The sequence below is a fragment of the Carya illinoinensis genome, chromosome 15 (assembly GCF_018687715.1).
Source record: "Carya illinoinensis cultivar Pawnee chromosome 15, C.illinoinensisPawnee_v1, whole genome shotgun sequence".
In the NCBI taxonomy this organism is placed as follows: Eukaryota; Viridiplantae; Streptophyta; class Magnoliopsida; order Fagales; family Juglandaceae; genus Carya; species Carya illinoinensis.
This window is the reverse complement of record NC_056766.1, coordinates 36,508,925-36,581,013: the sequence shown is the minus strand read 5'-3', so window position 1 is coordinate 36,581,013 and position 72,089 is coordinate 36,508,925. Positions and strand designations below refer to the sequence as shown.

The 72,089-nt window shown below is 32.9% G+C and overlaps 4 protein-coding genes and 1 long non-coding RNA gene across 13 annotated transcripts; 4 read left to right on the top strand and 1 right to left on the bottom strand.

Annotated features, from left to right (window-relative positions):
- Window positions 1-11,992: 11,992 nt before the first annotated feature.
- LOC122295374 (nuclear poly(A) polymerase 1-like) lies at window positions 11,993-18,578 on the top strand. Of its 2 annotated transcripts, XM_043104379.1 has the most exons (12): window positions 11,993-12,826; window positions 12,927-13,004; window positions 13,229-13,336; window positions 13,456-13,518; window positions 13,612-13,773; window positions 15,163-15,276; window positions 15,381-15,443; window positions 15,521-15,850; window positions 16,114-16,278; window positions 16,393-17,370; window positions 18,108-18,178; window positions 18,384-18,578. In XM_043104379.1, exons 1-12 carry the CDS (start codon window positions 12,710-12,712, stop codon window positions 18,427-18,429), a joined length of 2,295 nt encoding a protein of 764 aa, XP_042960313.1. In that variant the 5' UTR covers window positions 11,993-12,709; the 3' UTR covers window positions 18,430-18,578. The 2 variants fall into 2 exon arrangements, with proteins under 2 accessions (XP_042960313.1, XP_042960314.1); XM_043104380.1 differs by lacking the exons at window positions 11,993-12,826; window positions 12,927-13,004; window positions 13,229-13,336; window positions 13,456-13,518 and adding an exon at window positions 14,701-14,894 and having other exon boundaries at window positions 13,642-13,773.
- Window positions 18,579-38,583: 20,005 nt separating this feature from the next.
- Window positions 38,584-45,240, top strand: LOC122295373 (nuclear poly(A) polymerase 1-like). The gene is made up of 12 exons (XM_043104378.1): window positions 38,584-39,465; window positions 39,566-39,643; window positions 39,868-39,975; window positions 40,095-40,157; window positions 40,251-40,412; window positions 41,820-41,933; window positions 42,035-42,097; window positions 42,175-42,504; window positions 42,737-42,901; window positions 43,015-43,995; window positions 44,713-44,783; window positions 45,010-45,240. Exons 1-12 carry the CDS (start codon window positions 39,349-39,351, stop codon window positions 45,053-45,055), a joined length of 2,298 nt encoding a protein of 765 aa, XP_042960312.1. The 5' UTR covers window positions 38,584-39,348; the 3' UTR covers window positions 45,056-45,240.
- Window positions 45,241-46,661: 1,421 nt separating this feature from the next.
- On the top strand, window positions 46,662-51,926 carry LOC122296566. 6 transcript variants are annotated; one of them, XR_006238597.1, is made up of 4 exons: window positions 46,662-46,952; window positions 48,888-49,447; window positions 50,270-50,331; window positions 51,217-51,926. XR_006238597.1 is itself a non-coding variant. In XM_043106372.1 (3 exons), exons 1-2 carry the CDS (start codon window positions 46,791-46,793, stop codon window positions 49,440-49,442), a joined length of 717 nt encoding a protein of 238 aa, XP_042962306.1. In that variant the 5' UTR covers window positions 46,662-46,790; the 3' UTR covers window positions 49,443-49,447; window positions 50,270-50,597. The 6 variants fall into 6 exon arrangements, 3 of the variants coding, with proteins under 3 accessions (XP_042962306.1, XP_042962305.1, XP_042962304.1); XR_006238596.1 differs by having other exon boundaries at window positions 50,215-50,331; XR_006238595.1 differs by having other exon boundaries at window positions 50,190-50,331.
- A 7,913-nt stretch (window positions 51,927-59,839) lies between these two features.
- LOC122297338 lies at window positions 59,840-63,619 on the top strand. Of its 3 annotated transcripts, XM_043107378.1 has the most exons (4): window positions 59,840-60,120; window positions 61,333-61,517; window positions 61,668-61,880; window positions 63,173-63,619. In XM_043107378.1, the coding sequence occupies exons 1-4, from the start codon at window positions 59,959-59,961 to the stop codon at window positions 63,255-63,257; spliced, it is 645 nt and encodes a 214-aa protein (XP_042963312.1). In that variant the 5' UTR covers window positions 59,840-59,958; the 3' UTR covers window positions 63,258-63,619. The 3 variants fall into 3 exon arrangements, with proteins under 3 accessions (XP_042963312.1, XP_042963313.1, XP_042963310.1); XM_043107379.1 differs by lacking the exon at window positions 61,668-61,880; XM_043107376.1 differs by having other exon boundaries at window positions 59,841-60,120; window positions 61,333-61,880.
- A 6,176-nt stretch (window positions 63,620-69,795) lies between these two features.
- On the bottom strand, window positions 69,796-70,955 carry LOC122297063. The gene is made up of 2 exons (XR_006238604.1): window positions 70,311-70,955; window positions 69,796-70,184 (listed from the first exon to the last, which is right to left on the bottom strand). It is a non-coding gene; the product is annotated as an uncharacterized LOC122297063 (long non-coding RNA).
- Between the last annotated feature and the right edge of the window lie 1,134 nt (window positions 70,956-72,089).

Genomic DNA, 72,089 nt, shown 5'->3' with positions numbered 1-72,089 from the left:
TGATTTTTAATATATTGGTGTAGTGTTTTTAAATTTTTTTAAAATATTTAAATATATTAAAAAATATGAAAAGAAGTAAACAAAAAAAATAAAAAATAAAATAAAATTGTGTTAGGCAGCACACCCAGCAGTCAGCCTAACATGACTCAAATGTTTGAATTCATATTCATCCAATGGTCAAAAACTCTCAAAAATAAAATTAATCCTAAATTATCTTGTTCATATATACAAAATTACTAACAACTTAACGACTAGAAATTCCAAGGACATAAAATTACTCAAAGAAAAGATATTTGCATGGACATAACTATTCATACGGGTCAGATTTTATCCAGCCCGGCCCGAAACCCGCCTAAACCGGATTCCGATTATGGGTTTCGGCCCGGATCAAATCCAGGCCGGTAGCCGTATCTTTAAATCTGGACCCATCCAGCCCGTATGCAGTTTTATAACATCCGGTACCGGTTTAAACTCGTTACCTGGGTTTAATAAAAACCTTTCCTAAACACTATGTTACCCTAGCCGCCGCCGCCCCCCCTTCGAATTCAGTCTCATCTTCTTCTCCCTCTCCCATCGATTCACTTTTTCTGTTATGCTCTCTCTTACTTTCTCTCATCTACTCTTATCTCTCACTCTGCTCTCTATCTCCCTCGCGTGCGTGCCCCAACGGTGAAGCCCTAAGCTCCTGCGACAGTCTTTTTCAATGCTCTCACCATTGGCATTTCGTTAAGCCTCTCTCTCTCTCAATGTCAATTTGGGTATTAGAATATATCTTAAATTGAATTTGAGTACGTCTTATTCTCTTTGTTTTTTTTTCTCTTTATTAATTTTGGGTTTGTTTTGATGAGAATGTTTGAGGAGTATTTTTATGGGTTAGATCTGTAATGTTTTTATGAGTATGTTTGTTCTCTTTGTAATGGCGTGAAAATTTTGATGGGTTTGTTTGTTTTGTTCTAAGTTTTGTTTTGTTTTGGAACCTGTCGAATGGGTTTTTTCTTGCTAGTTTATTTGGTTGCTCTATAACGTAACCTTCAACTTTGATGTGTGCTAGTTTTGTGTAGATCTGGTGAATTGGGTCTCTTTTTTGTGCTTGAAACTTGTCAAGTGAGGTTGTTCTTGCTTTGTTAGATTTATCTACATATTGCTAACAATATGAAGCCTATTTTTGTAGGAATTACCTCACATTGTTTCAGCTTCCAAAGTAATATTGATGGAACGATATCCAAACAAGTTATTTATCATATATGTGAATGAACCCAAAAAACTACACACTTCTAATATCTATATATCAACCCTTCCCTTTTTTAATTAACTATGAAAAATCTCTCTGCTTTTGTTTTGATTTGTTTTGAATAACTCAAAATGTTTTTGTTGGTTTATCAATAGTTATTTTAACTACATATCGAAATATTGTTGTATACTCAAACATGGAATCCTGAATCTTGGCTCTTCTACTCTCTGCTCCTCTTTGGCTCAAAAGGCCACTACCATAACCACTAAAACTACCTTAATTACCTGTTAACAAAAAAGGAAATTAAGAAATGATGGGTTCTAATTCTTGAAGGGAAGCAAGGAGGGTCATGCTTCTTAAAAAGGAACACACAGAAACCAGAAAATTTAAAGAACAAATGATTAGGAGTTTGTACACATTTGAGGAGGAGTTGTAAGGAAGTATTTATAATGTTAAGTATAGAGCATGTGAACTTGGGATTCATATTTTCTCAAGTAGGCTTCCTGATCTTATAAAAAATTAGAAAAATATAATTATGGTTTTACTTATATATTGGTTATTTGTTTTTATATAAAAAATTAGAAAAAATATTGATTGTAGAAATTGACAGACATAGTTCACACTAAATGACAAGTTTGGTCTTGTAAATGTGAGGTACTGCAGACCACCTACAAGATTTCCATAAGTGGTTGGATCATGAAATAACTCTTCAAAAGCAGTAGGTTGTTGAGTTTTGGAAGGCATAGGTGTTGATAAGGGTTTGCACTTATGCATATTGGCCCGAGTCAATAAGTCCATGATGTACCTGCGCTAAGAGAGAAAGAGATCAGTACCCACTCTAAGAACTTATATTCCCAAAAATGATGTAGAAAACTCAGGTCTTTGATTGAGAATTGTTTGCTTAGTTGAGAGATCAACCACTGAATCCTTTTTGGATTATCACCTGTCACTACCATGTCATCTACATAGAGTAGAAGCATAAGGAGCCCCTAATCTGACTAGCATATAAAAAGACTCGGATCTACCGAGCTTGAGTAGAAGCCAATCTGTAATAGAAAGTCACTTAACCTGTCAAACCATGCTCTTGGAGCTTGTTTGTCTGAGGCCATACAATGCTCGTTTTAACTTGCACACGTGCTGAGATTTATTTGGATCTACATAGCCAGGTGGTTGATGCATGTAAATAGAAGTATTAAGAAAACTATTGATGCATGTAAATAGAAGTATTAAGAAAACTATGTAAAAAGGCATTCTTAACATCTAATTGGTGCAATTTCCAGTGTTTAACCATGGCAAGGGTAAGAACTATTTGAATGCTGGCAAGTTTTACCATTGGTGAAAAAGTTTCTAAAAAATCCACCCCATCAACTTGACTAAAACCTTTTACAACCAATCTTGCTTTAAGTCTCTCAAGAGTGCTATATGCCTTTAGTTTAGCTTTATAGACCCACTTGCAACCAACTACATTCCACCCTGTAGTTTTTGGAACCAATTCCCAAGTGTCATTTTGTGCAAGGGCATATGGTTCTTCCTCCATGGAAGTAGACTATCCAAGATGTTTGAGTGCAGTTTTGATGGACTTTAGTTTAGAAGGAATAAGAGCCAAAGTATTCAAGTTGGCATACAAGGATTAGGTTTGTGAATACCACACCTAGACTTGGTTTGCATAGAATGTTGTAGGGGAGTTGGCTGCTCAATAGCTTGAATAGAATTGAGAGGCAGAAACCATAGGAGATTAGGGGGAAGTGATCTCAGTTTGAATGGTTGAAGGAGAATGAGATGCATAAGCAGAAGGCAAAGGCTACCCTACAGGTTCTTTAAAGTAATCCCAGTGCCATTCAGTGAAGGTTGAAAGTTTCCCCTCAATTGTAGGATAGTCATAGAGTAAGGTTGGTTTAGAATAAGGAATGATAGACTCATCAAACACAACATGGCTTGAGATGAAAATATGACTAGTTGGTGGATAAAGGCATTTGTAGCCTTTGTGTTTGTTGTTGTAGCCAATAAAAACACAGGGCAAAGACTTTGGTTCAAGCTTATTGGACATATATTCTCCAAGATATAGAAAACATCTAGACCCAAGGGTTTGAAGTATGCTATAATAAGGGTGCTTAGCATAAAGTCTGAAAAATGGAGAGTCCATGTTAAGCACAAGGGTTGGCAATCTGTTTACTAGGAAAACAACAGTAGAAAAACAGTCTAGCCAGAACCTAGGTGGGAGTTTGGCATGAAACATCATAGTCAAAACTAGGTTGGTAATACTTCTATGTTTTCTTTTTGCTTTGCCTTTTTGTTCAAGTGTTTTTGGACAGGCGGCTTGATGAATAATGCCATTATTTTGAAGGTATGCAAGGAGTTTAGTGTCATTGAACTCACCTCCTTCATCAGTTTGAAAGACACAAATTTTGGTAACAAATTGACATTGTACAAGCATATGAAACTGAATAGAAGTGTAATGTAGGTCAGATTTATGCTTAAGAGGAATCAGCTAAGAAAAGTTTGTAGCTTCATCAACAAAAATAGCATAGAATTTATACTTTTCCCTAGAAGGAGTAGGAGCTGGTCCCCATAATTCATAATGGATTTTTTCGAAAGGAGCATACACAGTACTGGTTCTGGAAAGAAAAGGCAATTTGCAGGCTTTCCCCATTTGACAACTAGTACAAATTTGTGTAGAAACTTATTTTGACTCAAGATTCGTTAACTTTTTGTTACAAAGAAAGTCTAAAACTCTTGAGTTTGGATGTCCATGCCTTTGGTGCCAGTGTGCTTTATTTATGGATCAAAATCTGGAAGAATAGAAACTCTCCTTATTCTAAAAACTTGAGGTAGCATCAAAAGTGTATACACCCTTCTAGTTCTTACTTTTTGCCACTATCTTTTGTGTTACCTTGTCCTTTATTACAAAACCATGTCCGTCAACTTCAAATTGTAGAGGGTAATCAGTAGTTAACTTACTAACAAACAATAGGTCATTTTTTATGGCAGGTACTACAAGCACACATCATTTAAGATAATCTGAGATTTAGAAGGGCCAACCGTGGCCTGACCAACATATGTGATAGGTAATACCTTCCCATTATCTACCATTATACCATCATGACCTTTGTAAGGAGTCAATGAGTGAAGAGTACCTTCATTTGCATTCATATGGTCAGTGGCACCAGTGTCAAGATGCCATGTAGAATTTTCAAAGTTGTCTTTTATTTTGAGTGATGCAAAACTTTGAGAGAGGTTATCATTTGTGAAAGAACTACTAAACCTATTAAAGCACCTAAGGGCAGTATGGTTTCTTTTGTTACAAATTTGACAGACGATTTCTTCTTTCTTTATAGATTTGAAGTTGGAAGGGGAGCCACGAGAGTGATTGTTAGAACTTTGTTCTGCCTTTGGTTTGGAGCCAGTAGACTATCCTTGTACAAAACCACGACCCTTTGAAGTAAAGGAGCCAGGATTTGCATATGACTTCTTTTGCTTAGAGGACTTCTATCCATAAAAGACCATAGATGAAGGGTTAGCATCAAAATTTTATACTTGTCTGTGTAGCTTTCCAAGAGGGTGACAACTTCTGAGTAAGCTGGAACAGGAGGCCTGAGCATAGTTGCCGCGAAAACTTCAAACTCCATGCCAAGGCCATTGAGAATCCACCATGACTTCTTGTGCTCTGCCACTAGTTTGCCAATAGTAGCAAGTTCATCACAGATAGTTTTGAACCTCCTTAGGTAATCACTTAAGGAATCAGATCATTTGGTGATGGAGGTGAGTCTGTGCTTAAGAGCAAGACTTCAATCAAAGGAAACTCTTGCAAATGCATGAACAAGAGCACTCCATGATTCGGATTCAGTGTTTAGACCAACACCAACAACAATGCCTAACACTTCTTCATAGGGTGTAGCTGTAAGCCAGCCTTTAACTAATCTATCAGACTTGCGCCACTTTTGATACAATGGATTAGGCTGAGATGAGTCATCTAGAAGAAATGGTGATGGTGCTGAAACATCACCTGTTATGAATCTCTGAAAATCATAACTTTTTAGGATGTTTAGCATTTGTGTTTTCCAAAGCAAAACATTGCTTGAACTCAGTTTGAGAGAGACATAATTTGGAGACATTTTGTGAGACTAGATAAGGATAGGGGTCTGAAGAGGTAGAGGAACTAGAGTTTGTAGAAGAATCCATTGATAGAAAAAAAAATACACAAAAAACAAAAAAAAAAAAAAAAACAAACAAACAATTCTCTATCAACCCTTATAGGCTTTTGATACCATAAAGATATTTTGAGAAACTACTATCTCACGAGTTGAGATAGAGAGTATATTGTTGAGATAACTTGGGAAGGTTGCTAAGATCGTATGTTGTGCAGCTTGATTGAAGCACAACTAATTGATTTCTGTCATCATTCCTTATAGTGAGAGAAATTAAAAACAGTAGTTTACATTTCACACAAAAGTAAAAAGAGAATCGGGAGTACCTCTACGCCTCTGAGTTGTTGCAGAGAATGAACAACTCTGAAAGCCATTTCACTTTGTTTATTCATGAGAGAGAGCCAAAAATGTCTCAAAGCTCAATAATAGCGAGGACAGAAAAATGTAAAGATTAGGATTGCATGTCTTTCATTCTTCAACGTCTACGGTCGCCACCTCGTTGAACCCAAGGGCCACCATCTGTCACATACTCTCTCTCTCTCTCTCTCTCTCTCTCTACAGGCACAAGATTGCTCAATTATGGAGGAACATGTACAATGATGCGGATGAGAAAACCAATGCCTATGTATCCTTTTTAAATTTTCTAGGGGCAAAATTTTTTCTTTGTTTTAAAATATCTAGCATTAGCATACCTTTTTCTGGTAAGTAATTTTGTATTTGTGAAGAAAATAATTTAGGATTAATTTTATTTTTTAGAATTTCTCATGTTGGATGGATATGAACACAGAGGGTTTTCTTAAGAAAGGGTTCATTAATAAACTTCATTTAATTACAAGTTATACACAAAGAAGTTGGCAATAATGCAAATGGTTCCCTCATGATGTTACTTCGAAATACAAGAACAGACAAGGGGGAAAAGGAATAGAAAATGGACTTTCTAAGGATAATATAGACCATTTCCAAGTGCTTGTAGTGACATCATTGGACAACCTATGGTTTCTTATAAAACAAGTAATCCATAATTCTACCATCTCATAACCAAATCCTTTTGTTTCCAAAGTCCTCAATGTTTACAAATAACATTGCAATGCATGGAAGGTTAAGACCCAATCACAAAACTCAAGCTGGATTCCACCCAAAAATATTTTTGTTTTGTCTTTTGATATAGATGTAGCAGTGTCAAGAACAGGTAGCACACCAGCTGCAAAATATCAAAATATTTATGTCCAATTGAAAGAGAAACCAAGCACCTCCTAGCTACCATTACATCATTACTCCCTTTCAGCCAATATTCACTGGAAAACTTTGAGCTACTATTTCGCCATGTTCTCACTATTGCCAATGTCAATAATGAGTTTGTAAAACCTTCTCAACAATCGTACATGTATAGTGAAAAATATTTGTTTTCAACCAGTTTATCCCAAAATCACATTTGGGAGTTGGCAAACTTTGTTCAATTGAGCATGCCAAATCGACTCGACATGACCAATCTAGGTCGGGTTGAGATCTTGGTAAATTTTTCTTTTCTTATAATTTAAAACTAGTCATTATTGCTGCCACAATTTACTATGCAAAAGAAAACACAAGTTTTCATGCCCTGGAATGTTTACTTCCAAGATGATAGTTTGAGTACATACGAATTAGGATTAAACTATGCAAACTTAACCAGTTCAGCAACAATGAAATCATTGTAAAAATCTGATATTATAGGCATAGATTGTGAAGTTAATTAAAAGGACAATGTGCAGGAAGGAACAACTTTAGAGAAGCATGTCCTTGTTTATGATCCTAGTGCTGCTGCTAATACTACCCCAGTTCTATCAAGAGTTTATACATATGCAAATGCAAAATCAAATGTCAAAACCCCTCAACCAACACAAGGCCAAAGTTCAAATGCCAAAATGGGTAATTAGGTAATGGTAGATTGTAGGTTTTGGTTTCTCTTTCAATTGGACGTAAATATCTTGATAATGTTTGGTGAAACATAGAATCTATGGATGCTTTTCAGTTGTTGTTAGGCATGCCTTGGTAGTACAATCAAAGTTGTTTCATGATGGACAAAAGAAACCTATTCACAGAAAATAATTTGTCTATGTTCTAGCAACATAAAAGAAACCCAATCTCCTCTCTTTGTCTACATTGTTTAGATTCTTGGAGGAAGTAAAATGGAGGACATGATATATGCCTTGGCGCTAAGGTCAGATTTTATCAATAGGTCAACATATCACCTTAGTTCAAAATAACTATTGGAGTTGTGGGAGAGGTTACATTCGTGAATGTATGAGCTCATGTGTGGTTGAAGTTTCAACCCTATTGGTGTCAATGAAAGAAGGCTCTTGGCACATGCGCTTTGACAATAAAGGCATTAATTGGATTACAATGAAGTATAGATTCTCAACTCCTCACTTAGACAACATGTTGTATCAGTTATAGGGTTCTAAGGGCTTTTCCAAAATTGACCTTGAGAGTGGGTACTACCATATCCTAATATAGCCTACAGTTAATTGGAAGAAAGGGTTCAAGACGTAGTATGGCCTTTATGAATGGAAGGTCATGCCTTTTGACCTGTCCACGTGCCCAGAACATTCATGAGGTTTATGCGTCAACTTTTTTGGCCTTTCATAGGGAAGTTTGTAGTTTACTTCAACAACATTCTCATTTATAGTCCAACATGGAAAGCACATTTAAGGCACCTCAAAGATGTTTTAGAGATGTCTTGCCGGGAGTGCTTAAATGTTAATCATAAAAGAGTTTGTTTTTATTACCATTGTTACTTTTCATGATTTTATTGTGTTTACTGATGATGTTCGTCCAGATTAGTCAAAGTAGTAGCAATTATGAACTGGCCAACACCTAAGACCTTCAATGGATTGATGTCTTTCTACCAACAATTCATCCAAATTTTCATCGCTATTATTGGATTCTATTACAATGCCTCAAGGGTCGTGCATTCCAATGGACTATAGAAGCATAGACTAGTTTACAACTTGTGAAGTAAAAGATAATAAAAGCACTAGCTTTGGCACTTCTCGATTTTGAGAAGTTCTTTGAGGTCAACTATGATGCTTTCGAAGTAGCCATTGGTGGTGCTTTGAGCCAAAAGGAGCATCCAATTATGTTTCGGTAAGACGGATTACTCCACGTGTGACTTGGAGTTCTATGTCATTGCGTATACATTGAAGCACTGGCAGCACTATCTAGTACAGTAGGAGTTCATCCTTATCGTGGACCATAAGAGGATGTAGTACAATGTTCAACTTATATTGGGTTTGCTACTATGCAGGAATTTATGTTCTCATTGAGGTAGTAGGCAGGAGTCTGAATTGGGTTGCAAATAGGGCTATAATTGAGTTGATCAGAGGTGGTCTTTCGCTCAATTGAGCTTGAACTCAAGCCCAAGCTCGAGATTTTATTTATTTTTTGTTCGAACTCGACTTGGTAAGCTAAACTTCCAATTTGAGTTCGAGCTCAAGTTCAAATTATTTATTTATTTTTAAATAAGATTTAATAATTAATAAATTAGATAAATAAAAATAAATAAATAATCGAATATTAAATTTGTACAACTAATAAGTAGAACCTCTATTGAATTATAAGTTTTTAAAAATTTATAAATAATTAATATCTAACTAATTAATATTTATCAATAATAACAATATATTACATGCCTACATAAATTATTAATATATATACATAATATGATAGCACATATCTATTTTATATATTATTCCCACGTACTATTATATGATATTATTAAATCTTATTGACTAATTATTGAACAAATTATAAAATATAGCTATGAAGTATATCCAATATATAGACATAAGTAATTCGGTTACATACTATATATATTTAATTATAAAAGTGTTATGCTTATATTATTAGCTAATACATATATATAGATGTATGTATATATTTATCAATATATAAATGAGCTTTAATCGAGTCGAGTTTTATTAGATATGTGTTATTTCCCAATCAAGCGGATATCTGCTTTTACGTATCATTTTTTTATTTTATTTTTATAAGTCGGGTTTGATTCGAGTTTAATCGAGTATGTACCGAGCGGGCTATTAAACAAATTAGTTCATTTATAGGCCTAGTTGCAAATGTTTTAACTCAACGTGTGGTACTTCTCACCCATAAGCACCAAGGTCCCATGTTTTAGGCACCTTCAATGATTTGTATATTGCACATGATCCCATATTTATTCAGGAAGTAATTTTTGGAAATAATTGTGGCTCACCGTTATGATTTTATTTTAGTTAGAAGCCACGTATTTCGTGGCCTATTGTTGTGCATCCCAACTTGTTCATTGAGAGAGTGGGTTATACCAAAGCTACATGTCATGGATGGACACTTCGGACAAAATAAGGCCTTAGGCATTAGTATCAACAGATCATTATGATAAATGATATTTGCAGTCGTGGTTGTGCAAGTGGCGTGCAGTCTCTTTGAAAAAAATGAATTAATATGGGACCCACATGAAAAAAAAACTAACTTTTTAATCGTGAACCCCACTTTTTTTCAAAGCGATTGCACGGCGTTTGCAATTCCACGACTGTATATAGCATTGCTCAATCATTATTTGCTCAATTTAAGTAGTGACGTGGCCCGTTACATACAGGGGTACTTCGTGTGTCCGAAGTCGAAGGGAGCTCTTTCATCAATGCTAGGTTCTACACTCCATTAACCATGGCAACATAGATTGATCATCTTGGTTTTGCTCCAAACCCAACAAGCCATAGATTCTATCATTGTGGTGGCTGATTGTTCTTTAGAATGGCCAATTTTGTTGCTTGTAGTTGTAGATACATCGTGGACGCTGCTCATGATATCTATTTTAGAGAGATTGTTCATCTCTTTCCCTTGCAAAGATTGATAGCCCTTGCAAGGCGTTCTAGGATCTATCTCATCTCCATATTTAAATATCACAAATATAAATATTTTTTAATTTTAAATTTTTATCTGTTTATCTAATTATTATCTACTCATTACAATTTTTTTAAACTTTCATACAAAACACAAAAAATAATTTAATTTTTTACCCCTACAAAAATAATATTTTATTCAACTTTTTCTCTCACATTTATCAAAATCTCATAAAAATCTTAACTCAAACTATTTCACTACTATTTACAAATTATTTCATTTCATCTTAATATCCAAATCAAATCTAAATTTCAGCAATACCTACCACCCCAAACAAATATTAGCCTGCAGGCTCAACAATGCAGCCATGCGAGGATTGGATTGTTCAAGGACACAAGGCTCTTCAAGAGGAATTCTTTTAGGGCTTTTTAAATGAAGAGCTAGGTCACTGTGTCATTTTTTAAAGGTTTTAATTTATAAGAGTTTCGGGGTTCAAGTTTTAGTGGACACAATATCAAAAGGGAGTAATAAAGGAGCCAATCTTATAAAACAACATGATGCTCTTTTGCATCTATGTGAGATGTGTCCTATAACATGCATTAATGACATGGATTTTTTGAAAAAATTATGACAGACAAATTACTACAATTGTCATATGAGGGATATTTGAAGAATGAGACGAGATTAGAAATATATAAATAGTAATAAAATGATTTGATATTGAGTTTTGACAAAAAAGATAGAAAAATTTAAATAAAAATCGTATATAATTAAAATATTGTTAGATTATAATTTTTTAATATTATTTTTATTTTAAAATTTGAAAATGTAGTATTATTTTTTATGTTTTGTTCGAGAGTTTGGGAAATATGCAATGATTGGATAATTATTAAATGAAAATTTTAAGAATTTGAAACTAAAAAGTATTTATGTTTAAGTGATGTTTGAAAAAAAAATTGTGAAAAATTTTGAGATAAGATGATTTCTTTTGTTCCTGAACAACTAATCTCAATCCGAAACACAAATTGTAATTTCCCATCTTTTTAAAGATTGATCCCTTAAGGTAGTGTAACATTATTCAATTTTTGTTCATAAAAATTTATCGTCTTTATGAGCAGTATATGAGCAATGGTAGATACAATAAACAATATCACATACAAATATAGAGCTGACAAATTCCCAAGGAATTGACAAACTACTATCCTTGCAAATCAACAAAAAATAAAGATCATTTTTAATTGTTGAATAAATTAAATGATCTAATTTAAAGAAATATAGATACAATATTAAATAATAATCTAAATAATTTATCTGAAAATATTATTAAATACTATAGAGTCAAGAAATATTTTTAATATTTATCTGTTTTAAAAATTTTTAAAACATAATATTTACAGTCATAATATTTATAAGCGCGACACTGTTTTTAAGAGAAAAAAATAATAAATATGATTATCCATTAAAATTATTTTTTAATAATAAAATCTATTTTTTTAAAAACAAAAATTATACACGACTCTTATCCATGTCATAACTGCCTTTACCATTAATTATGTAAGGAAAAATATAATTATAAGTATAATTATAGATTAATCTGTATATTAATATGATGTAATTGATTAAAAAATAAATTTTATTAAAAATAATATTAATTTAAATTTTAAATATAAATAAATTAATATTGATATATAGATCATTACGTAACTGTATTTGTATGCAACAAAACTTATTATGTAAAGGGATAGGTTTGTTGATTAACCGGACAGCTACACCTGTTGGCCGTAGGTTCCTCTGTTTTATTCCGACCGTCACAAGGCTCGCACACATCTCTCTCTCCATCGCCAAAAACGGGAAAAAGAACAGAACCGCGGAAAATTCCCTTATCCCTCTATCTCATCATTTATATGTGTTGTTATCGCTTTCATTATTTGGGAGACTCGGTTGCTGGCAGTGGCCGACGAGCCGCCGCGTTCACGGGTTCTTAAAAAGACGTTGGGGATTTTGGTCTTCTGATCTCGCTCGGCGGAATCTCTCTTTTTTTCTTCGGTGTGCTTGTGTTGTTCTTCGTCTAGGGTTAGGTTTTGTTTCAATAACTTGCACCGAGTTGGCTTTGTTGTACTATGTTCGATAGTCAGCTTGTCATATGGGACAACTCAATTTTGGACTTTGATCGATTGGATAATTTTCTAGTTTTATGGTTCCAAGCTGTTTGTAGCTTTCGATTTTGTTTCCACACAGTACTGTAAAGTGAACGATTATTTCATTGTTATGTGTTTTTAATTTCATTTTGTTTCTGAATTGATTATCATTGGAGAAAAAAAAAGGAGAGAATATAAAGAAAAATCTGTGAGATATTATCTATAATTTGTTCGGAGCATCCCATTTTTTGTCAAAAAAAGAAAAAAGAAATAAAAAAAAGGAAAAAAATAAAGATAAAATTTGTGACAATTTATATACAAAAATGGGAAGCCCTGGATTGATGAATCGCAATAATGGGCAAAGGTTAGGCATCACAGAACCAATTTCATTGGGTGGACCGACTGAATATGATGTGATCAAGACCCGGGAACTCGAAAAGGTTCTCTTTGTGTATTCTAGGTTACATTTAGTTTGGCCAATTGCTTGGTTTTGAAATCTGGCTAATAAAATCTCTGAATTGTGGTCTATGTGTTGCTCAGTATTTGCAAGACGCTGGATTGTATGAGAATCAGGCAGAGGCTGTGAGTAGGGAAGAAGTGCTTGGAAGGCTTGACCAGGTTGAATGTCTAACTTAGTTGTTGCATTGATACATTGGCTATTTCTGTGTTGTGTATTGGTTTTAAGTTTACGAAAAATTGAGCCTGGTCAGATTGAGCCAGGGAGTGTGGTTTGGTTGTTTTACTGTCTTTCCTTTGCTACATTTTCTTGGGGATTTCACGAGGGTATCTGTGAGTTTGTGTTTCTGAATCAATGCCGATGCTGATGTTAAATATTTATGTAGATTGTAAAGATTTGGGTCAAAACAATTAGTCGATCGAAGGGGTTGAATGACCAACTCGTGCAAGAAGCAAACGCCAAGATTTTCACATTTGGTTCCTATCGGCTAGGAGTATGATACCCTGATTTCAATTTTAAAAATATTTTCCGTTTTGCTTTTTATGTTTTGTTATTCCTTGAATTATGGTTCATCCTACTTCCGGTTTTGATTGTTTGTTTTTTATTTTTTAGGTGCATGGCCCTGGTGCAGATATTGACACACTTTGTGTGGGACCTAGACACGCTACAAGAGAAGTGAGATCCAGTGTCATCTATTTATGGTGCAACTTACTTTTACTTTTTGTCTATGTGGCATTGTCTTATGGATTTATCTTAAATTGGCTGTAGGATGATTTCTTTGGCGAGCTATATAGAATGCTGTTTGATATGCCAGAAGTAACAGAGTTGCACCCCGTGCCTGATGCTCATGTTCCGGTCATGGGATTTAAGTTCAGTGGAGTTTCCATAGACCTTCTGTACGCAAAACTGTCACTCTGGGTTATTCCTGAAGTAAGAACTGGATCCATCATGGCCACCCTCTTTTTTGCACTAGCTCCCTTTATTTAAGTTTTGGCTAATGGTTTTGTATCATTTGGGAAGTTGTGTAAGGAAAATTGGAATATCTTAATTTTGTAGTGACCATAAATCATGTGTATGGTTTGGCAAGCATGCCAATGTGGATTAGATTGTGTGAGAGAGATTCTAATTTGGGCTTTTTGCCCATCAAGATCTCAATGCCATTTTACTTATAAAAAAAAAAGATCTCAATGCCATTTTACTAAGATCATGTAACTGAATGTAAGCTTGTGAGTCCACCGAATGAAGTTAACCGGTGACCTACCTGTCTGGCTTTAGAATTTCCTGAGCAACCAATCAATCCCTTTAGTAACTATTTGGCAATCAATAGTATTTCTTTGCAAAATGTATGCTGTGCTAATCAATAGATCTTGTTTAGTAATATGCTTCGTAATTTTGATATAGCCTTAGTTGAAACAGCCATAGTGTTTAAAACATTGTAGAAATATTTGATCTTGTACTCATGAGATGAGAAGAAGAATTGCTCATCCATATAGCTAGGTTGCCTAAAGTTTAAAAAAAGAAAAAAAGTTATATCCTTATTCCTTAATTGTGTGTGATACCTCTTTTCTTTCTTTTTCCATTTCTCTTACACTGGAAATAGTATCTGCTTTTGAGATTTTGGTAGAGCCTCAATCAACACCTTAAATAATGCATTTAAACCTATCATCTTGAAGAGTGTGCTAAAATGAGTATTACCTGTAAACAATAGTTTGCATGCCTCATGTTCATTTGAAACTCCAAACCGTGTTGTTTTTTTCTATAGGCTAGAGGCCAATGCAACTGTTATTTTCTTCTACTTGGATGGGTGGAGTGTTGGAGACTAGAATAGGGGCCTAATAAGTGACAACTTTTCTGTAGAAGTACTGCGATTAATTCATAGCAAGGAAATGCTCATCTCATGTGCATGGGTTAAGTTCTATTACGAAACTCTGGAAGAGAATGGACAGAATAACAGTTGTCTTTAGATGGCTGCTCCTTTTGAGACTGTGATTGAGTGTTCTTTGAAAGACCATGAAGACACTTGGCCAGGGCGGGGATTTTATCTTATAAAGGTGAAGGTAACCAGTATTTCAGAAGGCCCATTTGCAACAGTTTCTTTTATTCTCAGGCCAACAAATCTGAGAGTAGATATTAATCTTTAGGTTATGTTGAGGGATGCAATAAATTAATATACAGCTTCCTCATGGTAGGATTGACTGGATGACCCTTGGGTGGATCCAAAGAAAATTAGCATATTTTGATTTTTTTTTTTGGTGCTTAAAAGTATATATCTATTGGCTTTCTATGTGTTTCTATTTTAAACATGTTCTTCTGTTGCAGGACCTGGATATATCGCAGGACTCAATACTACAGAATGCAGATGAACAGACAGTTCGTAGTCTCAATGGCTGTAGAGTCACTGACCAAATTTTGCGTTTGGTTCCAAATATTCAGGTGGTAGCCGTTGCTCTCCTAAATTTGTGTATCTGAGTTTGTATGTTTGAAGTTTTCCATAGGATTTACCATCTCTAATTGCTTGCTTGTTTTCTGAAGTGCAGAATTTCCGCACAACTTTGAGGTGCATGAGGTTGTGGGCAAAATGTCGTGGTGTTTACTCCAATGTAGGGTGTGATTTGTTTTAGTCCATATCTCTTACTATTCATTCTCATTTATCAGAACATGACCCTTTAATTTGCAGGTTTCAGGATTTCTTGGCGGTATAAACTGGGCATTGCTGGTTGCTCGCATATGCCAACTATATCCCAATGCACTGCCGAATATGTTAGTTTCTCGATTCTTTAGGGTCTATACTCAGTGGCGTTGGCCAAATCCAGTAATGCTCTGTGCCATTAAAGAAGGATCTCTTGGACTTCAAGCTTGGGATCCTAGAAGAAATCCTAAAGACAGGTTCCATTTGATGCCTATAATAACTCCTGCTTACCCTTGCATGAATTCTAGCTACAATGTGTCGTCGAGTACTTTGCGTATTATGTCGGAGGAGTTTCAGAGGGGTTGTGATATTTGTGAGGTATGGTTCAATGATTTGATTTGTGATATATTTCGCCTCAATTGACTTATCAAAAAATATATTTCGCCTCAATTTTGGGGACATGTAGGTTAGGCAGTAATTGCTTCACAGTAATTTTATTGATCTGATTATGTGCACACACAAGCACCTAGTTGCTTATTGTGTTTTAGTTGACCTCCTTGTTGAATCAAGTTACTCATAAAATTATTATTTTATTGTTCACTTTACTACTTTTGGAATTTGAGCTTGGCTAGTGCTTGCAGGCTATGGAGATAAGCAAGGCTGATTGGGATACACTTTTTGAGACCTATCCATTCTTCGAAGCATATAAGAATTACCTACAAATAGACGTTACTGCAGAAAGTGCTGATGATCTAAGAAAATGGAAAGGCTGGGTTGAGTCTCGCCTCCGCCAGCTAACATTGAAGGTGTAAATTCTATTTTTCGTAATTGGCTATTTCCAGATGTATATACCTTTCACTCTTTTTTCCTGTTGCTGTCAGTGTATAGATTCCTTATGCAGCCTATTTTGTGTAGTTCAGATTGAGAGGCATACTTATAACAAGCTTCAGTGCCATCCACACCCAGGGGGTTTTTCAGACAGGTCTAGAGCTTTCCATTGTTGCTACTTCATGGGTTTGCGGCGAAAACAAGGAGTTCCAGTGAACGAAGGTGAACAATTTGATATAACGTTAACCGTTGAGGAATTTAAACAAAATGTGAACATGTACTCATTGTGGAAGCATGGAATGGAGATCCGTGTATCTCATGTAAAACGCAGGAATATACCCAACTTTGTATTTCCTGGTGGGATCCGACCCTCTAGCCCATCTAAAGTAACTTGGGACAGTAGGAGGAGTGTAGAACTGAAAGTTTCTGGACGTGCTCAAGATTCTGGTGAAGGTAAAATAGTTTCAAATGGATCAGATAATGAAAGGAAGAGAGCGCGTGTGGATGATAGTTTTGAGACTAACCTGGGAAACGCCAAGCGCTTAGCTTTGCCACCATCTATTGGGGAAGTTCACCAGGGTAGCCCTCCTTTGAGCACTGTTAGCGCATCTTCCATTAAAGGTGATGATGTGGATATGCACAGGTTGGAGGAATCCTGGGGAGAGAAATATGAGAATAATATACCAGACAGCTTGAGAAATGTGAAAAATCTAGTGGAGGTTTCTTCTCAAAATGTTGAAGCTAATGGATCAGTGGAATGCAATCCACACAACAAAACTCAAGCTGCTGCTACTGTGGATTCAACAAGCTCTGGAGAAGCAGAGAAGCTGGCAATTGAGAAGATAACGTCTGGTCCATATCTATCCCATCAAGCTTATTCAGAAGAACTTGATGAGCTTGAAAATGATTTTGAATATGGAGATCAAGATAAAGGTATTAAGGGAAACATCAAAGGTGGTCCTGTGGAGTCTTCGTCAGCAAATGCAGCAGTAGCGGTGCAAGTAACCTCTAGCAATGGATCCACTTCTTCTGGTGGTTTATATTCCAATGGGAACTTAGAAGAGCTTGAGGTCTTGTTTGCTAACTTTGTAACTTTTTGTTGCTTCCATGGATGTGTCTATTGTGTTCTCCTTGTAGATCCTTATTTCTATTTTGTCCACACATGCTGTTTGTCGATATTGGAAATGGGTGAAACATGCTCATTGAATGCTTGACCTCCAGGGTAGTACGTACATACATACATATGTGTATATATTTATATTTATTTATTTATGTAGCACACGCACACATTTTAAGTACCTGGAAAAAGTAGAACTTTATAATTGGGCTTATGGTAACTTGGATGAAAATGATTTTGCTTGTCTATGTAGTGTTTGGGAGGCTTAAGTTCTCCATAATATCAGAATTCATTACCATTTGCCCAAATATTGTTTTATAGAAAAGAGCAGATTTCTTATGCTCTGAAAGAATGATAAGTGAAATGATAACCTGTATAAAATTTTATTTTGGTTTTCAGACAGCAGCTTTCTGGTTTCAAATATTAGCAGACATAGGTATTATTCCAATTTCCATTAACTAGCATTAACCAAACAAGTTGCACTAGCTTATTTCTGGCTTCTTTTGATGTGGAGTCCCCACTGTTATATAAATTATTTAGTCTGGTAACTGTTGCTTTAGTTTGACTAATCTAGCCGTTACTCTTAAGGTATGTTCCTTTATGTTAAATAACCAATGCAGCATGCTGACAGTGTTTACCATTTTTCTTTTGCTTGTTTTCATTTTCCTTTCATTTTTGCCCTCTGCAAAGCCCACTGAACTTGTGGCGCCATTGTCAAATGTGACTCCTGCACCTGTGATACATTCGAAGCCACTAATCAGGTATCTATCTTTCAAAGCGATAATGAGTAGCAATCAATATTTAATGTTATGGTACTTCTAACCTGGAAATGATTATTCTCTGTTTATTTTTTTCTGTAACTTTATTTAACTTCAAGATAAAGTGCGGGCAGTGGTAGTGCTTTGGAGTATTTGATGCAGCCTCTTCTTTACTGTGACTTCTATATTTTCATGCTCTAATTTGCAGGCTGAGTTTCACTTCCTTACCAAAAGCTACCGGCAAAACCTCATGAAAGGGTCTGGAGCCAAGCCGGTGTGATGCAGTTATTCGGATGTTGTATGTATGTTAGAAGATTGTAATAATAATTAAATAGTTCAAAACAAACTACTGTTCCTTGCAAATCAACGAAAAATAAAGATCATTTTTAATTGTCTGAATAAATTAAATGATCTAATTTAAAGAAATATAGATACAATAGTAAATATTGATCTAAATAATTTATCTGAAAATATTATTAAATACTAGAGTCGAAATTTTTTAATATTTATCCGTTTTAAAAATTAGAAAAAAAAATATTATTTACAGTCATAATATATATAAACGCAGCACTTTTTAAAAAAAATAATAAATATGATTATCACACTAAAAATAATTTTTTAATAATAAACTTTAATTTTTTTAAAAACAAAAAATATACACACTTGTCCATCTCATAACTATATTTATCATCACACTAGTGGAGGCCAAACGCTATGCACATTGCATGTTTGCTTAGTTGTGTTTTCTAATTGTCTTATACAAAAATTTGTTCAGAGTAAATTTAAACAAAAAAAATAGAAATACAAATAGGATTTTGTCTTTTTTTTTTTCATGATCATTGTAGTTCTTGGCCACATTGCATAGGGTCAATAGAGATAACATTGAAATTTTTGTGTTGTTGTTAATTAAATATTTTTTTATCTATAGCAAGTTGAATCATCTATTGTTTTTATGAAACTTGTACTATAACAGTCTCTATAAACGGCAGATGTTCCTATATGTTAAATATTTAATGGGATCAAATAATGAATAAATGTGTAAATAATTAATTTACAAAAAAAGAAAACTAAAAAAGTAATTAGTATTTTATTATAATTTAAAGTTGAAATGTTTTATGTATAATATAGAACATTTTTGAAACTATTTTTAAATATATATTTTTTTTATGTTAAATATAAAAACTGTAGGGAAAAAAAAATTACCTCCATTGTGATTCATGAAATCGATTGTAGAATAGCCCAATGCTTTCTCAGTAATTTTGCCAAATATCACTGCAGCTAATTTTCCTGTTCCATCATCAAGTTCAACATACGTTCGACAACTATAAATAATTAGAGCATTGTTTTTTGTTAACATTGACAAAAAGAAGTACATAAGAAATTTTTGGAATAAATTATTAGATGATAAAATTTAAAAATATATATACCGTGGTTGAGCAACACTTTGATGTTTGTAGTGATAACAGAGGAAACTTTCATTATGGTCATGTTCAGTTCCCTTATTACAATTGATGCAAGACATGTAAAAAAATATTTGGCGCATATTGATAATATTTATTTTTGCTTTAATCCAAAATTTTGCTTTCTGTAATATGTAACAAACAATATGTTAAATAATGTATATGAGCAGGAATTTGAAATTGGTAGTAGAAAAAAATATTTTACCTCCATTGGTTATAAACTCTTCATCAATTCAGCAACATCATAATGTTTTGTTATTTCTCGTAGACCAATCAATGATAATAATGCAGGTGGATATGTCAATGATTTTATAATAATTTTATCAAGTATTGCATCATTAATTGTTACCCTTAAAATTTAAAAAGAAAATGTAAATTAATAAGAGGGAACAAAAGAAATAATTTAAATATTCAATACGTGCACATCAAAAATATTTAACATAAATAAATATCAATATGATTTTTTGTTTGTTAATTTATGAATGAAAGGGAAATATAAGTTAGAAACTGATAAAATAAATAAATTAATGAAACATTACTTAAATATTAATTACCATTTTTGTAATTACTCTGCCTCAGGAAGAAGAGGATTGATTGTAAAAACACTCGTTGGTCGCGATGACAAGGACAAATCTATATTATAAATATTGGTCATTATTATTTCAAAAATATATTATTTATAAATATATTTAACAATGAAAATCATTAAAAGTACCATTGTATGAATGAACTTTCAGTTTTGTTGTAGTATAATTGATTTTGTTTCAATTATTTCAGAAATTTTTTGACATTCATTTTTCACAAACTGCCCCCACATAGTTAAGCTGACTGGATTTAAGCTATAACATATGAAACAAAAGAATTAATAGAAAATTTATTAAGGCCAGATTGAAAAAGAATCTTGGAAACATAAAATTAAGGGATTCTCGTACCTTTGATCTATAACATAAATTTCTTGAATGTTATCTCGTACCTTTGATCCATTTGTTAATGTTATCTCTTTGGACGACTTGATATGAATGGCAACTAATCCATTTGTTAATGTTATCTCTTTGGATGGCTTGAGATGAATGGCAACTTCTAGTAGATCTGATTAAAAGATTTAAACTGTTAATTAATTGGCAATAAAAAAGTTTAAAACAAATAATAATTTACCTATTTCTACAATCGAGTCTTTGTAGGGATCCAATTGATCAATAGAGATGAAATTGTATTTTGGCAGTTCTAAATGCATTTCATTGTTTGGTATTTCTTCGATGATTGTCTTAGAATTAAGAATCCATTGAAATTCGTATGATTCCATTCTGAACTTAAGATTCAATGGCTTAACAAATTTATTTGTGATGTAATACGACCGGAAGATATGCAGAGAATTGTTTCTTGAATCTATATTTTTACCAAACATGGTTGCTTGAATACGATTTCCCTGCATTGTATGAAAAAATCTAAGTTAGAATTTTTTATAATAATTTTTTTAAAATGATTTTGAAAGAAATGTTTTTTCAAAAAAAGGAAATAATTTTTAAAATAAAATGGAATTAGATATAAGGAAAATATAAATAATAGAAAATATAAATATTTTAACATATAATTGAATTTTTTTAACAAAAGAGAAGTTGTAAAAATAGATATTATACCTCTTGATCGATTAATATCAAATTTTGCTATTTGAGTGGTGAGTGCTGTCCAGTTCTTTTAGGAGATTTTTTTGCCACAATCATTTTGATTTTCTAGTTTTTTATGGCTGGAGAAATATCTTTGATTGATGTGAAAATTGGCCGCATCTTGAAAGGCTGTAAGTTACAAAAAAATAAAATGTGTAAGTATTGCAATTAAAAAGTAGCATATAAAAAATGAAGTTAACAAAAATGTAAAATAAAAACAAAAAATTAATAAAATATAAAAAAAATTGTAGTTAATTTATTATTTGGTTTTAGAGATAAAAATATAGCACAAAATTAGTATCTAATTGGCTGCATAATTTCAATCAGAAGTTGCAATTGTTAATAATTCTATATATACAATATTTTTTGTAGAATTATTCTCTGATTCTTCTGTTGAGATTGGTCATATTAAAATCTTGATTGCAGAAATAGTTTTTGCTCTTAATAAAGCCATATATAATTGTCTATGTGAAAAAACTGGCTGGGGTAAGTATATTCTAGCAAAATCTAACGTTTGCTCTTGCAATTTATTTATATTCATTGCAAAGTTTAATCTGATAGGAAATTGAGTCCTGTTGAATGAAAAACCACTATTTTCATATGGTTTTGGCAAAAATGGGATTCTTGGAATAAAAATTTTTTTGCTACTCTGATGGCCAACTACAATTTCTGCATGAATGACATTATGATCAAAATTACGATAAATTAGCTGCATTCTGTTGCATAATCATTTTCAAAGATTCATATTTCTAAGCAACATGATGAAACAATTTTGTTTGAGCAATAATTCATATGGAGGTAATCCATTTGGAGCTAACATATTTAAGAAATCATCCATAATTACTTGTTCAGATGCATCAATTGTTTCATCAAAGTTGAAATACTGTTTAATCTCTCCTGGAAATCTTTGTATCATCAAAATATTTATCTCATCTATATAACTGTTCTTTGGTGTCAATATGGCACGATTCATCATATTTGAAATATTCATTGAATATTCTGAAATATCATTAAAAACAGCATCTAACAACTTATCCAAAGAAGTAGCATCATTTTGATATGGGATTAACATGGTTGTAGGAATCTTGACATATTCATCAATTCTAATTGGTGGCATTCCATTGCCTAATTCCAATCTATAGTTTGAAAAATCTGGATCCAATTTTGCGAGCATATTTTCAGTCAAATGAATCTTTGTTAATGTGGGCCATAAATAAGAGGAAACCAAGCTAGCATCAATTTGTTGTTATCTTGTACCTTTTGGAACAACAGGTAAAATTTGGCGAAAATCTCCTCTAAATATAACAATTTTCTACCAAAAGATAGTTCTTAATCATTGACATCTTTCAACATTCTATCTAATGCTTCTATGGCTTCTTTTCTTGACATAGGAGTTTCATCCCATATAATCAATTTTGTTACTTGTAGTAGTTTTGCGAGTCTACTTTATTTACTAACATTGCATATGAAATTTTTATTACTTTCTGGAGGTATTTTGAATCGTGAATGTGATGTTCGACCTCAAGGTAAAATTGATGCAATAACACCAAATGAAGCAGTTGCAAAAGCAATTAAATGTCTTGACCTTATTGTTGCAAGAAGTGTCTTATATAAAAATGTCTTTCTTGTTCCGACAGGCCCATCTATAAAAAATGCAGCACTTTGATTTGAGAAAATCTTTTCCAAAACTAAATTGTAAACAATTTTTTGTTCTCTATTAAGTAGTCTCGATGCACAAATATCTTCTTCTGGAATTAAAACAGCTAATTCATCATCAATCTCTCTAGATAAAAATTTATCTTCATCAAAATGAATGTTTTGATCAAAAAGTTGGAATGAATTAATATCTCTACCCATTGATTCAAGTGTCATGGAGATGGAGCGCAAAACTTGCATTTTCACATTTGATTGAGAATGTTCAGTTAATTCAAAATCAGCTGACATGTCTTGTTCAAAATGTTCCCAAAGATATCTTGGATTTGCTGGATTACAATAGACCAAAATGGTTGCAAATAGCCGCTGTAAATTAGAAGGCATTTGATATAGAGATGCTTCGTGTAAATATTCTTCTATGCTGTTATCTCTTTGTAATAAATCGTGCATTGTAGCTGCTTCACGAAATGTAAGGGCTAAAACACCATTGACTGTTTTGAGGTCATCAAACGGCAAATGACCTCTTATATGATTCAATAAAATTAATAAATAATATCTTTCACTTTCGAAAGGATTTGTTGTCACAATTCGGCCTATAACAACTTACTTATTTTGAACAATCCATATTTTGTACTGTTGACTCCAAATATAAAATTCTAGGAATTCTTTATACAATAACTTTCTGGCATTTTCATCAACTTGATTTGTTGGAAAAAATTCTTTTAATATTGATTTTACAGAAAGATTAGAGCTGATCACATTGGTCAAGTTTTCATGTGCTCGAAAAGTTACTTGGTGTTGATTTTCAAGATATAAATACAAGCTATAAACTATTAGATGTACTTCATTGATAATAAATCCATATAGTCTCCACGTCACTTCTGGTGGAGCAATCCATCGAGCTGATTAGAATCGTTGAATCTCATCAATTTCTTGATTGGTCTGTTCAAAAACCAAATTGAAGGCAACAGGGTCATGACCTTTATAAATATATTTGTAAAGATATTTAATTACCTTTATTGTAGAACATATTTCAATATTAATATGACAGTCAAACATCACAAGCAAATAATGATTGTATGGAACAATCTAACGATTATCCAAATCATGACCTCTAATTTTCACTATTCTTCCATCATCAAATCGTTTATATATTAGAAAACAATCATTTCCAATAATTGTGTTTGGCACAATGTGTCTTGGATAACTATTTTTGCAGTGACCATTCTTTTTCATGCACACATTTGTTGGATTCAAGACTCCACACGATCCATGCATCATATGTTTTATAATAGCTGTATATAGATGCAAGTTCTTGTCTTTGTCAGGTAATTATGCAGAAATGATCTAATTAAAAGATTTTGGTGCATATAATTTCTAAATTCGATGTAAAATAATCAAAAAATGTGCATGTGGGATTCCTCTTTTCTGATGTTCAATAACATAAGCATATGCTAAAATTTTTCTAAATATTTCTCACTTGAATAATTGATATTTCAATTCCTCTAATTTTGCTCTAAAGACTCGGGCTATTAAATCAGGACGATTTTGAGTCTCTTCATGTGGTTTCAATTCAGCTGAGATTTCTTTACAATTTGGGTTACATGTAATTGTTAAAAATATATTTGATTTGTCATACCGCTGAACTAAAGTAATTGCTTCCATGTAATTTTTTTGGCATATCCCTTGGCGCTCCAATAAAAGATGATAGCTTAATCACAAGCTTTCCAATTCTAGAAACATTTGTTTCTCCAACACTGATACTATCCACAATACCTTGATATAATTCAGATCGAATATGTTGCTAATTACTGCGAAAATAATCTAACATTGATGTTTCAATTTTAATATATATATCAACAACAAATTGTTGAAGCAACTGACCAGAGAGTAGAAGAATTGGATTGATATCTTCTCTGATTTGTAACTTATAATAATAGTACTCATGGTATGAAACAAATGGATCTTTTCTTTTTCTTCTCAACACTATAAAAAATCGTGGCTAAAAATTTAGCAATTTACATATTTAATATGTAAATTGTAGATAAAATGTATAAATTATTTGGAATAGTATATACAACCTTGCTCTTTTCATCTAAGTAATTCTTCTGCAGATATTGATTGATGCAGATCAATTGATTGTGCAGCATGACTATGATTAGACATAAATGCACCTCGTCTATTGAGTCTTTGTATACCTTGATGCCATCCAATTTCACCAAAAGGAAATAACAACGGATGTTGAAGTGGATCGTAATATCTAAAATAATATTGAATTATGTGACTTCCGCCAACATGGTTATAAACAAAGATGTCACGAGGTGTTATTTGTTTTAGAGTATCATCTTCAACCCAAATTGTTGTAACTTTTAACAATGTAGTGACATTATATTCACGTTGATCTAAACCAGGATCTGATCTGATGTATATTTTTTGACATTCCAAACTTGGTAGATCCCCAAGAAACGAAAAAACATAGAATATAGATTCACACGAAGAATATCCATGAGCTGTGCAATAACTGGTGGATCCATTCTAATTGAATCAAGAACATGATTTTCAAATTCATGTTCAGTATCATAGAAATATAGCTGTAAGTTTGAAAGCCGACTCTTTGAATGAACTAAATCAGAACGAAAATGATATATCTGATCTTGAACTCGAAATGTGTAAATACCTCTATTTCTTTAGCTCAAGTTTCTATCAAATTTAACTCAAAAAGATATAAAAGCAAATTTATTGTTGTATATATGTTCGAAAGTGTGTAGATTCAAGATTGTTTGAAATAAACAAATTATAAAATTGTTTAGGAACAGCATTTGTTGTTAAAGAAATTGACCCATCAGCATAGCAAAAGTTGTTGGTTTTATGGAGGAATCTCTTTGCTTTACAACGTCTACAAGATGGCATATTTGGCAGGCAAGAAGCTTTAAACGGAACATTTTGCAGTATTTATCTACGTGTAAAAAAGCGACGACATCTTATGCCTATTAAGTTGAAGTAGGAATATAATAGAGTAAAATTATTTAAAATTAATAAAATAATAATTATTAAATCAATATGTTAAAAGTAAAAAAATGGGTCAGAATAGAATGTTTAAAAAGAATTTAATTTTTTTTTACTCACCAAAAGATATTGTTGGTGAAGTCATTTAAGGAATTGATTGCACTTGCAAAATACAAGGATTTTATTTGGGTGAGAAGATCATTCTTTGATAGAAAGAATGAAACAAAATAACATAGAGAAGAGGAAAAAATAGTAAACCTATTGAATTGCTGGATGTTCAGATATTTGTGCTGTTTCTATTTATGCATTTGCTGAACTTTCTCTCATCACATCCATAGATGAATTTAGAATCATTGAAGAATCTGATATAGTATTTAAAAATGTAGATCCATCTGAATCTGTCGTAAAGAAATTAATATTTGTAGAGATAGATGCTCCTTATGAGGAAGAAATTCCGTCAATGTTGTTGTCAATATTAGAAATACGATATCTTTTGAATTGTGTCTGTTGAAAATTATAGTTTTGAGCATTCCTGATATGTGGCAGATAATCATTGGATGTGTCATCAACAGATGTAATGACTTGATCTATATTGGATAGCTCTAAATCTATTGGCTCAATCAAATTATTTTTTGCAGCCTTTTTCTAGGCATATCTTTCTCTAACTTTTCGACGGAGTTCTGCTTTTTTCTCTTCGGGCAAATATTTATACAACATCTTTTTTGTTGATTGTTTTTTAGAAGCTTTAATAACAATTTTTTAAATGTAATGTCACAGTAAAAATTTGTTTGATTTTGTGAACTTAATAAATATTCTATAATTCGTTCAAAAAAATTTACCGCTAATTATATTAGGAAAAAAATTTAAAATTTAAAAAAACTGCACATTGTCATTAAACATAAAACCAAATCCACCTATAATGCACGATTCTAAGATAAAGTAATAAATAATAAAAATATCTAAGTATATATTAGCACAAAATATGATAAGTAATAATCTAAAACATGACAAAAGCTTGACAATAAAAAGATCTAAAAGGCAAGAAAATACATCATGATTTTTTTAAAAATTATAAAAAGACACTTACAAGCTTTTTGATCAAAGAATGCCTCTCTTGACTTTTCACCTTTAGGTAAGAATATAATTCCTATTTTTCACACAAAAACATTATCAAATAAGATTTTTTTTTTTTTTTTTAAAACTGAATAAATTTCTAAAATATGTGATAAAATCATAATCAAAGTCCACTCTTTTTTTTTTTTGTGCAAACAATACTACTGAAATTCAACAAGAATGTTTTTTTTTTTTGAATTATTATTTTATATTCTCAATTTAGTCAAAACTTTTTAATTTCAAGAAAACCTTCCCTTTTGCAAAAAATAGTTAAAGAAATATATATTAAATATTAAAAATATACACAAAAAATAAATTTTTTTGGATACAATTTTATAAGGATAATAATTGCCATATTTTCTATTTCTAATAATTAATTTATTTTATGCCAATAAGAAATTACCATATGAAAATTTAATAACTTGAATTAATTTTTGACAATATAATATTGTCTATATATTTTATTTTTGACAATCGGTTTTGCATTTTAGCAATTATCAGGAAAAATGTAGAATTAATGATTTATAGAAAATATCAATTAAAATATTCTAACGATAATATATATAATCTTAACGCATTCATTTAAAAAAATATCATGAATTATAACTATAATTAAATTTTACTTTTAACTATATTTTCTAATTAATAAGTTTCAAAACATTTATAACAATAAAAATAAAACTAATCTTTTAAATTAGTTCTTTTAATTCCTTATAAATGTTCAATTTTTTTTTCTTTTGCTTCAGGAAAACATTATGTCGTTAATTGTATTATATATATATATATAAATTTTATTATATATATAATAAAATTATCAGAAAAGTATAATGTATTCTTTATGCAAAAAAGATTTATTAAAACCTTTTAGTAACAACTGCGTAACAAATGAAAAACAATTGTCATATGCAACCAAATTCTAGTATTTATTGGCAAGTTCACATTTTGCTGCTCCAAAATTGGCCTACCTTCAAATTTTGTTATTCTAAAATTATTTTCTAAGTTACGATTTTAGTATTTTTTTTTTAAATCATGGGGGGATCTAATATTTTTTTTTAAACTTTCTAACGTTTAAACAGAAAATCAATTGACTTATTATTTTCAGATAAAGGAAATTTCTTTCCGTACGATCTTAAATTGAATTATTATGCAGTTTACAAAGTGGCATTTGTCATAAAATTAAAAGAAAAATAAATTTTCAGTTAACTTACAAATGGGCAAATATTTTAGCGGCAAATCTACTTAGTATAACTGGTTAATGAGCGAGAAATTTGATAAAAATAAGTTGTATTAATTTTATGATTTTCAAAACTAAACCTAACAATGTTAAGATGTAAAAACATTTTACAAAATGTTACAATTTTAACTGAGAACATTCCTCCGTTGCAAGAAAAATTATGTAAGAAAAAAAATCTATTAGACAGGTTATAGCAAATATTTTTCGGGGATCAAAATGAATTTTCACTTAGTAATGTAAATTAAAAAAATCCCCGATGTTTACATATATCTATTTGAATAGATTTATTTTTTACTTCTTGCAAAGGAAGAAATATTCTAAATGTTTTGAGTTTAACTGTTGTTATGACGTAAAGTTTCTTACATATTATAAAATATATAAAGCAATTTTAAAAGTATATTAATGTGAAAAAAATATATATATTTAGTTCAATATAAATTTATAAAAATACCATTAAGAATTGATTTTTTAGAGCACTTTTGTAACATTTACATAGTCCAATTGATTTTTTTATATACACACAGATGCATTACGAAGGAATAGCTAACAATAACAATAGATTCTTTCAAAATAACAATGGCGTTTAATCTTTTTGTCATTGTTCGGGCAATATAATTTTTTAAAAATGACAAAATAATTAAATTATGCCAACAAATTGGACAGATTTAAATAGAATTATACTTCATTTTTTAAATAAAATAAATAGATTAAATTTAATACATAAACAGGAAAAAGATTAACGACAATATGTTGAAAATAGAGATAAAAGAAAAAAAAACAAGGCCTACAATATTGGAGAGTTTAATAGAATTACACTTTAGTTTCAAAATAAAGTAGATAACTTTACTTATTTATATAAAGATAAAAGAGATTAATGGAAACGAATCAAAAATAGTCAAAAAGTTTTATTTCAATCATGCAAATTTATTGCACTCAATTTGAATATTTAAAAAATAAGCAACCAAGATTTGCAGCCTTGATTTTAGTCAAAACGTGACATATAAAATATAGATAAAAAAAACACTACTAATAATATTGGAAGGTTTAATAGAATCACACTCGAACTTCAAAATAAGTTAGATAGCCTTATGTTTTTACATAAACACAAAGGATAATGGGATAAAAGCATTGCGTGCAGTTGAATGTTTTACAATATTTTTTTAGGACATTTCTTTTAAGGTGCAACAAAATGAAGAACCCTTTTGAAGTCTTTTTCTAAGAAGTACTATTAAGATGATTTCTTTTAAGGTTGAACAAAATTATCTTAACTTCAAAATAAAGAAGCAATTGTCACTACATACTATTTTTCATAAAATGTAATGCACAACAAGATTAGAGCATACAATATTTTGAATACATATGAAGAAATCCAAAATTAAAAGATGAAACAAGATTAAAAAAAAAAATGAATGTTTTCCAAACTGCAAAGCAGGAAAAATAATAAAAAAATTATATCTAATAAGTATACATGGTTACAATATATAAGTAAAAAAAAGAAGTAAAGATGTAAAAGAAAAAGATACAAATAGTTAGTCAAGTCGACGTTTGAATCAAGTCTAAAAATTTCATACCACAGGTTATCAACAAAACTCAACATAAAAGAACATGAATATTTACAGAATTCGGGAAAAACAAATAAAAATTATATCTAATATGTATACACACTACAATATATAAATAAATAAAAATTTGAGAAACCTTTGGACATGTTATATATCTAATATGTTATCCAATTGATAACTTTGAATCAACGGGAAAAAATAAACCAGCACAAAATCCAAACAATCAGCCAAGTTAAGTTTTGAATCAACTTCTTTAAGAAATACAGCTACTAAAATTTAGAATGCCAGAAAATAAAAGTAAAAAATTGTACAAACTCTAAACCTTAAGAATTTAAAACGACAACCTATCTAAAAATATATACAGTTTATTATGAATTAGTCAATTATGAATTAAGTTAAAACATATAATGCAGTACTCCACTTTCAAATATATCAACAAAAAATTATACACAAGCAAAAAAATGTCGTCAAGGTAACATGGAAAACTAATCCAATTAAATAGCAAAACGAAATGATAAAAAAACATCTAACATATAACTATAAGACACACAAACCTTGGAGAAATTGATCAGTAAAACAAGAAATCCAGATTCTCTGCAGCAAATACAAACAAATTAGAACCATTAAGGCCTTGTTTGGTTAACCAAAATCAAAAATCTCATCTCATCTCATATCAACTCATCATTACACCTTTTTCAAATCCCAATACAAAATATAATAAACAATCTTACTTTTTCAAATCCCAATACAAAATTAATATTCAAAAATTATATTATAACAATATTTTATTTATTACTATTTAAAACATCTCATCTCATCTCATCTCATCTGTGTAACCAAGCGGGGCCTAAATCGACACCAGAAGGAAAGAAAATCCAAAAAAACAAAAAAACTTGCATCAACCAAGAGAAAAGAAATGCATACCAAACAAAAAAGAGTGCCCCAAATTTCAACAATCAAAAAGTCAACAAATGTATAGATAAATTTCAAATCAGAAATGAAAAGTCAGCAAAGCAAACAAAAAAATGCATACTAAAAAATCCCACAAAATAATACAAAAAAGCTGTGGTCTTAGAGGAAAAAATTACAAAAGAACAAAAGTCCAAAAATCCCGTGGTCTCAGATTGATACAATGAAATGTAAAATAGTACATACAATGAACTGTAAAATACTAACTATACCATAGTTGAAAAAATAGGGCCAAAACCAACAAAAATCGTGGTCTCAGAGAAAAATATCACAAAAAAACAAAAGTCTAAAATCCTGTGGCATTAAATAGATACAATAAGATATAAAATAATACATAAAATGAACTGTAAAATAGTAACCAAACCATAATTGAATAAAGGGGCCATAAGTAGCAAAATATACCTTAGGACCAAAGATGGAAAAGTTAATCAAGATAAATATTATCTTGCTGGCATAGTTTTTGCCTGATGAAGGGTACATACCTTGGAATGCACACATTAACATCCACCAGAAATTCATGAAAGATGAACTCATGCTTCTGTTTCAATATGTAGTGAGTATATAAGGATATAAATGCTGACATTTTGAGAATGTGCCCTCCATGTGACAACCCAAAAACTGCCAAAATTTAAAACTGAACTCTAAATTAAATATAACAACAACAAAAAAAATGAAGTAAATTCAAGCACAGAACATACAAGCCAACACTTTAATAGAACATAAAACAACATAAACATACATGAACAGATAAACATAACTGCAAATATATAAAGAAGATAACTTCCAAGATACGAACAACATAAAAACAGATGCAAAGAACATATCAGAACCATTAAAGAAATAATAGAAACTCACTAACAAATAACCTTCAACGGAAAAAAGGGAACTTCTGAACTCAAGACAAGAATTGGTTTTAAAATAAAAAAAAAAAGTTCGGGAGAAAGACGAGAAAGGATGGCAGCATAATAGAAATGAATTTTTATAGACTTTTAAACACGTAAAAAAAAGTTAAAAATAGGACAACTAATAAAAGAAGAAATGACTTTTGGACAGAGAGGATAGAGAGTTTATTATAAAATAAGTCAGAGTTTTCCAATTACCAATACAGTAACCAGGCAAATCCTTTAGCAAATCTTTGAAAAACACAAATCTCAGAAAAAGGAGAAACAAATCTCTAACACACCAACATATCAAAAAGTAAATACGGCTACATTCACTTGACGTCAGATTCAAAGTATAACATATGTAAAAATATAGACTAAATTAACCAAAGAAAGATGACCAACACAGCTTCATTCCCTTCACGTTAGATTGAAAGTATAAGATATGTAGAAACAAACTAAATTAACCAAACAAAACATGAACATGACAATGATTGGAAAGAAAAATGAAGCAGTTAAATTGAAGTATAAGTACTAAAAAAGAATAAAACAACAAAAGAAAATTTGTAAAAAAGGACAAAAAAAATCTCTGACACCACAATCCAAAGAATGGCAAATACAGTTGCCATCCCATCAACAGTACAGACGCATGTAATATATATTTTTATGTTAAACTATTTAGAAAGAAAATAAATATTGAAAAATTAATAAATTGAAAATCCAAAACAAATATCCTAATTTAGCATAAATGACCAATAAAGCCCCAATCACATGGTCACAGACAACAAGAAAATAAAGGGCAAAAACGACAAATCCAATAAAACATAGGATTTAAAAACAGAATAGAAAAAAATAGGAAAAAAACAAAACAAATATACTCACCCAACCGAAATGACCATAAATCTCCAATCGATAATGATAATAAAACCCCAAACACACGGACACACATAAGAACAAGATAAAGGGCAAACAAGACAAATCCTATAAAACATAGGATTTAAAAACGGAATGAGAGAAGTTACTATAGATAACTGTTGTGACGCCCCCAAACTCCATTTGGGATTTGACGGACATTTGAAGCGTCGAGACATGCAACACAAGGTTACTTGCCCCCGTTCATGACATATAAGATGCAATGTTCCTAACATGCATCTAACATTATGCAATATTCGCAGCGGATAATTTTTTTCTTTAGCAATACTATGCACCAAATTGAAAATATCTCAAATGCTTAAAACATACTTCATACATAAAGACCCATTGAACAACTAAGATCACAACACTAGTCCAAAATGGTTATATTCCAAAAAGTACTAGAGATGCAACTCCATCGTACAAGTAGTAATTTACGTTAATTACTATATTAACATTGACGTCGCACCGTTGCTTAGTCAACTGTGTCTAATTGATTAGCTCCTGATTCTCCTTCAGGTCCTGTAACAAGATCTACTATTTGGGAGGAATGGTAGTTGGGACTACCAAAATGAAATTTGATTACAAATCTCAGTAAGTTAACAAAAAAAACTTCCACACAAGCTAATGATGCATGGATGACAGTAAAAGCATAAATGCATAATCAAATTCATAAGTAATTAAAGCATAACTTGGCATACAACATAACATAATTGACATAACTTAAATGGAAACATGAACTGAACTTGACTTGACATGAACTTGATCTGAAACTTGACTTAGCATGAACTTGCTCTGAAACTTGAATTAACATGAACATGATATGAAACTTAACTTATCATGAACTTATTCTGAAACTTGACTTTACATGAAAAATACATACTCCACAGTTGTTGTAGCCTCATGTATTCTACGTGTAAATACATACTCCACAGTTGTTGTGTCCCCATGTATTCTACGTGTAAATACATACTCCACAGTTATTGTGGCCCCATGTATTCTACACATCACAATGCAGTTAAATATATACTCCACAGTTGTTGTGGCCCCATGTATTCTACGTGTAAATACATACTCTACAGTTGTTGTGGCCCTATGTATTCTACACATCACAATGCAATTAAATACATACTCCACAGTTGTTGTGGCCCCATGTATTCTACACGTCACAATTGCTGTGTCTCAAGTAATGTATGCGTCACAATTGCTGTGACCCCATACTTCGTGTGCCACAGATATTGTGGACCCCACAAAACTGAATGTACTCAAGATGAAACATGACTGGAATACGAAAGGACTGAAGCCCTGACGTAACATAACGTGACTTGAACATAACTTGAAATACATGATCAACTTGAGATAGAAATATTTCGTAACATGGCATAACATATAATAGACAACATATTTAACATAACTTGCAACAGTGAATATTACATGACTTGATATACATATAATAGATGGCATACTTAACATGACGCACTTGTAAGGTACAGTAATATATGATAGAATATATTATGTAACAGATAAAAATTGATGACAGAATAAATTATGTATATAATAGACAATTACGTGATAACTTGGCATGGCATAACATATATGATAACACACATACATACACTGTAGTTCCTTTACTTAGCACACATATACAGTAGACTACTAGTAAGTTAAAAGCTAACTTACCTCGATCTCCGCATTTCTTATAAAACCTTAAGCGCGATCACGAGAAACTGTAATTAGTGATTCTAAAAGTTAGCACTAAATCACTAATAAATTGAAATATGGAAAATACTAACTTAAAGAGTAAAATTTCCATTTTACTCTCTGCATGTAGGAAAATGACCGTTTTACCCATAACTTAAGAATTTTGCATACTAACTCCAAAAGTCACTAAAATTTACATGCCTCATGTAAATTTTATCCTCAATTCAAATATCAATTTAGAAAAATTTAAAACTAATCACAACTATTAAAACTACATAGGGCCGAAATTCCCATATGCTATTTCTATTGATTTTTGTTTCCAACTTGTTTTGATCAACGTTTTGATCTATGACTTAAAAATATGTGATCTTCAAACTAAACCATCACATGGTTTAAAAAAGATATCCTAAAACATATATAAGCTTCTAATTCAAGATCACATGGTTAAAAATTAACCAAAACATAAATTTAGCCAAGAACATCCACACTTTGGCTTATCTGAATATCTCTTTCCATAAAATTTCATATCTTTGAAACTAACATCAAATATCTTCAAAATAATAATATAACATGTATATAAGATGCTTAGGATCCTCCAATAAAATTATCAAAGTCATTGGAATAGGTTTAGACCACCAAAGAGTTAAACTTTCTCAAAACAGAAACTGTTTTTCCTCTTCTAGTTTCTAAGTTTCTAAATCTAAGAAAATATTTTATCAAAACATTTAATCATGAAAAACTCCTCAACCAATAGTCATATATACATGTTAACAATACTCCATAAAAATTTTGGACCCATATCTATCCATTAACTTGGTCAAAAACTCCAAATTATAACATATTTTTCAGTTTATCTCCCACAATGACCTTTCTATAGTTTACATAATATTTGACTGACCAAATGATTTTCAAATGGGACAAATAAGATATCCATGTAAACTAGACGTAAAAAGGAACAACTTATATGAAGAAGATTTTATGATAAAATACTTACAAAACCTTCGAAATGGGCGTGCAAAAGAACTCCTAAAAGCTGTCCGAGAGAGAGTATTTGATATTCTTTCAATGGAAAGTGTAAATGAAGATAATTTCGTGGGGAGGGGTGGCTGGAGATACTTATGGATGAGATATGGAAGAGATGAGGCTGGAGTGAGAGTTAAGTGTAGGACTCTCTTATTCAATAATATCCACGAAATTAGTTTAAAATATTTTTATCCAATAATATCCAAAAAATTAGTTTAAAATATTTTTATCCAATGATATCTACAAAAATTAGCTCAAGATATTTTTTATCCAATAATATCTACAATTTTGAACAGATGTTTCGTCCGAAAATATGAAAAAGTGTAATTGCACCATAAGACCTTAAATAACCCTCCGAGTCTAATGGCACAAACCATAATACATTTTGACACTTCTAACTATCTCCAATAATAAAAAATATACTTCGGATACCATAGTAAATAATAACACTAACTATGTAGTTAGACTAAAACTTATACGATTAATGGATTCGTGAAAACTTATGGGGTCTTCACGAGGTTCCTAAAACTAATAGAAATTTCACAATTAAATTTTTAACGGGCTGTTACAACTGTAGCTGAGCGATCCTCACTTATATATAAGTAGAGAGATTTATATATAGATACACATATAGATGTATAGATATATAGATATAGATATATATGTATATGCATAGATAAATATATATATATATATATATAAGTATAGAAAGATATAGATATACATATACATATACATTAGGTGTATATGTACATAGATATGTATATAGATGTATAGATATAGATATATATGTATATGCATAGATAAATATATAGCTATATATATGTATGCATATGTATAGACAGATCTATATGTATATATAGATAGAGATATATGCATGCATATGTATAGACAGATCTAGATATAGATTTATGCTCATCAACCACTAAATCAGAAGAACAAAAGAAAAAAAATGCAAGGGATAAATCAAGTTGAAAATTGCCATCCATAAAGAACAAGAGGAGCAAATCCAAAAAAATATTGAAAAAAAAATTGATATGTTAATTTTTGAACATATCAAATGCATCATTGACCACAGGATAAAAAGCTCAAAAAGATGTAAACTTTAAACCAATATTAAAATATAACAGAAAAAATAAAATGCATCATTGATGACGGGATCAAAACTGAAAAAAAAATGCAAATATCAAATACATCATTGACCACGAGATAAAAGCCCAAAAAAGATGTAAACTTTAAACCAACATCAATATACAACAACAAAAAGAAAATGTATCATTGATCACGGGATCAAAACTTCAAAAAAATGCAAACTTACATCATTGACCATGGCATAAAAATCCAAAAAAAATGCAAACTTTAATACAATAGCAAAAAGAAAACACATCATTAACCACGGCATGAGAACCACAAATAGAAACGAAAAGAGTAGCAAAAAATTTTTTTCTTCCTTTTGCAATGCTTCAAAAAAACACAAATAATGAGAACAAAAAATGCACAGCCAACATTGAAATAAACACACCCAAAATAACAAATACCAAAAAAAAAAAGCAACATCCAAAAAAACCACAAAGAAATGGTCGGAGAAGATGAAACATGGCAGAGCTAAACGAAAGAGAGAACTGAAAATCCAAAAGAACCGAACTGAAAGCAACACTTGAATAAACAAATAGAAACACAAACAGTAGAAAATTATTTTTCTTCCTTTCCGAACACTCCGAAAAACTACAAACAATGACAATAAAAAATCAACAGCCAACACTGACAAAAGCAACAAACAGAAACATAAAGAGTAGAAAAAATTTATTTTTCTTCATTTTCAAACGCCAACACTGAAAAAAGCAACATTATTTTTCTTCCTTTTCGAACGCTAACACCAAAATAAACAAACAGATATACAAAGAGTAGAAAAAATTTATTTTTCTTTCTTTTCGAACGCTCCTAAAACTACAAACAATGAAAACCAAAAATCAACAGCCAACACCGAGAAAAGCAACAAACAGAAACACAAATAGTAGAAAAAATTTATTTTTCTTCCTTTTCGAATGCCAATACCGAAAAAAAGCAACATTATTTTTCTTCATTTTAAATGCTAATACCAGAATAAACAAGTAGAAACACAAAGAGTAGAAAAAATTTATTTTTCTTCCTTTTTGAGTGCTCTGAAAAATCACAAACAATGACAACCAATCAATAGCTAACACTGAGAAAAGCAACAAACAGAAACACAAATAGTAGAAAAAATTTATTTTTCTTCCTTTTCAAATGCCAACATCGAAAAAAGCAACATCCAAAAAAACCCACAAAGAAACGGTCGGAAAAGATGAAACAGAATAGAGCTAGATGAAAAAAAGAACCGAAAACCCAAAAGAACCGAACCAAAAGCAACACCAGAACAAACAAACAGAAATACAAAGATTAGAAAAAAATCATTTTTTTCCTTTCCAAAAGAACAGAACTGAATGCAACACCAAAATAAACAAACAGAAACACAAAAAGTAGAAAAAAATCATTTTTCTTCCGTTTTGAAGTCTCCGAAAAATCACAAACAATGAGAACTACAAATCAACAGCCAACACCGAAAAAAGCAACAAACAGAAACACAAAGAGTGGAAAAAAATAATTTTTCTCCATTCTCGAATGCTCGGAAAAACCGCAAACAATGAGAACTAAAAATCAACAGGCAACACTGAAAAAACTAACATCCAAAAAAACCCACAAAGAAACTGTCGGAGAAGATGCATAAAAAAACCTAGAAAATGCAGGAAGCGAGATCAAAGAAAAGGTCGAAGAAGATGAAATAGAGCAAAGAAAGAAAGAGAGAACTAAAAAATCAAAAGGAACCGAACCGAAAGCAACACCAAAACAAACACACCCAGAACCAACATCCAAAAACCAAGAAAACTCAAGATGCAAGATCAAAGAAACGGTCGGAGAAGATGAGATAGAGTTAAAAAAGAAAGAGAGAATTGAAAAATCCAAAGGAGCCGAAGGGATGAAGGAGAGAGACGAACGATCGAAAATGAAGAAAAAACAAAACAAAAAACAAATATACTAACCCAAACAAAATGACCATAAAGCTCTAACTAACGATGACAATTAAATCCCAAACACATGGACACACATAAGAACAAGATAAAGGGCAAAAAGACAAATCTTATAAAACTCAAGGTTTAAAAACGAAATGGGAAAAGTTACTGTAGATGATCCTCGCTTATATATAAGTAGAGATAAAATTGAAATCATTTTATCGGGTCGGAGAAAATCTCAATTACGCAAGTAAAGGGATAGGTTTGTTGATTAACCGGACTGCTAGCTACACCTCTTTGCCGTTGGTTCCTCTGTTTTATCCGACCGTCACAACCAGTCGCACACATCTCTCTCCATCGCCAAAAACAGGAAAAAGAACAGAACCCCAGAAAATTCCCTTATCACTCTATCTCATCATCTATCGCTTTCATTGTTTGGGAGACTCGGTTGCTGGCAGCGGCAGACGAGCCGCCGCATTCACGGGTTTTTAAAAAGACGTTGGGGATTTTGGCCTTCTGATCTCGCTCGGCGGAATCTCTCTGTTTTTTTTTTTCGGTGTGCTTGTGTTGTTCTTCGTCTAGGGTTAGGTTTTGTTTCAATAACTTGCCCCGAGTTGGCTTTGTTGTACTATGTTCGATGGTCAGCTTGTCGTATGAGACAACCCAATTTTGGACTTTGATCGATTGGATATTTTTCTAGTTTTATGGTTCCAATTTGTTTGTAGCTTTCGATTTTGTTTCCACCCAGTACTGTAAAGTGAACGATTATTTCATTGTTATGTGTTTTTGATTTCATTTTGTTCTGATTTGATTTTCATTGGAGAAAAAAAGGAGAGAATACAAAGAAAAATCTGTGAGATATTATCTATATTTGTTCGGAGCATCCCATTTTTTGTCAAAAAAAGAAAAAAGAAATAAAAAAAGGAAAAAAATAAAGATAAAATTTGTGACAATTTATATACAAAGATGGGAAGCCCTGGATTGATGAATCGCAATAATGGGCAAAGGTTAGGCATCACAGAACCAATTTCATTGGGTGGACCGACTGAATATGATGTGATCAAGACCCGAGAACTCGAAAAGGTTCTCTTTGTGTATTCTAGGTTACATTTAGTTTGGCCAATTGCTTGGTTTTGAAATCTGGCTAATAAAATCTCTGAATTGTGGTCTATGTGTTGCTCAGTATTTGCAAGACGCTGGATTGTATGAGAATCAGGCAGAGGCTGTGAGTAGGGAGGAAGTGCTTGGAAGGCTTGACCAGGTTGAATGTCTAACTTAGTTGTTGCGTTGATACATTGGTTATTTCTGTGTTGTGTATTGGTTTTAAGCTTACGAAAAATTAAGCCTGGTCAGATTGAGCCAGGGAGTGTGATTTGGTTGCTTTACTGCCTTTCCTTTGCTACATTTTCTTGGGGATTTCACGAGGGTATCTGTGAGTTTGTGTTTCTGAATCAATGCCGATGCTGATGTTAAATATTTATGTAGATTGTAAAGATTTGGGTCAAAACAATTAGTCGATCGAAGGGGTTGAATGAACAACTCGTGCAAGAAGCAAACGCCAAGATTTTCACATTTGGTTCCTATCGGCTAGGAGTATGATACACTGATTTCAATTTCAAAAATATTTTCAGTTATGCTTTTTATGTTTTGTTATTCCTTGAATTATGGTTCATCCTACTTCCGGTTTTGTTTGTTTGTTTTTTCTTTTTTAGGTGCATGGCCCTGGTGCAGATATTGACACACTTTGTGTGGGACCTAGACATGCTACAAGAGAAGTGAGATCCTGTTTCATCTATTTATGGTGCAACATACTTTTACTTTTTGTCTATGTGGCATTGTCTTATGGATTTATCTTAAATTGGCTGTAGGACGATTTCTTTGGCGAGCTATATAGAATGCTGTTGGAGATGCCAGAAGTAACAGAGTTGCACCCCGTGCCTGATGCTCATGTTCCGGTCATGAAATTTAAGTTCAGTGGAGTTTCCATAGACCTTCTGTACGCAAGACTGTCACTCTGGGTTATTCCTGAAGTAAGAACTGGATCCATCATGGCCACCCTCTTTTTTGCACTTGCTTCCTTTATTTAAGTTTTGGCCACCTGTTTTGTATCATTTTGGAAGTTGTGTAAGGAAAATTGGAATATCTTAATTTTGTAGAGACCATGCATCATTTGTATGGTTTGGCAAGCATGCCAATGTGGATTAGATTGTGTAAGAGAGATTCTAATTTGGGCTTTTTGCCCATCAAGATCTCAATGTCACAGGGTTGCCATTTTACTAAGATCATGTAACTGAATGTAAGTTTGTGAGTCCTCTGAATGAAGTTAACCAGTGACCTACCTGTCTGGCTTTAGAATTTCCTGAGCAACCAATCAATCCCTTTAGTAACTATTTCACAATCAATAGTATTTCTTTGCAAAATGTATGCTGTGCTAATCAATAGATCTTGTTTAGTAATATGCTTCTTAATTTTGATATAGCTTTAGTTGTAACAGCCATAGTGTTTAAAACATTGTAGAAATATTTAATCTTCTACTCATGAGATGAGAAGAAGAATTGCTCATCCATATAGCTAGGTTGCCTAAAGTTAAAAAAGAATAAAAAGAAAAAAAAAGGAAAAAAAAAAAAAAAAAAGAGAATGAAGTTATATCCTTATTCCTTAATTGTGTGTGATACCACTTTTCTTTCTTTTTCCATCTCTCTTATACTGGAAATAATATCTGGTGTTGAGATTTTGGTAGAGCCTCAATTAACCACCTTAAATTGTGCATTTAAACCTATCATCTTGAAGAGTGTGCTAAAATGAGTATTACCTTTAAACCATAGTTTGCATGCCTCATGTTCATTTGAAACTCCAAACCCTATTGTTTTTTTCTAGAGGCTAGAGGCCAATGCAACTGTTATTTTCTTCTACTTAGATGGGATGGGTGGAGTGTTGGAGACTAGAATAGGGGCCTAGCAAGTGACAACTTTTCTGTAGAAGTACTGTGATTAATTCATGGCAGGGAAATGCTCATCTCATGTACATGGGTTAAGTTCTATTATGAAACTCTGGAAGAGAATGGACAGAATAACAGTTGTCTTTAGATGGCTGCTCCTTTTGAGACTGTGATTGAGTGCTCTTTGAAAGACCATGAAGACACTCGGCCAGGGCGGGGATTTTATCTTCTAAAGGTGAAGGTAACCAGTATTTCAGAAGGCCTGTTTGCAAAAGTTTCCTTTACTCTCAGGCCAACAAATCTGAGAGTAGATATTAATCTTTAGGTTATGTTGAGGGATGCAATAAATTAATATACAGCTTGCTCATGGTAGGATTGACTGGATGACCCTTGGGTGGATCCAAAGAAAACTAGCATATTTTGATTTTTTTGGTGCTTAAAAGTATATATCTATTGGCTTTCTATGTGTTTCTATTTTAAACATGTTATTCTTTTGCAGGACCTGGATATATCGCAGGACTCGATACTACAGAATGCAGATGAACAGACAGTTCGTAGTCTCAATGGCTGTAGAGTCACTGACCAAATTTTGCGTTTGGTTCCAAATATTCAGGTGGCCGTTGCTCTCCTAAATTTGTGTATCTGAGTTTCTATGTTTGAAGTTTTCCATAGGTTTTACCATCTCTAATTGCTTGCTTGTTTTCTGAAGTGCAGAATTTCCGCACAACTTTGAGGTGCATGAGGTTGTGGGCAAAATGTCGTGGTGTTTACTCCAATGTAGGGTGTGATTTGTTTTAGTCTGTATCTCTTACTATTCATTCTCATTTATCAGAACATGACTCTTTAATGTGCAGGTTTCAGGATTTCTTGGCGGTATAAACTGGGCATTGCTGGTTGCTCGAATATGCCAACTATATCCCAATGCACTGCCGAATATGTTAGTTTCTCGATTCTTTAGGGTCTATACTCAGTGGCGTTGGCCAAATCCAGTAATGCTCTGTGCCATTGAAGAGGGATCTCTTGGACTTCAAGTTTGGGATCCTAGAAGAAATCCTAAAGACAGGTTCCATTTGATGCCAATAATAACTCCTGCTTACCCTTGCATGAATTCTAGCTACAATGTGTCGTCGAGTACTTTGCGTATTATGTCGGAGGAGTTTCAGAGGGGTAGTGATATTTGTGAGGTATGGTTCAATGATTTGATTTGTGATATATTTCGCCTCAATTTTGGGGACATGTAGGTTAGGCAGTAATTGCTTCACAGTAATTTTATTGATCTGATTATGTGCACACACAAGCACCTAGTTGCTTATTGTGTTTTAGTTGACCTCCTTGTTGAATCAACTTACTCATAAAGTTACTATTTTATTGTTCACTTTACTACTTTTGGAATTTGAGCTTGGCTAGTGCTTGCAGGCTATGGAGACAAGCAATGCTGATTGGGATACACTTTTTGAGCCCTATCCATTCTTCGAAGCATATAAGAATTACCTACAAATAGACGTTACTGCAGAAAATGCTGATGATCTAAAAAAATGGAAAGGCTGGGTTGAGTCTCGCCTCCGCCAGCTAACATTGAAGGTGTAAACTATTTTTTCGTGGTTGGCTATTTCCAGATGTATATACCTTTTGCTCTTTTTTCCTGTTGCTGTCAGTGTATAGATTCCTTATGCAGCCTATTTTGTGTAATTCAGATTGAGAGGCATACTTATAACAAGATTCAGTGCCATCCACACCCAGGGGATTTTTCAGACAGGTCTAGAGCTTTCCATTGTTGCTACTTCATGGGTTTGCAGCGAAAACAAGGAGTTCCAGTGAACGAAGGTGAACAATTTGATATAAGGTTAACCGTTGAGGAATTTAAACACAATGTGAACATGATGTACTCATTGTGGAAGCCTGGAATGGAGATCTGTGTATCTCATGTAAAACGCAGGAGTATACCCAACTTTGTATTTCCTGGTGGGATCCGACCCTCTCGCCCATCTAAAGTAACTTGGGACAGTAGGAGGAGTTTAGAACTGAAAGTTTCTGGACGTGCTCAAGATTCCGGTGAAGGTAAAACAGTTACAAATGTATCAGATAATGAAAGGAAGAGAGCGCGTGTGGATGATGGTTTTGAGACTAACCTGGGAAACGCCAAGCGCTTAGCTGTGCCACCATCTATTGGGGAAGTTCACGAGGGTAGCCCTCCTTTGAGCACTGTTAGCTCATCTTCCATTAAAGGTGATGATGTGGATAGCCACAGGTTAGAGGAATCCGGGAGAGAGAAATATGAGAATAATATACCAGACAGCTTGAGAAATGTGAAAAATCTAGTGGAGGTTTCTTCTCAAAATGTTGAAGCTAATGGATCAGTGGAATGCAATCCGCACAATAAAACTCAAGCTACTGCTACTGTTGATGCAACAAGCTCTGGAGAAGCAGAGAAGCTGGCAATTGAGAAGATAACGTCTGGTCCATATCTATCCCATCAAACTTATTCAGAAGAACTTGATGAGCTTGAAAATGATTTTGAATATGGAGATCAGGATAAAGGTTTTAAGGGAAACATCAAAGGTGGTCCTGTGGAGTCTTCGTCAGCAAATGCAGCAGTGGCGGTGCAAGTAACCTCAAGCAATGGATCCACTTCTTCTGGTGGTTTATATTCCAATGAGAACTTAGAAGAGCTTGAGGTATTTTTTTGCTAACTTTGTAACTTTTTGTTGCTTCCATGGATGTGTCTATTGTGTTCTCCTTGTAGATCCTTATTTCTATTTTGTCCACATGTGCTGTTTGTCGATATTGGAAATGGGTGAAACATGCTCATTGAATGCTTGACCTCGAGGGTAGTACATACATACATACATATATATATATGTAGAACAAGCACACATTTTAAGTACTTGGAAAAAGTAGAACTTTATAATTGGGCTTATGGTAACTTGGATGAAAATGATTTGCTTGTCTATGTAGTGTTTGAAAGGCTTAAGTTCTCCATAATATCCGAATTCATTACCATTTGCCCAAATATTGTTTATCGAAAAGAGCAGATTTCTTATGCTCTGAAAGAATGATAAGTGAAATGATAACCTGTATAAAATTTTATTTTGGTTTTCAGACAGCAGCTTTCTGGTGTCAAATATTAGCAGATATAGGTATTATTCCAATTTACATTAACTAGCACTAACCAAACAAGCTGCACTAGCTTATTTCTGGCTTCTTTTGATGTGGAGTCCCCACTGTTATATAGATTATTTAGTGTGGTAACTGTTGCTTTAGTTTGACTAATCTAGCTATTACTCTTAAGGTATGTTCCTTTATGTTAAATAACCAGTGCGGCATTTCTGACAGTGTTTACCATTTTTCTTTTGCTTGTTTTCATTTTCCTTTCATTTTTCCCCTCTGCAAAGCCCACTGAACTTGTGGCGGCATTGTCAAATGTGACTCCTGCACCTGTGATACATTCGAAGCCACTAATCAGGTATGTATCTTTCTTTCAAAGCGATAATGAGTAGCAATCAATATTTATGAGAAAATTGATAAGAATGTTATGGTAATTCTAACCTGGAAATGATCATTCTCTGTTTATTTTTTTCTATAACTTTATTTAACTTAAAGATAAAGTGAGTGCAGTGGTAGTGCTTTGGAGTATTTGATGCAGCCTCTTCTTTACTGTGACTTCTATATTTTTATGCTCTAATTTGCAGGCTGAGTTTCACTACCTTACCAAAAGCTACCGGCAAAACCTCATGAAAGGGTCTGGAGCCAAGCCGGTGTGATGCAGTTATTCGGATGTTGTATGTATATTAGAAGATTGTAATAATAATTAAATAGTTCAAAACAAAGTCTCTTTTCATTTATGTGTACATGAAAATATCAACTTTTCCAGATAGTAAAAAGACTATGAAAGCCTATTTGGCTGAGAAGTTTATGATTCAGCTCTCCCTTGAAATGTTTTAGTTTTCGTTCGTGTTAGACTTTGTTTGGATAAATTTCTTCCTTGTTTGGTTCTTGTTCTCTCCCCCATATACCGTACAGATCGATGGTTTTCTCACTCTATGAAGATCTTTGCTTTGCCTTGGATCTATTAGGTTCTGAAGAGAGTGGATAAAGTGGAGCTATATTTATTATTTCTTTCTTGGACATATGCTCGAATACTTAAAAGATCTTTCTTTTAAAATGGTTTGAATCAAAATGTTTTATTAAATTTTAAAAAATGAGAGTGAAAAAAATTTAATAAAAATAAAATTTGAATATTATTTTTGTTTTGAAATTTAAAAAAGTAGTTTTTTTTTTTTTTTTTTTTTTTTTTTTGTTTGGAAGTTTGAGAAAATTATAATGATTAGATGAAAATGTCAAATATTTGAAATTAAAAAATGGTTTGTATTTAAGTAATGTTTGAAAAAGAAATATATGAGAATATTTTAAATATGTTGTGTTGCAAATGAGACCTTAAAACTCTAATGAGAATGGTTATTTTCAAGTTGGTAGGTAGACACGCTACATTACGCTGAACAAACTATAATTATATATATATATAACAAAAAAAAAAAAAAATTTAAAGTAAGGGTGGTGTGTGGCCTGTAGCAAAATATAAGCTGGGATTCATTATAATTTTAAAAAAGCTCAAACATTAATCATTTTTTAGTATAGTTGACCTGGAAATTGAAAAGTACCATACACAAAATCTTATATAAAAAGGTCTATACACTTATATGGTTTAATAATATGATTTATCAGATTTATTTTCTAATAAAAATAATTTTACAATTTAATAGATCATCTTATTAAGCAACATCGATATATAAATTTATTGTCCAAGAATTTTGTTTTTAGATCAAACATTTATCATAAAAATCTCTTTAATGTGTTGCTGCTTTCTCATCAAGTTCTAGAATTTGAAAAGGTCTAAAAAATCATGATTCTATGTCTCTGTAGTGGTTGGCGGAGTCCTACTCAGTCCATCTACTAGGGTATCTCGTATAGATGAATCCTATCACTCAATTTCTTTCTAAAATAGTTATCCCTACCATTTTCATCACAATGATATGATTCTGACTGCAACCCAAAATATAGGAACATAACATTCTTAAAATCGTAAGGGTGTCTTTTCTTTTAAGCTAAAATAATCAAAATCTTGTCAGTTCAATACTTATCACATGTAAAAAGGAATGAAACTATGAAAAAATGAGAATATTTTTGAAAGGTAAACATTGAGATGGAAATTTAAAAGATATCCATGACTATGAGCATATAATTTCAACCCTAAAATTAGTTATTAACAAAGTAATGTCAACCTCAAAATTTGGGTTGGGCCCAGAAAAATGAGAAAATGTTGCTTCTTACATTAAAGAAAGAAGAAGAACTTAAAAAAAAAACCTCAAAGTTGTTTGACTTTTGCCACCGGTTGTAGCTGCTTGTCATCTTCTACTGATCTCTTTACTCTTTGCCTCTGCACCGTGAGAGATAGGGCTCGGAGAGTGAAAGGATGGAAGAGGATCAATTGGACTATGTTCTGGTACCTTTGGGTCTATTGTTGATGGGATTATACCATATCTGGCTTATCTTTACCATCCTCCACTTTCCCAATCGAACCGTCATTGGCATCAATGCTGAGTCTCGCCACCATTGGGTCTTCTCCGTGATGACTGTTAAGCACTTCTTCTTCTTCTTCATCCTCTGTGTGTGTGTGTGTGTGTGTGTGTGTGTATACTTGGAAGTTTTATTTGTAGTTGTGGGCATGATGCTATCTATTTCTCTTATTCACATTATAAAACCCTTAGGATTCTGACATATTGTGTCCTGCGTACTTGGGCTTCGCCTAGATTTCTATTAATGAAATTATTAGTCATCAAAAAGGATTATGGAATATCGTTGGGGCTTTGATTCTAAAGGGTTTTTTGAGCTTTCCGTACAATTTTTGTTGCATCACGTAGGCACTGTTCAAGATGATGATGGAATCGAAGACACAAAAACCTTGTTTGAGAGCTCTATTTGATAGATTGTGACTCTAATTACACTTCCCAAGTCTTTACACGATAGTTGGGTCATGCTTGTATGGTTCAACTAAGAAAAAAATCAGTGAGTTGAAAGAAATTTTGGGTCATATCGGGGAGATCCATTACAGTTTAGCATAAGTGGCTGCTAAAGGGAGTAGACGTTTGGGTTTTGTACCTTTTTTTTCCCTCACCGTGGGCTATGATTTAGATTTAATGGTTTCTCTGGTTGGGGAGGGAGTTTTGTTTAGGCTCAAAGGTAGGCTTGTAAGCATGGGAGTTAAACACGATATTGTTTTTGTGAAACTGAGAACATTTAGAAGAAATTGATAAATTTATCCTCCTGGTGCAAGACTTATGATCAGTCTCCAGAGCAGTACTTCATCGCTTTTGTTGGCTAATGTCATATGCTCCACAGTGACTTCCTGATGAGGTTTTTTTGTTGCCTTCCAAGTCATTAAGGGAGTGTGCCTGTTAATTTAATGTGCTCATGTTGGAAGTCAAACACAATTGTTGCACATTAAAAGAAACATTAACTGGACAGTGATATATTTGGCAAAATAATTCCACATAGAAGCTTAAGAAAAATTGTTCATAAGCAGAGGTGGAACCAGAAATATTTTGCTTTCTAGGGTGTACCTTAGAAAAAAAAAATGCAGATTTTAATAAACTTTCGAGATTTTATAAATTTTTTTCCTAGCTCCGCCCCTTTTAACAAAGGTGGGAATCAATACTAGCTGCAGCTGTAACCAGCAGGAATTTTGGAAGGATAATGAATATAAAGAGAAAAAAAGAAAAGAAAAAAAGAGAGGCGAGCTCCATGTGACCGATCTGATATGAGAATTTCTTTTCCAATGAAAAAGTATTTTAGATGAGAGTTCAGAGGAGTTTAACCGAGCTAAATGGAGTTCCTGGCCAAAGGTGGATGGAAAACTTAGAAAGAAAAAAAAAAATATTATAGTCTTGGATGCTAATTGTAGCTGGTGGAAAGAGAGACTAATTTCGAATGCTGTTCTGTTAATCCAATTTGTACTCTTTTTTCCCTATATATTTCAAAAGATTTTCAAGATAGACCATTTGAGATGCAATTGCCTTCTGAAGCTAGGTAAGTTGGGATTAGCTTCTTAATGGCTCTTCGATATGCTTGGCAACTTCGGAGGTAATATGTGAATGCTAAGAATTCATCTTGGCATAAAGTTTTAGTCATGTTTAAATTGCAGGATGACAGGAATCTCATGTGAAAATGATGTCTTAGGAGTTTTGTATCCTTCTTGAAGTTTTTTTTTATCTGATCAAACCATTGTAGTGGTGACACTGAAGGTGAATTTTGATTGAAATCTGCTTGAGGTTTTATAACTGAGTGCAATCATGCTCTTGAATGGATAATTTACAACAGAAATCACTTGTGGATCACATAAAGTGCTTCTCAATTTCAATCCAATGATTCTGATATTAAATTCCAACGTTTATCTGAAAGCTGGCATTAATAAGTGCTTGTATTCTAGATAACTTCTGTAAGAATGGATGTTAGCATATAAGTAGTTGTAATCCTGTACTTTCAAGAAGTGACTCCACTGCATTCATTTCAGGACCCCGTAAAGAATGGTGTTTTGGCAGTTCAAACAATTCGCAACAACATAATGGCATCTACATTGTTAGCTACAACAGCAATTACTCTCAGTTCACTAATCAGTGTTTATGTCAGTAGCACATCAAAGTCTAGCAATGCAACTTCACAGCTGGTTTATGGCAATAAGACGTCTATGATCTCTTCAATCAAGTACTTTTGTATCTTGCTTTGTTTCCTTCTTGCATTCCTTTTCAACGTGCAGTCTATTAGATACTATGCCCATGTTAGCTTCTTGGCTACCACACCTACTTGGAGTAATGATAAAGAGTCTATTGAGTACGTCGTGAGAAATCTGAATCGCGGAAGCCTCTTTTGGTCCCTTGGATTGCGAGCATTCTACCTTTCATTCCCTCTGTTCCTCTGGATATTTGGTCCCATACCCATGTTTTCTTGTTGTTGCATACTGTCATTTCTTCTATATTTCTTGGACACCACTAGCAGTTTTACACGGCATCTTCACTGTCATTCACTCAAACAAGTTACCAAGAGCAACAACATGGATTCAGTTGTTTAATCATTGTAAGTTCGGATGGAAACTACATGATACTGTTATAATTTGTAATCTCTTATGAAATTTAAGAACTTCTGTAGTGGATATAACATGTCTAAGTGTTTGGGTTCTTACTTTCAATTGCATGGCTTGCATTAGTGCTTTGAATTGTTTGGTTAACAGTTTGGAACTTCTATTCATGCCTGCAAGTATTAGGGTCAAAGTGATACATTTTTGTCTAAGGAACAAAAGGATATTCTTTTGGGGTTTGAGAGTATTGGTGAAACTTATATGCTTTCGGAAGCCTTTTTTTTTTTTTTTCCTCTCTCTGTTCAATGAAAACTTTTAATGATCGTGTATGAATCCTTATTGCCATGCCAGACTTTATTTTTGCCTGTGGAAGGACATGCTGGTACTGATATCAGGTGGTGTTAGTCATATCATTATGAATTTTACGGTAGCGTTAATAATTGAGGTATTCATCTATATTTATTCTTGGAACACCTACAGATGTTAAATTATAAATTTTTTAATTGAAGTAGTCTTGTGAGGTCCAAATGATCACCTTTGACTGGTTTATACATTATATTGAGGGCTAAAAGGAATGCACCTTACAATATATCAACACGGACAAAAGGTATTACCATGCAATGCTATTCTTTGGTTAGTGCATGGATGCAATTAAAGTACAAGCTCAGAAAATTTCATGGTATAATATACTAACTATTCTTATGTTTAATCAATTGGGTTCTTCAAATATCTGCCTGGAAGAGTTGCTGCCTGATGGCAAATCTAGACTGGTTACTAAGCTGCTGCTTTGAAGTTAATTGCTTGTTCTCCTGTCTCATCAGTGTAGTAATGCAGAAGAAACATTGTAGGCGAAATTGAAGTGTGTTCGAGGTCATCTCTTCAAGTATGTATGGCCATTGATAAACTCTAGAGTGCCTTTGCTTTGCTGAAAATGCTATCTTGATGTTCTGTTTTTTATTTTGCTTCTAGTCCTTTCTCAAAATCTCAACCACATTATTCATTACAACAGAAATGTGATACTCTTCTTGGTTGAGGCAAATTATTCTTGCCCATGTCTAGCAAAGGACCATAAATAATTTTCTGCCTTCTCTGGGGTTATGTTAAACTCATCGGTCTAATGTTTGAAGCTGTAACCAATTCTGCTTTTTAGTGTTTAATTTGGGACAATACAAGAGTTCATTTTTCGTTTCGGATTTCATTAAAGAATGAAAAAGGAACATTTTAGAAAATAAATTAATTGAATTGAGTGAAAAAAATTATCAAATGGATTCGAAAAAATCACAGCCGTGAATGGAAACAAAGAAACGAACAATAAATAAACATGTAAAGAGTACATTACTTCTATAATAACATTATTGCTTATGAGCTTGGCTACTCACTGTCTCTACACATCATACTTATTTTTATTTTTTTAATTAATTTTATTTTTATTTTTTTAAAACTAATTAAATTTTTCTACTTATCATTCATATAATATACATTTGGTAAGAGAAAAAAATAAATAAAATCTTTTACTTATCATCCATAGTTTGGTAAGAGAAAAAAATAAAATTAAGTGTGGTGTGCGGTGTATAAAGACGATGAATATAATTTTTCATTATGATATGCCTGGATGCTTCTCTTTCTCTAGAAAGAGAGTCCCGCTTCTCTCCAGAAGAAAAAGTCCCTCTTTTAGTTATGTTGTTCCATCTCTTGGTTTCCATCCAGGACTCTGTACTAGATTTTCTCTTAACATTTTTAACTTTTCCTTTCCATTGGTTTGGTTTAGGCCTGATCTATTGCATTCCGGCGATCAATTGTCTACATGTACTCCACCACGCAACTCCTCATGTGCCAATCTGCTAGTATGAAGCAAAACCATAGCGAAAATCTTGGTGTGTGATCCTCACACAGCTTGTCTCGTGCATGCCTTTCACGCACTGTCTTGTCAAAATGCATATGAAGGCTACACATGTTGTACCAATAGTTTCACTAGCCCCAAGAGTTTTTAGATATGAACCACCCCATCTCACTTTCACATGCACATGGACTCCATGTGCTGTCACAATCATACCTGGAGAAACTCGGCTAGCAGCGGTTTGGGCCATTCAATGCCGGTCATCCTACTATGTTTCCGCTTTCCTTAATCGAAGATCTTGAGGCAGGGGAGACCAGTCTCTTTTGTGAATATTTCAGGACAACAAACTGTAATGCACCACCAATATCCACCGTTTCCAGCAGTGGCGACATAGTTTGCATAGCTATGCAAACTTAAAAAAAAAAAAAAAAAAAAAACTATCATTTAAGATGTCTCCCTCTTTGCAAGGAATGGGTAGGGATCAAGTTTTTTTAATCTCAAAACTTGATCTATTTTTCACTTTTGCACTGTGTTTGTTATAATGGAGTATTTGTTGGGACAACCCACCTCCTCCTCCTCCTGTCTCTCGATTTCTATATGTTAATGAAATGTTGTTTGATTAGGAAAAAGACATTACTATATGCCTCTCATTTTTTGAAACAAGTGCTCTTTTTTTTTTGGTTTAAAGGAAAGAGAATAAGCATATCCAAAAAGAAAAAAGCCATGGAATACGACTCTATAATTCATTATACATAAAATTATAGGCTAAATATGAAAATAATTTCATTGCTTTGTCTTGAAACTATAGTTTTCTTTTACCAAAAGTGAGGGTTATCAATAAAATTAGGGTACTATTATCTTCTTAAAAAAAAAAAGATATTGATTTGCCTTCTTTTGGACAGATTAATTCACATACATTACTCACCGAACTTTTTATTCCATGTGCTTTCAACTTTGAAGAAATTAGTTACTCTATTAGTAAACTATTATGAATTAATTAAAATTTCACTTAATGAGAAGTAATACAATTATAAAAAGATCTAAAAAAACTAAACTTAAAACTAATAGCACTTCATATGATATATTAGATCTATTTTATAGTAGAAGTAATTTTACAATCTGTAATGCCCGTTCTTATGATGGGATTTTAGAAAATGATTTTAAAAAATGAGACGAGAATTATTGACCATTTTAAAACTTTTTTCATTTCCTTCCCAGTATATGAAAGATTCTAACTTTAAAATAAAAATCTACTTTATAAATCTAAGAGAGAGTTTTGCAGCAGAAATCATTAAATTAAAAACAAAAGTCTTTTTTACAAAAATCTACTTTCATACGTTACATAAAACTCACATAGGCTTCTGTTGCTCTTTCTTTAAGCCATGTTTGTATTGATGCTTTGTCCTCATTCTATCCCTGGAAGGGAGAGGGACATACTTAAAAATAAAATGAATCAAATACTTAGTAAGCATTATTTCATACTGTAAAAATATAATAACATTGATTTTAAGTTATACATTCATCATTTATTTACATACTTTACATAAAGCATTCATTTCATTTGAAAATATTACAATGTAAGGTTTTCTTTAAAAATGTTTTCATTTTTCGTAAAACATTTCCCATGGCTTGTACATTCATTCATAAAGAACTAAAACATTTATACATTCAATCATTCTTTTCACTTTTTCTCTAGCTAGTACATACTGTTACGTTTCGTTTGTTAGGGTTAGTAGTCTTTTAGACCCAAATTTCGACCATGGCCATAGGTTGGGAATCCCTTTTAGTCAGTTGTAGCACTGAGTGTACTACCAGTACTACTTACCCGATATTGCAATCTGCCCTATCTTTTAGTACCATCATTCATTCATTTATTCATGACTATTACGTATTTTCATATATTAAATGATTTAGTCATTTCCTCTCATTTCTTTTTTCTTTTTTTTTTCATTTCTTTTAGTCTTTTCCTTTTTATTTATTTAAATCATCAGTCAATTTCATTCATAAACATTATTTAAAATCATGAGTTTAAACCTCATCAGTAAACATCATTTAAATATCCTTTCATGGCATTATTTAAAATTATTCCATAGTCTTATTTAAACATCATTTCATAACATCTTTTAACTACACTTTCATTGTATCATTTAAACAACATTTCAAAGCATCAATCATAAACCTCAATATTTTGTTTCATAAAAAATAAAAACAATAGGTCTACATATAACATCCATTCACATATATATAAATATTACTTTGGGGTGCATAAATAGGGGTTGCCACAAAAGGCCTTTATATACGTATACTTTTAAACAATAATACATAGCATACTTTAATAAAACGTCATTTCATTTCATTTCATAAAGTATCATAAAGAGAAACATTCATTTCCATTTTCATTTCATATCATTTAGAAAACTCTAAAAGAGTATGAACATATAATACTTACATACACTCCATGCTATTTTTATTTCATGCAATCCAATCATGTGTGTGTTAGATGGCAACCTACATGAATACATAACTTAATATGATTCTCTTCAAGTGCATAAGCAACTAAAACTTAGAATTTACATAAACTACTCTAGAATTGGACTTTCTTCACTTAGACATGCTCTTCAATCCAAAGTGGTTCAAAGTGGTTCACTTTAAAGGTTAAGACACACTATTACCTTCATTACACTCTTCCTATCGAACCATCCATCCTGATGCATAACTTAAACCAATTAAGTTATGTATCTCAATCTTAGTCAATATATATATCTCTTCCTCCATGTATAATCTAATAAATACTTCATTATAATCTAAATCAAGCATAATGCACAACTTCAATCCAACTTTGAAGTTTAAACATTTTGTACTCATACTTTAGATAGATTATCTATTACATATGGTAAATCTGTCTGACATATGCGTCCAACCAATTTACACATGGGCCTCACCCTCTTTATCACGTAAGATCAACATATGATTTACTAAAACATCAGTTTGTGTCAACAAGCTTCATACACACTGACATCAACACCTAACTCAGATCCACCCAACTTAACACTTCACACTACCTATCCAACTACATAGCTTACACCGACACTTCACACGACCCAAATGACATACAATCATGTCCAATCACTTTATATAGTTCACAACCATCTTCTAAACTGCACAACGATTCCATCATATCACATGGCATCTGACCACTTCACAACTATGCTGTTGTCTCATAACTTCACAGAGCACATTCACAATAGTTCTGTCACTTCACACAACTTATAGCCAGGGCCAGTTCAATGGCAAGGCCAGTTAGGCCATTGCCTTAGGCCCCCATTCTATATAAGACCCCCAAAATTAAAAATGAGGTATTTTTTTTAAATTGTTTTTTGAAAAAAAATAAAACTATTTCATTATATAAAATTTTAAATAACTTTTTTATTTTTCAATATGTGCAAGGCCTGGTAATACTAAATTTAATATTTAATACAATGAATTATTTATATTTTAAATAATTTTTTAAGATCTTACTAAATTGAGGTGCTAAATTTGTATTGAGGCCTCATTTTAAGTTATAATATTCAATATAAATTCAAAAAAACTTTATTTAAAGATTTTAAATAAAATCTCATTTTATTGAAAATTTTAAAAATATTCCATATAATAATTTATATTTTATTATATTATAATTACGAATTACTAACTCCAATTCTGCCTTAGGCCTCAATTTGTATTGAGCCATCCCTGCTTACAGCCACACAACACAACTACGCAATAATCACATCACTTCAATTACACAACCACATCACAACCTCACGTCCAACCCCATCGCTTCACACTACACACAACCACAACACAATTATATAACACATTACATAATAACTCATCACTTCAAATCACATAACCCCAAAACACTCTCCACAACTACGCAACCATCTCAACACTTCACAAAGCACAACCACATCACAACTTCACATCACAAACAACTCCATTCATAAATCACAACACTATTCCAATTTTAGCTTCACAACATAATAAATCATCGAGGGAAAGAGAAAGAAATTATACCATACTGAGGGGCTAAAAAACTTGTTGCATGCTATCTAGTAGGGTCTCGTGATGTCAAAAACCGTTGGTTTGGGCTATGCACAGTGGTGGAATCGAAGAGGGTTGAGATAGGGTTTGGTGTTCTAACTGTGTGTGGAGTGGAGAAGGTCATGGGTTGTTTCGTGGGGCTGGCCGTGGTAAGGGATGTGGGTTGCATTTGGTGGTAAGGCCATGAGGTAGAGGGAGAAAAGGAGGCAGAGGCCTCGGGTTGGCTAAGGTACGATGGTGGCATGGGGATGCGATGATGTAAGGACAAACTAAAAAATGACTCACAATCTGATCTTCGAGGGATCAGTTCCTCCAAGATTCACTTTACTCAACTTTGTTCAATGATTTATATCTACAGAACCCTTCATTTTATACACAATTCTTATCGTTCATTCTGTTATGAAGATAAGAGCATTTTGGTATATTATGACAATTAAGTATGGCCACTAGTATAATTATAGTGTATTAAAAGACGTGCTTATTATGTAACTAACTAACAAAATAACAGAGCCTTCCCTCGATCATTCTCCCATTTCAACTTCATTTGCTTCCAACTTTTTTTCAAAATTTCTTCCTTTCCACTTGCTACTCATAACAATTCACCCCACTTCAAAAAACCTTGTCCACAAGGTCTGGATATTGTAACCTCAGCCGTTCTATAGGAACCCAAGTAGCATCCTCCTCAGCTGCTCCATTCCATTTGATCAACAATTCAATAAAAGGCTTATATCAACAACAATTATTCTCCTTTGCAACACTGCTTTATGTTCACTTCTAAATGCACCATGAGAATCCTGCAATAGCAGTACTGGGGAAGCATATGTCAATGGACTTACATGCTTCTTCAAACTAGACACGTGAAATATTGGATGTACTACTGAACCCTCTGGTAATTTCAATCTATATACGACTAATACAATGCACTGTAGTATCTTAAAGGGACTACAATACCTTGCTGCCAGTTTAGGATTGACAACAGCCCCCACTGAATGTTGTTTGTATTTTTGCGATTTTAAATCAACCATATCACCCACTTGGAACCGTCTGTGAACATGCTTCGTGTCATATTGCTGCTTCATATGATTCTAAGTTACTGCCAAATTTTTTCTCAACAATGATAGAATTTCTTCTCTTGATCTTAACTCACAATCCATTGCTTCATTTCGATTAGTGCCAGTCACATATTGTAATAAGGTAGGAGGATTCACACCATACAAGGCCTCAAATGGTGTAACTTTAGTTGTTGAGTGTAGAGAGGTATTATACCATCATTCTGCCCAAGACAGCTAATAACTCCATTGCTCAGGCCTATCAAATATAAAACACTTTAAGTATTGCTGCACACACTTGTTGACAATTTTAGTCTATCCATCTGATTGAAGATGGTAAGTAGAATTAAATCACAACCTAGTACCATGAAGCCTAAAAAGCTTGTTTGTAGAAAGTACTTGTAAAAAATTGTTGTAGCCACATAAGATCCAAGATAATAATGGCAGCTAATATTGCTTCCTTCTCACTAATCTCATCCATTCTTGAAAGTGCATCTACAGTTATATTTTCTCTGTCTCTCTTATATTCAATTGTGAAATCGTAACCAATCAACTTGCTAAGTCATTTCTGCTATGATGGTGTGCCTATTTTCTGCTCAACAAAAACTTCGAACTTTGTTGGTAAGTTTTTATGACAAACTAGTCTCTAAAAGGTAAGGCCTCCACCTTTTGATTGCCAACACCAAGGCTACAAATTCTTTCTCATAGACAGATAAATCCAAGGCTTTCCCTCTCAAAGGTGGGCTAAGGAATGCCAATGATCTTCCACCTTGCATCAAGACTGCTCCAACTCCTCTACTTGATGCATACACTCAATTAAAAATGGTTAAAATCATGTAAAGTTAGGACAGGTGGTAGAGTAAAAGCTTTTTTTAGTGTTTCAAAAGTTTGAGTAGTTGATGGTCCCCAATGGAAGGCAGCAGATTAGTTAAAGGGCCACCAATCAACCTATATTGCTTCACAAATTTTTTGTAATAACCAATCAATCCAAAAAATCCTCTCAAGAATTTAATAGACTTAGTTTGAGGCCAATCAATCATGACCTTTATCTTGGATGATTAGCCTCCACTTCATTCCTCTCAATTATTCCATAATGAATAATTGAGAATAAAACAATTAACTTGTTGCCAAAAGACAAGTAGTGACGCAACTTTTGTTTTTTAATAAATTATTTATTGAAGTGCACTGAAGAATCTAAAATTATTGCTAAAAGACAAGTACTTAAAGTTACAATTTTTTTTTTTTAAATTCTAAATTCACATATAAACTTTACAAAAGTAAGATTTATAAATTAGATATGATATTTTGTTTTTTGAAATAAAAATTAGATATGATATGTTCTATATGGTAAAATGAGCTTTTTAATATGATATATTAAATATGATGTATTATATATAATTATATTAGTTTGTAAATTTATTTTTATGAAATATTTTTATAAATAAAAAATAGTTTTATATTTTAAAGATGGGAACACTAGTTTTCCTCTATGGGATCCACCCACAGTAAGACACCAATGGTTCTACGGAGAGAATAATAATTTCGTATAATTATTTTATAATTTGTTTTAAAGATAATGATAAGGTGATTATTAAATGTGTTTATCAAATATTTACGACTACAAATGAGTTTTTTCTTTAATTTTAATTTTATTTAATTATTATTTAAACATTTTTAATCATTAAGAAAAAAACATAATTTCATTGATCGTCACTTTCTTAATTATTAAAAAAATAAAAAAATAAAAATATAAGCAGGTACATTTAGTGATATTTGATAGTCATATTATTATTTTTCTTATTTTAATATTAACTAATGTGCTAACATCAATTTCTTAAAAAAATAAATTTTATTTAAGTCCCGAATTTGCATACTTGTTTGTAAATATATTACTAGTCCTTACCCAAAGAAATGAGATTACGAGAATCTAATAGCCAAAGGTACGTACTATAGATCTAAAGATTGTTAGATATAGTTGTAGACTGCATAAATTTTATATATTTTTTATTAAAAAAATATAAAGTTTACTATTAAAAAAATATGATGTCCCATATTTATATATATATTTTTAAAAAGGTACGTTGGATTTACAATGTCTAAGAGCATCAGCAATGGCTTCTTCATCTTCATTTTTATTTTTAAATTTGAAGAATATGTGCTTAAAATCATTCACATTGGTTTATTCATCTCTAAAATTATAAATAACTAGCTACAGTCTTTATTCAAACGTGAAGAACACCTTTTCATTCTTCAAATAATATTTTTATTATTTTTTCTCTCAACATCCTGAACGGCTCTCTCTTTTATTTCTTTTTCTCTGCTCTCTCTCTCTTCTCCTCTTCTTTCTCTATCCCCGAACGCCTCCATCTCCCTCCTTCTCTTTTCTCTTCTCTCTCCATCGCCGAAGGCCCGAACGCTCTTTCGGCTCTCCATCGCCGAACGCTCTCCATCCCCGAACGGCTCTCTCTTCTTCTCTTCTTCTCTCTCCATCCGAACAGCTCTCTCTTCTTCTCTTTGCACCCATTTCACCCCTCTGTCTCTCGTTGCTCTGTTTTCTCTCTTGGACGCCCACAATTTTCTGGTGGTTTCTTCATCAACGGCGGCCTCTTCTCTCGCTCACGGCCCTGCTCTTCACGGTTTTCTCTCGGTGCAATTTATTGAGGCTCTGATTTGGGTTTTTTCTCTCGGATTTACATGTCTCTAGATGTGGGTTGGAGGATTTTTTTTTTCTGATTTGGGTTTTTTCTGGTTATGTACTGGTGGTTGTTGCTGTGGAGCTGCCGAGGAGCTGAATGGTGCTGCCGTGGAGCTGCTGTGGAGCTACCGTGGAGCTGCCGTGGGTTTGAATGGTGCTGCCGAGTGCCGTGGAGTTGAATATTCAGATTTTAGGAGAAAAAAAATTATAATAATATTTTATTATTATTTGGTCAAAAAATACATAATCCAATGTAGGAATTTTTCTTCATCTTCAAAATCAATCTTCAAAAGATGTGATTTTAAAGATGAAGATACATAAACCATTGCTAGTGCTCTAAAACGGTAAATATGATTTCTCATTTGAAAAAATTTATTCATTATCTTTTTTTTTTTATTATTTTTTGATTGACATTAAATAATAAATTTATAAATGAAATATAATAAATAATTTTTAATAATCTAATATTATATAATAAAATAATAAAAAAATAGATTATAAATAGTATTACTATTATCATTTTACTCATTTTAAGATTCATTGGCAAGGACATAAAGTCTGGTCTTTGGAAAAATTAATTTTGGATAGTTTAATGATGTGATATTATCAGTTTTTATAAATTTTCCCACTGGTTTATACATAGTTAGAGTACGACAGGTTTGTCTCAGCAAGTGTCCAGCCGGTGGTACAAGTTTTCAACGCCTTGTTTTTATCTCGTTTGTTTGTTTCTTGCTTTGGAGAGATAGAGAGAGAGAGAGAGAGGGAGAGAGAGGGAGATGTTGGAGAAAAAGAGAGAAGTTACAGAGAGATACTGAAGTGGGATTGGGTGGTTGAGATCGAGAGAATATGCAGGAGCGGTTCCTGGACTATGTGCTGGTGCCCTCAGGTCTGCTGCTGATGGGAGTATACCATGTCTGGCTTTTCATCACTATACTGTCTAATCCCAGGCGAACTGTCATTGGCCTCAATGCCGAGTGTAGGCAAGCATGGGTCTTCTCCATCATGAATGTTAGTCCTCTCTCCCCTTTTTCTCTCTCGCTGTCTGTGCGTGTGTAATTTATGGTTCTGACCATGAAACTGCTGCTAGATTCACACGAAAACTGAATACGTATCTTAGATTTTTGAATATCTTTGGGAGTTATTTATGAATTCAAGAAAATTCCTTGAGGCTTATCTTAAACAGTTTTAAATGCTTTATTCTTTTTTGTTTTGGCAAAAAGCTAAATGCTTTATTTCCGTTGTCACCTTTGGACATTAGCAATGACTTTTAGCCATTATTGGGTCACCATAATTTTGTAGTCGCCAAAAGAAAGTATAACGCAATATATGCCTGGCATTTTCATAAGCAAAATCATTTGCATAGGTGAGGGAAGAGCGGAGACAACAGCTGACTGAAGAGATTAATGGCCTGGGGGTTTTAAACTGAAAAGACATTATTTTTGCACTTTTTCATCAATGGCAAATAACTGGACGTGGAGGAAATTATTGTTATAGATCTTCAGCCATGTCAAATGAAGGGATTTGGCTGAGTTTTTCCAAGCATTTCTACCATATCACTAGATAACAATTACTGTACTAGAGTTAAGGCACGAGTACCTAATCAGGTCATTTTAGATGTGGTTGGCCCAAGGGGTTGGGCCAAGTGGTGAAGGCTTTGGTCTTGGCGTATCACTCCCTTCAAGGTCCAAGATTCAACACCTCAACAATCATTTGGGGCCATACCCTCTAGTGAAAAGCCAACGATTTAACCAGTTCCGTATATGGAAACTTCCGATGGTGAAGTGCGCAGGAACCGACATTTACTGTTTACTTTGTAAGGGTGAGTCGGAAGAGTCTTCCTTGACATTATTTGAGAATGTTTGGATATGGTTGGCGTACCAAAGTTCAATTGGTTGGCTATTTGAGAATGTTTGGATATGCTTGGGAACTGGAAAGAAACTAAATAGAAACTATGGACTTATCTTAACTCATTTTACATTATTATTTATTTCATTCATTAATTGGTTCTGGTTTGGTGCTTATGATTGTGTCATAGTATTGGCCAAACTTTTTATGATTCCTGACAAGTTGATAAATTTCCTTTGGAAAATCATTGTCATCAAAAACTTTCTGAATGCTCGCTCTAGCATCTACACAGCAGTCCTAATAAAATTTGTGACTGATGTTAACACCTAATGAATGGGCAATATCTGAGAACAAAACTCACTGCATAATTTTCAGGATCCTATGAAGAATGGAGTTTTGGCAGTTCAAACAATTCGTAACAACATTATGGCATCTACACTCTTGGCAACTGTAGCAATCACACTCTGTTCACTCATCAGTGTTGTTGTGAGCACCACAATTACGAGTCCTGGCGCAGCATCAAAATCAACTTATACCAGTGAGACTGTCTTCTCAGTCAAGTACTTCTCTATTTTGCTGTGCTTCCTTGTTGCCTTTCTTTGTTATATGCAATCTGTTAGATATTTTGCCCACGTTAGCTTCATGGTTACGGCCCCTGCATTGAAAGATAAAAAGGATTCTATTGAGTATGTTGCAAGAAACTTGAACAGGGGAAGCTTGTTTTGGTCGCTTGGTTTGCGAGCATATTATGTGTCATTCCCTCTCTTTCTCTGGATCTTTGGACCTGTACCCATGTTCGTGTGTTGCTGCATAATGCCATTTATTCTCTATTTTTTGGACACTACTGGCTGTTTTACACAACAGATTCAAAAGTTCATGGAGGACGTAAATTCCAATGATGTGGAATCGGTTCATCAATCTACGTAAGTACTGTGGAATGCTATATCATACTATATTTGGTTACAATATTGAGTCTTTTAAATTATTCATAGTATTTTTTTATTCTTTTTGGTTCTCAAAATAGCAAAAAAGCCTTGTCAAAAGCGATACCCCAAGACCAGGACACCAGTGGTCATTTGTATGATTGGGATGGATACTGATATGGTTAATTGAATTGGAAGTATCAGTCTTACGGTACATATTAAATGCCAAGTAAATGATATAGCGTTGTTCCTTAAAGAAGGAAGACAGTAAGGAAAAAATTCCTACTCAAAAGCAAATTTTGAAGATTATAACCCTAGGGGTTGGCTCAAGTGGTAAAGGCCTTGGGCTGGGGGAATGCTGCCCCCTAGGTCTAAGGCTCAAATCCCATTAGGTGTAAACAATCTCTAGGGGCCATTGGACTAGGAGATTTTCTCCTTGAATTACCTGATGTGCACTTGCAGGAAACTCTTTGCTGAGGGTCTGTACACCCCTTGGATTAATTAGGACATTGTTCTTGGACACCCAGTGCCAATAAAAAAAAAAAAAAAAAAATTGAAGATTTATCTTGGGCATTAGATTTGCTTGAAAATGGTTGTCAACTATGCCAGGAATTTCAAAGTACTACTCTTGCTCTTGTAGCAAAATGTTCTTATCTTAGGCATTAGATTTGCTTGAAAATGGTTGTCAACTATGCCAGGAATTTCGAAGTACTACTCTTGCTCTTGTAGCAAAATGTTCTGGCCATGATTACCCATATGTCAGAATTGAAAAGCTGTCTTCTTTTTCCATTAAAGAAGACAGCAAGATAAAAAAAATTCCCACTGAAAAGAATATTTGAAGAGATTATCTTGGCCCTTGGGCGTTAGATTTGCTTATGGTTGTCAACTATGCCTGATGTTTTGAAGTGCCACTCTTGATTTATGGCAAATGTTCTGGTAATAGTTACCTAAAATATCAGAATTGAAAGGCTGTCACTGAAGCATTTTGGTAGGTTAAAACGATTACGATATGTTTTGATGTTAAAATAGTTTGTGAAACAATGAGCTTAAGAACTTATCTTTTGTTTATTTATATTTATTTATATTGATGCAATAGAATCTCAAGCTGGGAATCTTGAAGAGCAGATATATGTTTTTAAATATAATAATTTTGAATCTTCTGATTTATACTGTTTGAATTGTTGCTACTCGCTAAATCTTGACTCATTCATCTGGTTTTGGAGTCTACCAAGCCTGTCTTTCTGGACCTCATCTGAAACTGGATTCACTGAAAAGAACTTGTTCATTCATAGGGAAACTGCCAGGGTTGAGGACTCCCTTCTTCGCTCCCCTCTACTTACGGACCAGAACCAAGTTTATAATGCTAACGTTGCTTGAAAATCTGCAAGATATTTTGTCTACACAAGTACGAGAAATATTGCTACTACCCACTAAGCTGCGGTGAATCTGCATTCACTTTTATTTTTGCTAGATTTGCCTAAATTCTAGAAATGCCTTTGGGTGTTATTTTAGGTAGTGAATGTCATTTTGCTGGTTTGTTCATATCATCTATTACGAGATTGCTTCATACCTCTTCAATGGCTACATATTTTGCCTTTTAGACTTCTGTTAAAAACATTGACCGTGAAAGCTTTGAGACGAGAGATTTTCTGTCTAGTTTGTAGCTATAGCTGCTTAATTTTATTGTGTTTTATGGTATTTTTCTCGTGCATGATTGTCTAATCATTGCATTTTCTCCAGCAGTTGATCCATTTTTTGGATTTAATCTCAGTCACTTAGTTTCTACATATGGATGCATCCATTGTGACAGAATTTGGCAATGCATCTGGCTTTTGTATTCTTTCTTCTCTTACTTCTAGAGGACAACAATTACCAAGAATGATTGACGCCGATGATCTACTCAAAAAATCCCTGATAATGTAAAAACGTATAATTTCTTTGCAACATGTATTGCCTCTCATACTCCCAAACGCAGATCTTGCCCCTCTTCAAAATATATTCAATACTTTCTTAGTCAATTTTTTTAATCCTATGATACTGTCATACTGATCTATTGCCAAGTGCAGCGTCCATTGTTTGTCAGTGAAATTCTGATAGAAGTCTTGCAGCTGTTTCTTGTTTGGCTGCCGTCTGTTTAATCTCATGTAAGGAAGCCAGAAGCCCATGACACAGTTAGATCAGCTTAACCCCCAGAGAAAAGGCAGACAAATTGTTCACACTCCACACCATGCAGGAGTGATAGAACATTGAATATGAGTTTGGCTGGACTTAGATTAGGCAAGAACTCAATACTGCTCTAAAAGCTGCTGGAGCTGGCAATGCCAAGAGTCTCGCACACCACATAACCATTCACTGCCAGTTTGGACTTGCTGCATTTTAAACCATTGAGACTCTTTCAGAATGGAGAAATACTTTTTGCAGTCGGGAAATGCAGTCGGTGTGCAGTCGTGGAGAAAAAAGTGAATTAATACGGGACCTACATGAAAAAAAAAATTATTTTTATAACTTTTTTTTTATTCATGTAGGTCCCCCTGAATATAAAATAATTTTTTTATAATTTTTTTTATTCATTCCGTACAGCCGACTGCATGCCGACTGTATGTAGCAAAGCCCTTCAGAATGTTGCCTTAAGACATGCAACCCCAAACAAAGAACGGAAAGATAACATGATATCGATTAATATCATCCCTTCTATTTTTCAAATAAATTTAGACTCGGAAAGCCCACCTAATTATCAGCATGTTTATGTAGAATTAAACACTTAAAACTAAAGCATTCGCTGTTAAATTGGAAATTTTGTAGGATGATGGCAAGCCCCCCGACATGTTCTATGCCTTCATTCAAATGTCACTTGATGCTTCATGGAGATGACTATAAGTATCAATGGCTGTAGAACCTTTTGGCTCACAATGGGTCTAGACACAAAAGGGTTAAAAAAAGGACAAATTCAATATAAGCTGGAGTTGAAGTTTGCTAGGAATCTGAATATTTGACAAAAATTATGAGGTTTGAGTGGTTGGTCTTTTGTTCTGTCCGATTCTTATCACTCTAAGTAATCTTCAGCCTACTCTGTCATGAATGGCAACTTTGGCCCATTGATATGAAATAGTACAAAGTGAAATATTTTTTCTTTTGGGCAAGAACCATTTTTTTAAGCAGAGCAAATGAAAATTCATAGAAAAAAGTCTAAGCTGTAATATCTAAATTTGGAATTGACTCAAAAAGTTTGAACCAGTCTACTATGCATATGCATGTGGCATGTAGTAGATTAATGATCACTCTTCTGAAAACTAAAAACCAATTTTTAGATTATTGCATAGAAGGTGCCGGCCAAGCCCGGGTGGGCTTTCACTAGGAGGTAATATGTAGATGCAAAATGTCGTTCTTCATTCTAGATTTTGTCATCCTTACCTATACATATTGATTATATGCTGTATTTGAAGTGATTGTTTATTGAGTGCTGTTAAGGTGCTGCCTAACAGTGACCGATGGGCTTGCAGGCTGCCTCTAGGCAAAATTTACTTTTTAATATTTCTTTTTAATATTTTTTTAACATTTTTAAACATTTTAAAAATAGATATAAAAAAATATCAATACACTAATAATCACTTATTTAATCAGTAAGTAAAAGAAAAAAAATTAAATACATAAACGGTCAAAATGAGACAAAATGGAAGGGCATAATAGCATTATTCTTGTTTATTTAAGTAAACATATTAAACCATTTAAAATATGCCACATCAGCAGATGCAACCAAATCTAAGATAAAACTAGTATTGTTATAGGGAGATAGTCGACAATCAATTCAAGAGGAATATAATTGATCAGGCTGTAATGCCCCACAGAATGTATTGATCAGAAGTGGGAACAGTCATGTATATATGCATTGAGGGACCAACAATTTACAATCATGGAACGTCTGTGGTTCAAATTGAGCTGACCCAACACCGTGCCACCAAGCTCCAAGTGCCAAGTTGTGCTCAACAATCTCTACCATCAACGATGGGATTTCTGCTCAAGCTTGTTGGACTTACTCCATGACAAAGTTCCACTATGACTTGTCATCCTTAGCACTAAAGTTCTCGACCAGCATGCATACATGTTGCAACTGATCTGGCTAGGGATTAGCAGCGAGCATGAGGATAATTTCTCTTGCAATAAGGCTAAATGCTTCATTAATGAGACACAGCAATGGAATGTAATGTTCAAGTTTCTGTCATACACGTACAGTGTCAGAGAGTCACATTTGATTAATGAAAGTTTGACATAGGAACTTATTTGAAGTCATATCTGAAAACTCAGGACTTCTAAATCAGTCATTGATTTTTCTGGGATTAAGAACAAACAATAGAACCTAATGAAACAACACCACATGATCACATTTTCAAAGGGGGTAAAGAAGATGCGAGATTGTCGATATGGGAATGCTTTCAATAATATTATTGGATGCGGCTAATTATTGAGAAAAGAAAAACATAAGAGTAGACTATTCAAATCCACTAAACTAAGCTTTGCATGCAGTGGAACCCAAATTTATCCAACTAGGACATGGGTTCTGCATAGCATGACTTTGAGCTATTTCAAATACTCTAAAAAAGGAACATTAATGAAAAGAAAGAAAGAAAAAAAAAAGAAGAAGATGAAAGAGCAATGGTGGATGCATGTAGCCGAGATAAAACTGAATCAATTGGATGCCTTATTCGGGACCAACATGCAAAGTAAGCACATGATGGAGGGCCATAACAAATGCCAGCCACTAGCCAAAAGAAGCAAAGTCCATGAAATCATTTTTGCAGCAGTCACTTCCTGCCTAAACAAAATCATATTGAACTTTGCTTATTCTCCTCATCTATCAATTGGATAATATCCATCTATCAGACCAAAAACTTTAAGATGAAAAAAGAATCATTTAAAGTTTCTTTTCTTATTTTCTTTCTTTTTCTTGGTTTGAAGGAAAGTTTCATTTGAACTGTGTGTTGCATCCCAGACCAGGAAAAAAAAAAAGAAAAAAGAAAAGAACAGAAAACTTGATATTTATAACAGATAATAAATGGAAGATTGACGAACTCCTTTGAACTGGGGCAACATATACGCTTAGTGGGAAGCTTTCTTCTTTCATTTTCTTTCCTTTGAAAGATAAAAGCCGATCACCAAAGACAAAAGATACGATTGATTGGTCCATTATTGCCAAATTCAGTGAGTTCTGCTCCCACAAAGCCACGATGAGGAGAAGATTTGACTTCTGTCTCAGACTGTAGCTCCACTAGGGGGGGCGATATTTTGGGCTAAAACTACCTATAAAAAGCTATATATCTAGATTGTCAATTTGATTTCACACTCAGGAGGCAACAGTACTAGTGGTTGGCGTTGTCTTTTGATTACCAGATCGAGATCAGGTTCTGTACCAATCCAAATATATTACGCTTTTTTCAACATTTGTTCTCCCATGACCTATTGAATGGTTCACTTAGCTAAAGATAAAGCCAGAATATATATGATTTTAGAATATAATAAAATCATTTAATTTTCAGGAAACATGATCATGTCCATGTATGCATGCAAATGGTATATATTAACCTAAAATATCACAACATATAATGTGTTGATGATCATGATAAAAGTAGGTTTAATAGGTTTTGATATGATCCGTGAATTCAATATGAGATAATTACATATACACTTAAGGTTTAATTTAGTAACGTTTGGATTAACCTAATTAGTTACTATTAGAGAACATATAATTTTGTGCCAACCTTTATAACTCTTAATTTATCTGTATGAGCCATATAATTGAATTACATTTTATTATGAAAATATAAAACTGAAGATCACTAAGTAATATTTGATAACTGATATATGTTGATGTTCTTGCTACAAGAAAAAATCATTCTCGTTGCAATTAATGATAATTTTCGTCGCAAATATATGATCACGAATAAACATTATTCTTGTAGTATTTGGGAGAGCATCTGTCAAGTCGGAATCTAATATGACTTTAGTGTGTGTTTCTTTATCTTAAGAAAGTTTATTTAATTGTGATCTTATTTTGATTAACTTATTTTGAATAATTAAGCCTTTTTTATTTGCTTTATCAACTTATACTTTTTTAGCATTGTAACCAAAGGATTCATAAATATTATTGAGTTTTAATGAAGTGAAAGGAACTTATCTGTTATAATTACCTTTCATGATAGTGTTTACTTTGACATACTATATGGAATTAATCCTTTTAATCAGGCTATAGATTATATAAGCATTTGGGTATTTGCCCCCACTTAAAAATATAGGTTCAAAACAAGTTAAAATGAGTCATGCATGTTCAATCAATATTTCAACATGATCTCTTTATAGATAAAACAAGTTACTTGCAGGTTGTGTCTTGTCACCTGTTTATTTAATTAATTAAGTAATATATATTAGGAAAATTTGAAGTACCATTTAATTAAATTGATTAGCTACTTAAAGGGATGAATTTTATATATATATATATATATATATATGTATATGTATATAAAAGCCATATTAAATTATATCCACGATTCAATAAGAAACGAATTAACCCGACAAAAAACTTGAAAAAAATCTTTATGATAATTTTTTATATAATCTTTCATTTTAAAATTCTAACATGATATGGTCATATGCATATCCTACATATATAATAGCTGTATTATATATATATATATATATATATATAGGATTTGATTGACCTCTTGCGAAGAAATTTGATCGACTTCTAACTTGTTTGTTAGAAGTTGAATTGTTTATTTTATTTTTTGCGAAAATTTAAAAAAGTTATAATAATTAGATGAAATGAGATGAAATGAGAATGATTGTGAAAATAAACGAGGCTATTTTAATTTCCGTCTATTTTTCGTGTTTTTCATCAACCAATTACATAAAATCTTCACATAATTTAATTTTTCTTGTCCAAACTTATATCCAATATTATTGAAAGGAAAAGAAAACCAAATATATATATATGAAATAGTATATATCCCAAAGACTTTTTAGGGAATATATATATAATATGCAATTAAAAAATGTACTGTTTTCCATTAAATATTAAACATTAATATTTAAATAAAATAAAATAAAAACCATTAAATATTAATTAATACTAGTGAAATGAAATTTAATTGGCAGGCACGATCACCTCAACTTCCGTAGTTTTAGGAAGCGAATTATGATATAAAGCCTGATCTTGGGGTATATATGGATAAGTGGTTGACTACTTGTCCCCAACAAAATGACATGTCGTTTTCCAGCACTTAAAATAAACTTAGTCGCTAAAAAAGACTTTTTAGCAATTAAAAGATATATCTGGCCGGATCATCAGCGGTCGCCCCCATTCACAGACCGTCCACAGTTTTTGATCATGTTCATGGTAAACTCATTGGCCGGCCTTGATGGCCTTTTGAAAGTCCCTAGCTTTCAAGAAAAATAATAAAATACTGCCAATTTATACTTCATCTAATTTTCTGCATTATTATTTTCATATATTCTTGATGATCATCCTGACAAGTAATGGTACTCGATCATGATCATAAATATTAATGCTTCAAGATATTTGCAGGTGGAAATGGACCCAACTACAATAAGCAAAAATGATCGTTTGTGAAGCTCCATGCTGGATATTGGATATGGATTCCTTCCAAATATGACACTGTAACCGAGATCTAGCGCAAGCAAAAGTATCCACAAGCACCAAAGATTCCAGTAGATTTTTTTCGCATCAGCACAATGATCTCCAATTCCATTTTCGGTTTATGATCAGGTGGTCCAGCAAAAAAGTACGTTCTTCTGATGGCTATCATCTACCACAAATTGGCCAGAAAGAATCAATAACTTGTAAGAACTCAAGAAAAGGACAAAAAAACATGAATTTTTCTTGCAACTTTAGAAGTCATAATGATTATAATCTAAATATGACCAAATTTCGGCTCAATTATCTTGGCCTCTTTGAATGGAATTAGATGCAACTTGTTCTTACATATATGAAGAAGCATGAAAAGCTTCCAGCAAGTTAGCAACTTGCAGAATTACATTAATTCTAGATGGATCTTGAATGATCAGGACCTACTTGCCCTACATGCAGGTCAGGTAGACCCAATCTCTTATCCATGAGTACATGATCAATATGCGAAGTAGCTGGACTGGATGATGAGCCTTCTCCAACAAAGCAAGTTGTGCTAGCTGCCTTTCCTTTCGGAATCACTTTAAAATTAATGCATAACTATCTGATCAGCATAGAATCAGAATGCTGTATTCGGTTTCCATCATTAATGGGGCCAATCTTCATATCTGTGGATAATAAGATAAGTATGCTTTCTAATCAACATGTTTTTTTTTTCCCTTTTCCAGAAATAGGCTTGAGGTTTTCCAACTACCACGCATGCATATATAGTCTATAATATAGTTGAAACTTACGAAGAATTACGCATGAATAAACCCATGGGCGATTCCTTCATGCAATTGATCCAGTACTGGCCTTATCAGAAAGAACAGACATGATGCTGATCAATTAGACCTCTAATATTCATCAATCATAAGCAACCTGAATCATCTTCAATACTGCTATCTGCTTCTTCGGCTTGATTCTGCAAAACATAAAAGAAGCAACTATAGGTCAGCACAGCTTTGAAAACAGTTATAATTAATTTACAAAACGAATGTTATAAAGAAGAAGGAGATAAATATATAGGTATGAGAAGGCATGAAACAAAGTAAAGGCGAGTTAATGATTAGAGTGTTATAGCAATAGATATAGAAGATTAATAAAGAAGAGATAGTAATAATTAAGAATTAAAGTAGTGGGGGAAAGGAAAGTGGGAAGGCCGGGGATGAGGGGCTGAAGGTGATGACAGAAGCGTAGAGAGCACAAAGGAGTGAGATGCAAACTGATCCATGCATACCATCATCTGTGCTCTCTATCTTCTGTCAACAACATCACCAGTGCCTCCTCCTCTTCCCCTAGTACTCTATGCTCTTTCTAAGTACATAATCATTAAACATAGTTTCTCCAAAAGGGAAGCTAGAGAGAGAGAGACACAGAGAGAAAGAGAGATGAGAGAGCTAGAGGATGGCCTATAAAAGACTGCCAACGGCCTCTATTTATAGTAGAAGAAAATAACCCACAATAAAGAGAGAAAAAAAAAGGGGGTGGATATGACGACCTTCTACGTGTGATGCTACAATGACCTGTTGATGATCATGTCCTATCTACTTGCATGTGACCGTTTTATCACGAGAAAAAAACTTCCAATTAAAGGACACATCCCCTTTTTAACTGATCTCTAACACGATAACCCTACACAAAGGCAAAAGAAAATCTTCAAAATTTAATTTATAATCATTTATTGATTTGGGGAGTCAAGTCCCCCTAAGACCATATAACCCACCATTTATATATTTTTTAACCATTCCTAATTTGTTTCCGCTGAAGCATGCATGACTGGAAATTGATACAATAATCTGCTTTATATATAAGACTAGCCAACAATCATCAGATAATTTACCATCGATGTCCTAAAAAGTATAAATTGCTAGGGCCCAATGCTATTTGGATGCCATGTATGGATTCAATGGCACAAAACAAAGAATTAAGGAACGTCAGCCGGTGGCCATGGGGACCTTAGAAAACTTCTACGTATACATCAGTAGATCCGCTAGCCTATCCCCCATGGTGCAGGGTGATTGTATTTTGCATAAGTCCTATATATATGGTTCTCTAGAGGTTCATCTGTACTTCACAACAGCTTAAATACATCATTATATGTGATACCCCATATAATAAAAATAAGGGTAGATGGTGTATACGATCTCACATTATTTAAGAAAGAGAAGTTCTTGTTCTTTATAAGGTTTCGATGTGGCTCTAATTATATCATTGACTAGTCTTTTTAGAGTATAGATTATGTGGTTTGGGCCTTCTATTGGGACGTTAGAAATAATATTAGAGCCAGGTTCCAATAAGAAATGTAGGACTTGAGTCATGCCACCTACAACAGACAGACCCGATGAGGACGTTAGAAATTTAAGGGGCTAAGGTAGATTGTGATACCCTATATAATAAGGATAATGGTAGGTGGTGTATGAGATCTCACATTGTTTAAGAAAAAAAAGTTCTTGCTCTTTATAAGGTTCTAATGGAGCTTCAACTGTATAATTGACTAGTCTTTTTAGAGAATAGGCTATGTGATTTGAGCC

Bases quoted from the DNA above. Each gene is read 5' to 3' on its own strand.
- LOC122295374 (XM_043104379.1), top strand. From the start codon at position 12,710: ATGGGAAGCCCTGGATTGATGAATCGCAATAATGGGCAAAGGTTAGGC. The intron at 13,337-13,455 runs GTATGATACCCT...TTTATTTTTTAG, and splicing joins TTGGTTCCTATCGGCTAGGA to GTGCATGGCCCTGGTGCAGA. The intron at 13,519-13,611 runs GTGAGATCCAGT...AATTGGCTGTAG, and splicing joins CTAGACACGCTACAAGAGAA to GATGATTTCTTTGGCGAGCT.
- LOC122295373 (XM_043104378.1), top strand. From the start codon at position 39,349: ATGGGAAGCCCTGGATTGATGAATCGCAATAATGGGCAAAGGTTAGGC. The intron at 40,413-41,819 runs GTAAGAACTGGA...ATTCTTTTGCAG, and splicing joins CACTCTGGGTTATTCCTGAA to GACCTGGATATATCGCAGGA. The intron at 42,505-42,736 runs GTATGGTTCAAT...TAGTGCTTGCAG, and splicing joins GGGGTAGTGATATTTGTGAG to GCTATGGAGACAAGCAATGC.
- LOC122296566 (XM_043106372.1), top strand. From the start codon at position 46,791: ATGGAAGAGGATCAATTGGACTATGTTCTGGTACCTTTGGGTCTATTG. The intron at 46,953-48,887 runs GTTAAGCACTTC...CATTCATTTCAG, and splicing joins GGGTCTTCTCCGTGATGACT to GACCCCGTAAAGAATGGTGT.
- LOC122297338 (XM_043107376.1), top strand. From the start codon at position 59,959: ATGCAGGAGCGGTTCCTGGACTATGTGCTGGTGCCCTCAGGTCTGCTG. The intron at 60,121-61,332 runs GTTAGTCCTCTC...CATAATTTTCAG, and splicing joins GGGTCTTCTCCATCATGAAT to GATCCTATGAAGAATGGAGT. The intron at 61,881-63,172 runs GTAAGTACTGTG...GTTCATTCATAG, and splicing joins GAATCGGTTCATCAATCTAC to GGAAACTGCCAGGGTTGAGG.